The sequence below is a fragment of the Rutidosis leptorrhynchoides genome, chromosome 8 (genome assembly GCF_046630445.1).
Source record: "Rutidosis leptorrhynchoides isolate AG116_Rl617_1_P2 chromosome 8, CSIRO_AGI_Rlap_v1, whole genome shotgun sequence".
Taxonomy (NCBI): domain Eukaryota; kingdom Viridiplantae; phylum Streptophyta; class Magnoliopsida; order Asterales; family Asteraceae; genus Rutidosis; species Rutidosis leptorrhynchoides.
The window spans coordinates 102,436,028-102,508,116 of NC_092340.1; the positions used below are offsets into that span (position 1 = coordinate 102,436,028).

Below are 72,089 nucleotides of genomic sequence, written 5' to 3' on the forward strand. Positions count from 1 at the left end.
GTATCAAGGATTTTATTCGATTTAAATTGATTGGCGATAAAGAAGTCTTCTGCAGTTGCAAGTGCAGCTAGATGTTGGGGTTTAAAATGGGATAGAGGAACTTTTATTATAGATTGATGTATTAGTTGTTGTTTGGGCTTGTTTCTAGTTGGTATGTTGTTGTCTTTTGGGTTGTGGTAAATGTCCAAGCCTGTTTTGTATGTTTCTGATATTAATATATTCTTAACTTTGCTGAAAAAAAAAAAAAAAAAAAAAAATCCCTTGAAGTATTAGAGTTTGGTAATATTCGAAACAAAGTTATCAAAAAGAATGAAAATGATAAGTGAAAGGAGCAAAGTAAACTAGAAGTGAAGCACGAACTTATGTTATCTTAAACAAATAATTATTGTTACATCCTTTCCTTTTCAATAATAAATCTCAACCCTCTTCTTTAAACAAAGTTACACTTTCGTAACCCATAAGAAAAAAAGTTAAATAAAAGTTTAAAAACAAAGCTAAATTCATCGAAATTTCGATTTCTAGTTCAATGGTGCCAGGCCACATCTTAATGCATTTTCTGGGATGGTATATTCGGTGCGTAAGCTAGGTTCATTGTTCCAAACTCGAACATACAACTCTTGTCCCAAATATCGCCTTGGCCAGATTGCGGACCTTAGATTCCACATCCCCTTGTTGTCCAACGAAACTAATATTGAACTCCATGATTTCGGATAGACCTATTGAAAATTTACAAACAGTTTGATCAAAATTGTTACAATTGTCTTGTAAATTAAGAATGAAACTTGAATGATCTAAAAAGAGTACCTGCACAGTATGTCTTGTTGTGGCATCATTCAGATTGTGAAATCTCTTCCTTAGTGTGGAGTTCCATACACCAGATCCAAACCTACAGTTTCAATATTGTTACTATTAACCATAATTTCATGTTGTAGTAGGAATAAAATATTTTAACAAGTTAAAAAAGAATCTCACCCAACGGTCCAAAAATCCGAACCATCAAGATGCCATGATTGAATGGTATTCTCATTATTCTGGAAGACAATTTCGAGATAATCATGAAGATTGCAAGTAAGAACAGATACGCCATAAATTGGATCAAACGAAGGTGGAGTATCTTTAATTGAATTATCACTAAAGACTCCAGAAATGTTGTAAAAATCAGCAATCTTCAGTGGAGTTGTCGGGTTAACGTACGACACCTGATTCACAGCGTATCTAAGTTTTCCGTCTATATTTGCTTCGGAATTAGCCAAAACAACTGTTCTTGTTACTGGGATGGTCCCATAGTGATATGAACCTTGAGGGTTAGGCCTAGCTGCATTTGCTGTCAAATTCCATCTGTAACGATACACGACAGTCAATCAGGTCAACACTCTTAAAAAATGGTAGTCGATATAATTGTTAAAAAGGAAATGAAGAAATTGTAAATTGCTGTACCTGACTGTTCTCGCTTGCTTCATCGACCAGTGAATTTGATAAGTGGGACCAATGGGAAGTGGCAAGGAAGCTTGGGTTTGAGAGCCGCTATAATGAAGAACTCCGGTAGCGGTAAGAGTAGGCTTAGTAAAACGAGTTGAAGCGACTATGAAATAGTCTTTTACAGGAGCATGAAGTTTGACCAAGAAAGAAGCTGATTGACCAACATGAAGATCAAACGATTCGTATGATTCTTCCAACGTATGTGATCCTTCTGTCTCAACTAATGTAAGTGCATGACCTTGGATCCTAAAGTTAATCGAAGTAGTTAACGCCACATTTGACACCCTAAACATGTACAATTCACCTAAAACACAACAAACAAATTTTGGTTAAGCATACTTTAATTATAATTTATAATTATAATTATTTAAAATATGAACACAAAAATTTGTAGTGATTAAGTACCTCCAAGAGCAGTAAAAGAGGTTGAAGAAGTGTGGCCATTGATAAGAAGACCATCAGCGAACGGAAGAGGTTTACCAGAGTCTAGTGTATCCGATAGCACCTGAAAACAGAACATCGATTAATCGTTTATAAGCAATAAATTATGTTTTAATGCAACATGTAAACGAAGAAAAAAAAGTGGGAACCTTGTGATCAGATTTCCACCAGTCACTAATGAGTAAAGTGAATTCTTCAACTGGTTTGAGATATGGGACGAAAATAACAGCCCTAGCTCGAATATTAATCGCCCCGAAAGCACCAACAGCTCTATGCATCTTGGTTGAAGCGAAATAAGAATAAGATCCAATTTGATCTTTCATTTGCATTTGGTATGTCCAGTTTGTGTTTGGTGGAATTGGGCAGTTTGTCCCCAACACTCCATCTTGCCATGAGCTCTTTCTCTGTTTAATACCATTCCTATTTCGCAATTATCACGTCATCATCAATAAATGCTCGAAATAAACATATCCATAAACAATAAATGCTCGAAATAAACATATCCATAAACAAAAATACATAAAATGTGTGAAGTGGAATAGCTTGCCATGTAATAAGAAAGGGCTCGTCTATCTTATTAATGACATTGACGATTATGTTGTCGTTAGTGATACAATCAATAGTCGGGCCTGGGAACTGGCCGTTAATAAGTATGCCCTGCAATTATCAGAAACAAGAAGAGCCTGTAAGTTGATATATCATAACTTGTACGTTACATATAAAAGCAAAATATTGCACCGAATGTTACCCGTTGTGGTACACCAAGAGGAGAAATTTGTCCATATGTAACTTCAAATGTATAAAATCTGTACGGGTCTTCAGCCTTCACGCAAAAAACGCACAACCAAGCCAATAATCCAAGACAAAATGAGCGAACGATGACTTGATTCATGTTGTCAAGGTACACCCACCTGTATCACTAAAAACGAGACGATTCAAGAACACACAAATTAACATAAAAAACAGTTGCATGGAAACTATGTAAGCATGACTGTCTACACACAAGCAGTCACAATGTAGCGAAAAAGAAATAGACAATTTGTTTAAAACCAAATAAATTATTACAAAGACAAATTAACACTTACATTATCAAATAATGAAGAAGTGAAATGTGAAGAGATGATGAAAAACAAGTGAAATGATGAGTTTATATATATACAACGACAAGTGAAGAAACATATTAAAAATAAAGGCGCGAAGTAACATGGAATCGATTTCGAAGATAGAATCGAGATCCATTGTCCCGCAGTTGAAGCTACTCATTAATTATCTTTGTTCTTATTTTTCAAACTTGGGACTGTTTTTGAGATCTAAGCTAGTTGACTTCTAATTAAATTAAACTAAATAATTTCATGTGCACCATGCCTACATTCATACTAGACTGATTGATAACTAGGGTTATGCAAATTGAGACGCTAGAATATCGGAGTGGAGAACGGATCCATCATAAATGGTGTTCATTCTTTTTATTTGAATTGTTTCAATACAGTATTTGTTAATCATTTTATTATAGTTTTTTTTTTTTTTTTTTTAGAAAAGCAAAGATTTATTGAAAGAAAGGATAGTACACGAAAAACATCAGACTAATGGGCTAGCCTAAAACAAGGCCCATTTTACAAAGACCCAAAAACCCGAAACAAGGAAAAAAAACGAGGAAACAGAAGCATAACAGATGCAGAGTTTGCATCATGCATCTTGAAATTAAAACACGTATATATTCGGATTACTTAACCACTTAAACCATTCGATCTTGACACCTTTGGTTCTATGTGTAATCCACTCGAAGGAAAGCACTTGAATTTCATTTAACGCCATAGGAGCATTCCAACACTTGTCTCGAAATGCCTTATTATTCTGGTTCTTCCAAATCAAATAAGCACTAATCCAAACGACCGCTTGCCAAATTTTAAAGGAAGCTGCTGAAACAACTTGAGATGGTTGAACACGAAGAAGATCATTTGTGGTGAAGATTGAAAAGGTACCAAAGTTCCACCATTTAAAAACCCGGGACCATACCTCATTTGCGTGTTTGCAAAAAATAAGTGTATGGTCTATCGTTTCAATGCTATCATCACAAAGAGGGCAACGGACACTATGTAAGTATATTCCTCTTTTATCCAATTCAGTTCTAACCGGAAGCCTCCTTTTAAGAGCTCGCCAAGCGAAAATCTCGATTTTTTTTTGAACCAAATAATTTCGGATAGTTTCATCACCTCTATTATAAGCTTCAGCAAAAATTTGGTCTTCCATAACCTTCGTGAGCTTCTTCACTGTGAAAGTTCCAGAAGACGCCAAATTCCACGACCACGAATCCTTCTTACTAATATCCATCGTAGCTGTTTGGATTATCTCAGAAAGCTGCTACAAATCACCAAGTGCACGACCCCTTGGGCTTCTGATCCATTCCCACCTCAGTCTCGAACCAACAGAACCACCATCTATCTCGTTACCTGCTGAAAATCGTTCCATTACAGAAGCTTCGGGCTTTGATTCCAACCTGAATAACCTTGGGAAAAGAACACGAAAGTTGTTGCTTCCAATCCAAGTATCATTCCAAAAGGATGTAGAGCTACCATCACCAATGACTCTTGAGAAAGACGATGTGAACGACACATTAGAATCTTCAATTTCTTTACCTGCATGAATGATGTTATTCCATATACCTAAAGACGGAGTATGAGAGGACCCACCATCCGTCTTTAGGTTGCCATCAATGCCATAAACTCTACGAATTAATCTTGCCCATAAGGAGGTGGTATCGGTTTTGAACCTCCACCACCATTTACCCAATAGAGCAAGATTTTTTGTTTTTAAAAACCCGATATTAAGCCCACCCGCCCCATATGGTGCTATAACATTTTCCCATTTGATCCAAGACATTTTCGGACCCGAGACATCCCCCCCCCAGAAAAAGATACGCCTTACACTCTCAAGTATTTTTATTACACTCGACGGGGCACGGAAAAGAGAGAAGTAGTACAACGGGAGACTGTTAAGAACCGATTTAATGAGAACTAGTCTTCCGCCAAAAGACATCGATCGCATTTTCCAATCCGAGAGCCGACTTTTGAAATTCTCAATGACCGGTTACTAGGAACTTACTTTGTTCATCTTGATTCCAATGGGGAGTCCAAGGTATGTGAAGGGAAAAGAACCAACTTTGCATCCCATTTTTCGGGCTAGCGATTCGACCTCTACACTATTTGTTCCCACACCATAGACACAACTTTTTTGATAATTTACTTTTAGTCCCGACGTCAATTCAAAACACTTTAGTAAATTCACCAGGTTAAGTGCATTTTGGGTAGTCCATTCTCCGAAAAAAATAGTATCATCCGCGTATTGTAAGTGTGAGATCAGGACTTTCTCATTACCGACTTCAACTCCCTTAAATAACCCCTTGTCAATCGCCGCCTTCGTAAGAATATTCAATCCTTCCGTTGCCAATATAAAAAGAAAAGGCGATAGCGGATCACCTTGTCTAACCCCTTTGCCCAACGAAAATTCCCTAGTAGGTGATCCATTAATCAGTACCGAAATTGAGGGTGATTTGAGGCAATTTATAATCCATTTCCTCCACCTATCCCCGAAACCCATACTCACCATTACCTCCATCAAGAAGTCCCAATTAAGGCTATCAAAAGCCTTTTCAAAATCAACCTTAAAAAATATACCTTTCCTTTTTGTTGATCTTAAGAACTCGAGTGTCTCATTTGCAATTAACGCCCCGTCTAGAATATATCTTCCCTTCAGAAAAGCCGATTGCTCAAAACCCACAAGATCCGGAATGACTCTTCTCAACCTATTTGAGAGAATTTTCGCAATGATCTTATAAAAGCTATTAATTAAGCTAATCGGCCTAAAATCATTGAGCCCTAAAGGATCCTTATTTTTAGGAATTATGGTAATAAATGATGCATTACATCCCCGGAAATTTCACCCGATTCCCAAAACCACGTTATGGCCTCCACTAGGTCCGTTTTTATTACATCCCAAAACTTCTTAAAAAATAACATATTAAAACCGTCCGGACCTGGTGCCTTTGCACTTCCACAATCATTAATCGCTTCTAAAATTTCCTTTTCTTCAATCGGGGCTTCTAAGCTCATGGCTTTTTCGTGAGTTAGTGTGGGGTAACATAAATCCTCCATACTTGGTCTATCCCCATCATGTGATTGGAATATCTTCGAGAAGTGATTAAAAATCGATTCTTTGATATCATGTGGCTCTTCATTCCATATCCCATTTATTGATAAACCTCTAATGTTATTTTTACAATACTTTTTCCTAATCAACGAATGGAAATATTTGGAGTTTTCGTCTCCTTCAAGAATCCACCGAACCCGTGCTTTTTGCTTTAGCATATTTGTCTTTATCCTTTCTTTATCCGACCAAATTTTTCTTGCTTCCTTCCACATATTTCTTCATTTTCATTTAACCTGTCAGTCTCAGCTTTTAACTCGAGCTTAAGAGCAATCTCTTTATAAGTATCAATATCACTATCGATCTGTCCAAAAGTCGGATTGCAATTATCCTTCAGCTGGAGTTTTAGCCTTTTTAATTTGATTCGAAACAGATTATCCCTCCTCAGCGTCACTGTAACCGCTTCATTCCATGAATCTCGAATAACATTTTCAATGCCTTCCACCTTCAACCACTCATCAAACACTTTTATAGGTTTTGGCCCAAAATTTTTGTCTTCATCTTTTAACAATATGGGGCAATGATCCGAAATTTTCCTCTCAAGAGCAACAACTTTTAGATTTTTCCACAAAGAGTTGAATTCCTCCGTTACCAAAAATCGTTCTAATTTACTATACTTGACCCCATCATCACTAACACGAGTAAATTTACGGCCCCTGGTGTGCGCGAGGTGTACTAGGAAATAGTTATATTTTTACTACGAAAAACTATTTAATACGACACAATTTTACACAAGTTAATTATTTATTTATAGAATGGATATACCTAAACCTTGCTACAATACTTATAGGCAGTGTACCTAATCGTACAGTAGTGTAGTTTTTAGTAAGTCCGGTTCGTCCACAGGGAACTCTAGCCAAGTTTAACGCTATATTTTTTTTAACTTATAATTGTAAAAATACAAAAATATATATAAGTAGTATTATTATTATAAAAGGGGGTTTTTACCGTTTAATGACCGGTTTGTCGATTTTAAAACTTTAGTCGCAGTTAAAACCTAATGTAAAATATTAAAAATAAATATAACTTAATTTTAAGCGTAAAGTAAATAATGATAATGAAATTGCAATAAATAAAAATGCGATAAATAAAAATGACGATAATTAAAGAGTACGATAATTAAAAGTGCAATTAAATACAATGACAGTAAATAAAAGTGCGATAATTAAAAGTGCAATTAAATATGAAATAAAGAAATTATATATGAAAAAAGGAATTATGCTTATTTAAACTTCCGTAATCATGATGTTCGACGTGTTGTTTTTAGTTTATTCCCATGGGTTAATTGTCCTTTGTCCTGGATTATTTGATATGTCCATACGGATTTGTCCATAATAGTCCATCAGTCATAATCATAAAGTGCGGAAGTCTTCGTCAAATTATTCTTATTCCCGAAGTCAAATATTCCAACTAATTGGGGATTCGAATTGTAACAAGGTCTTAATACTTTGTTTAATGAATACACCAGGTTATCGACTGCGTGTAGACCAAGGTTTTAATACTTTGTTAACAATTACACCAATTACCCTTGAATGTAATCCACCCCTGTTTCAACAAGTCTATTTACTATTAATCCAGTTCCGTGTCCGGTAAAACGAACAATTATTGGTATTTATAGATATCCCGCCCACCGTGCCCAGTCAAGCGTATGTGGTTATATATAAATACATCAAATTATAAGTCTATATATTAAATTAACGAGGTATCATTTAGTTAATATAAAGCCCATTAATAACCCATAGTCTAATTTCCACAAGTGTCGTTCTTTTATTCAAACCCCAATTATGGTCCAAAGCCCAATTACCCAATTTTAGTATTTAGCCCAACATCACGATTAATTCGGCATTAAATAAGCATAATAATAACTTAGCTACGAGACATTAATTTAAAAAGGTTGAACATAACTTACAATGATTAAAAATAGCGTAGCGTTACACGGACAGAATTTCGACTTACACCCTTACAACATTCGCTAACATACCCTTATTATTAGAATTTAAAATTAAAATTAAAATTATAATATATATATATATATGTATATATATATATATATGTATATATATATATATGTATATATATATATATATATATATATATATATATATATATATACGTTTGAGATAGAGAGATAGATAGGAAGAGAAAAAGATGGTGTAATGTTGCTCAAAACTGCGAAATTTTTAGGCTTGTGGCCTGGTACCTACTTCAATGCGATCGCATGGATTTCTCTCATCCAGGCCATGCGATCGCATGGCCTACTTTTTCAGGTCACATGTCTTTGTTTGCATTCTGCCGACGGTTTATATATATATATATATATATATATATATATATATATATATATATATATATATAATATAAATAATTTTAAGAATTATTTAAATATTATATTATATTTATGTGCATAGTTGACTTGTAATTTTTAGTCCGTTGCGTCGAGCGTTGAGAGTTGACTCTGTTCCCGATTCCGGATTTTCGAACGTCCTTGCGTACAATTTAATATCTTGTATTTTGCGTTTTGCGTCTTGTACTCTTGTAATTTTGAGACGTTTCTTATCAATAATTTGAACCACTTTTATTGTACTTTGTACTTTTGAGCTTTTTGGTCGTTTGCGTCTTCAATTCGTCGAATCTGTCTTTTGTCTTCACCTTTTATTATTTATACGAATATTACTTGTAAATAGAACAATTGCAACTAAAAGCTTGTCTTTCTTGAGGGATAATGCTATGAAATATATGTTCGTTTTTAGCATTATCAAATATTCCCACACTTGAGCGTTACTTGTCCTCAAGCAATATAGTCTTGAAATAAAAATACTAGAATCACTTCTTTATTCTTCACACTTTGTACATCAGTGATTTCTATACGGCGGTATGAACAATGATAGTAACGAAGTGGTTTACAGTCCCACATGACTATAAAAATTTAGATCCTTAAGGAAATTGGATCTTTATGAAAACATTTGATCTTTTGAAAATTAAATCTAGCTTTTACCCTAGATAAGTTTTCCGGAATAACCCTTCACCGGTGTTTGCGAAATTGTTTTTGTGAGTTTGGTGGGTTTCAGATTTGAAAATTTTAGCTCAAAACTTGCGGTTTTGTGTCACCCACTTGCTAACCTTGTATTGGGAAAGCAACACGTCCAGTATACTTGCTCCGTATATTACCTCTCGGTAAACTACCGTCCGGTTGTAAAGGAAAGCATTGAACAAGCAACTGTTAAGGCAATGTCTCCTGACATGCTTTTAATTATGGTCTATAACGTGTCGGATGCAATTACTATCCTTTGTAGGAGCAATAGTAAAGCTCACCCTATAGTTTTTCGGTCTGGCACAAGGTCCTGTCTTCGACCATGCTATGAAACCACCGTTCTTACGGTTGACACCCGATTTAGTTCAGGTGACCTAATGAATTCCAGGTGAATTCCTAGAATTTTACGTTCAATGGTAATGAACGCATTGAAAATGGGTTTTCAGAAAACAAATCGGTTTGTAATTTTGATCAAAATATTTTCTCGTTCAAGCTCGAGTTTAGATATCATCAAATTTCATGAGTTTGTAATTCTCAATCTTTAAAAGTCAATATCAAGGATTGAGTAATATCAGTCTTAAAAGCTGATTTTTGATCTTTAAGGAGATTATCCTTTCTAGGGGTCTGATTCATTAGTCTTATCAAGCTAATTTGCACGGCGTCCTCCCCATTTTACGAGATAGATCCTCTCATGGTTAGGATAAGTTTGACCACTTGGCGACCCTGTTTGATGCTGAGGTCCGTGGATTTCTGGCTGATTTTCGAGAAAACTTTTCAAGGTTTTTCGTAGACTCTACAACTGGTCTGGACGATAACTTCCTGACCTAAATCAAGAAGCGCGTTTCTTTTTCGGAAGACTTTACTTCCTTTTAATGATGAAATTGATTCATTGTGTAGATCCATCTTTCTTTCAAATATATTACAGTTTTCTGGGTAAAATTGATTAGTTTAGTCCAAAGCAAAAGTATCTTCAATTATTTGTTACAAAAATATGTGATATATGTTTTAAATAATTTGGTAAATTTTTCCCACACTTGGCTTTTATTTTCCTTTCTATGCCTTTTTATTGTCCTCTATTCCATTTTAAATGAATTCTAACATTTTGGGTTGTTTCTCAATTTATGTCCTTTCCGAGGTAACAATAATTTCGGTGTTTAACACCTAGTTTTATCGTTCATAAATATGTATAAACATGATTTTGAGTTCATTTAATTGAAAATTTTAAAAATTTTTACTAGAATTGGGTAGTCAGTATATAAGACTAGGGCTGTTCTTTATTATCAGAGAGCACTAAATTCTAATACAACTACTGCATTACTAGTATTTTTAATGGTAACCAAGTGTATAAGTCAAAAATTTTTAAAAAATCCGAAAGAATTTAACCCTTCCCACACTTAAGATCTTGCAATGCCCTCATTTGCAAGAAATCAGTAATAATTTAAATTATTGAGGGTGATTAGCGTAGAAAAATGATTAAATTTTACCAAAGTTTCCAAATATATTGGCGTTTGTTTGTTGAATGATAAATGGTGCATCATTTGTTCATTCCGTCTTGTTGTTACATCACATTTGTTTTTCGTTTTGTCGTCAAAATCAGTAGCTTTTGCTGAACTTAATGCCAGTCTTTGAAAATGCGCTGTTTTACCCTGTTGTGTACATGAAATAAAATACATATAATACAAATATAAACATGCATGGTAATTTGAAATGGAACTTAAAATCCCACTTTCAAATCAAATATGAAATATTAGTACAAAATAATATAAATATTAAACAATACATTAATGTATCACAATATCATATGTTTAAACATAAAAATAATAAAAAAGATAAAAATCATAGAAATCACCAACGGAACTATATCAATCTGGATAGGGGTTCCAGTTCTTGTTGTCGTCCGGGTTCCATGGTTGGTGATAGGTGTACTGGTAGGCCTGGTTAGGGTCGTAGAGAGTATATGGTGGTCTCATCTCGGGCTGGTGTGGAGGATAGTAAGCGGGTTGGGTCGGTACGCAGTTATCCTGAGGTGATAGTCGGCTCATAATCTGACGCTGATGATAGTCCCATCTATCATGCTGTCGTTGCCTGGAATGCTCGTAATCATTTCGAGCTTGCCACTGCTCCATCCGACTAAATCTCTCCCCGTTTGTCATATCTACCTCATCTACACGCTGGTAGACGTCAGTCATAGCCTCCCTAATGACATCCCTAATGTCATCCACTTCCTCCATTTCCTAATCTGATCCTCTCTCTACCTGTGGATGACGACCTTCATAGGGTACTGCCTGGTTGCATCTGCTCTTTAATACCTTAGCACCCTGATAGACCTTCAATCCTAAAGGCTCAACCTGTTCCCTACATTTCAAAAATGGACCCCCTTGTTCCCTATCTACACCCAAATACTCTCCAATGAGAGTAACAAAAATACATCCTCCTATTATTCCCCCTTCATGTATTCCTTCCACCATCTTAGACAAATAAAAACCAACACAGTAAGGGATATTAACAAAGCCTCTTGGGTCTCGAATACTGATGGTTAAAGCTAAGGGGTATAAAATACTATTAAATTTTACAAGAAAATACTATTAAATACGATACAATTTTACACAAGATATTTATTTATTTATAGAATGGATATACTTAAACCTTGCTACAACACTTATAGGCAGTGTACCTAATCGTACAGTAGTGTAGTTTTTAGTAAGTCCGGTTCGTTCCACAGGGAAAAATCTTTAAACAAAGCTTAACGCTATATTAGTTATAATTTATAAAAATACAAATATATATAAGTAATATTATTATTATAAAGGGGGGTTTTTACCGTTTAATGACTGGTTTGTCGATTTTAAAAACTTTAGTCGCAGTTAAAACCTAATGTAAAATATTAAAAATAAATACAACTTAATTTAAAGCGTAAAATAAATAACGATAATGAAATTGCAATAAATAAAAGTGCGATAAAATAAACTTGCGATAATTAAAAAATGCGATAATTAAAAGTGCAATTCAATACAATAACAATAAATAAAAGTGCGATAATTAGAAGTGCAATTAAATATAAAATAAAGGAAATTAAATATGAAATAAAAGAATTATGCTTATTTAAACTTCCGTAATCATGATGTTTGACGTGTTGATTTTAGTTTATTCCCATGGGTTAATTGTTTTTTGTCCTGGATTATTTAATATGTCCATACGGATTTGTCCATAATAGTCCATCAGTCATAAATATAAAGAGCGAAAGCCTTCGTCAAATTATTCTTATTACCGAAGTCAAATATTCCAACTAATTGGGGATTCGAATTGTAACAAGGTTTTAATACTTTGTTTAATGAATACACCAGGTTATCGACTGCGTGTAAACCAAGGTTTTACTACTTTGTTAACAATTACACCAATTACCCTTGAATGTAATTCACCCCTGTTTCAACAAGTCTATTAACTATTAATCCAGTTCCGTGTCCGGTAAAATGAATAATTATTGGTATTTATAGATATCCCGCCCACCGTACCCAGTCAAGCGTATGTGGTTATATATAAATACGTCAAATTATAAGTTTGTATATTAAATTAACAAGGTATTGTTTAGTTAATATAAAAGCCATTAATAGCCCATAGTCTAATTTCCACGAGTGTCGTTCTTTTATCCAAACCCCAATTATGGTACAAAGCCCAATTACCCAATTTTAGTATTTTTAGCCCAACATCATGATTACTTCGGTATTAAATAAGCATAATAATAACTTAGCTACGAGACATTAATGAAAATAATATAAACATAACTTACAATGATTAAAAATAGCGTATCGTTATACGGACAGAATTTCGACTTACACCCTTACAACATTCGCTAACATACCCTTATTATTAGGATTTAAAATTAAAATTAAAATATATATATATATATATATATATATATATATATATATATATATATATATATTCACGTATATATTGAGAGAGAGATAGATTATGGATATTTTTACGATCAAAATGCGTTGCCTTTTATAGGAATTTTCGTCCAGGGAAGCTCCGCAACTCGCGGCATTTTTGGCCTTCAAACTCCGCAACTCGCGGAGTTTGTATTTCCAGCTCACACAGCCTTGGCTCCTAGCTTGCCGACGGTTTATAATATATTATATAATATATAAATAATTATAAGAATTATTTAAATATTATATTATATTTATGTGCATAGTTGACTTGTAATTTTTAGTCCGTTGCGTCGAGCGTTGAGAGTTGACTCTGGTCCCGGTTCCGGATTTTCGAACGTCCTTGCGTACAATTTAATATCTTGTACTTTGCGTTTTGAATCTTGTACTCTTGTAGTTTCGAGACGTTTCTTATCAATAATTGGAACCTCTTTGATTGTATTTTGTACTTTTGAGCTTTTTGGTCGTTTGCGACTTCAATTCGTCGAATCTGTCTTTTGTCTTCACCTTTTATTATTTAAACGAATATTACTTGTAAATAGGACAATTGCAACTAAAAGCTTGTCTTTCTTGAGGAATAATGCTATGAAATATATGTTCATTTTTAGCATTATCAAATATTCCCACACTTGAGCGTTGCTTGTCCTCAAGCAATATAGTCTTTGAAATACTAGAATCACTTCTTTATTCTTCACACTTTGTACATCAGTGATTTCTTTACGGCGGTATAAACAATGGTAGTAACGATGTGGTTTACAGTCACACATGACTATAAAAATTTAGATCCATTAAGGAAATTGGATCTTTATGAAAATATTTGATCTTTTGAAAATTAAATCTAGCTTTTTACCCTAGATAAGTTTTTCGGAATAACCCTTCACCGGTGTTTGCAAAATATTTTTGTGGGTTTAGTGGGTTTCAGATTTGAAAATTTTAGCTCAAAACTTGCGGTTTTTTGTCATCCACTTGCTAACCTTGTATTAGGAAAGCAACACGTCCAGTATACTTGCTCCGTATATTACCTTTCGGTAAACTACCGTCCGGTTGTAAAGGAAAGCGTTGAACAAGCAACTGTTAAGGCAATGTCCCCTGACATGCTTTTAATTATGGTCTATAACGTGTCGGACGCAATTACTATCCTTTGTAGGAGCAATAGTAAAGCTCACCCTTATAATTTTTTTTTTGTCTGGCACAAGATCCTGTCTTTGACCATGCTATGCAACCACCGTTATTACGGTTGACACCCGATTTGGTTCAGGTGACCTAATGAATTCCAGGTGAATTCCTAGGATTTTACGTTCAATGGTAATGAACGTATTGAAAATGGGTTTTCAGAAAACAAATCGGTTTGTAATTTTGATCAAAATATTTTCTCGTTCAAGCTCGAGTTTAGATATCATTGAATTCCATGAGTTTGAATTCTCAATCTTTAAGGTCAATCTCAAAGATTGAGTAATATCAGTCTTAAAAGCTGATTTTTGATCTTTAAGGATATTATCCTTTCTGGGGATCTGATTCATTAGTCTTATCCAGCTAATTTGCACGGCGTCCTCTCCATTTTACGAGACAGATCCTCTCATGGTTAGGATAAGTCTGACCACTTGGCGATCCTGTTTTATGCTGAGGTCCGTGGATTTCCTGCTGATTTTAGAGATGACTTTTCTAGGTTTTTCGTCAACCTACAGCTGGTCTGGACGACAACTTCATGACCTAAATCAAAAAGCGCGTTTCTTTTTCGGAAGACTTTACTTCCTTTTAATGATGGAATTGATTCATCGTGTAGATCCATCTTTCTTACAGTAAATCGGGTAAAACTGTTTAGTTTAGTCCAAAGCAAAAGTATCTTTAATTATTTATTACAGAAATATGTGACATATGTTTAAAATAACTTGGTAAATTTTCCCACACTTGGCTTTTATTTTCCTTTTTATTGTCCTCTATTCCATTTTAAATGAATTCTAACATTTTAGTTTTTTTCTCAATTTATGTCCTTTCCGAGGTAACAATAATTTCGGTGTTAACACCTAGTTTTATCATTCATAAATATGTATAAACATGATTTTGAGTTCATTTAATTGAAAATTTTGAAAAATTTTACTAGAATTGGGTAGTCAGTATATAAGACTAGGGCTGTTCTTTATTATCAGAGAGCACTAGATTCTAATACAACTACTGCTTTACTAGTATTTTTAATGGTAACCAAGTGTTTAAGATAAAAATTTTAAAAATACGAAAGAATTTAACCCCTTCACACACTTAAGATCTTGCAATGCCCTCATTTGCAAAAAATCAGTAACAATTTAAATTATTGAGGGTGATTAGCGTAGAAAAATGATTAAATTTTACCAAAGTTTCCAAACATATTGGCGTTTGTTTTCTGAATGATAAATGGTGCATATCATTTGTTCAATCCTTCTTGTTGTTACATCACATATATTTTGCATCTTGTCGTCAAAATTAGTTGCTTTTGCTGAACTTAATGTCAGTCTTTGAAAATGCGTTGTTTTACCCTGTTGTGTACATAAGATAAACTGCAAACATATATACATATTTTTGAAGTTTGGTATATTACCCCACATTCAAAAATTATTAAAATCTAATAATAAAAGTTAGAAAAAAAAACTATTACAATATCAACATAAGTGTTAAATGTAGTAACATTACAAAAATAAAATAAATAAAACTAAATAAACTAGGGTTGTTACTGACACCAGTAGGGGTTCCATGCATAACCGTATGTGTTATAAAATGCTTCAACTGGGTTATAAGTAGGATACGGTGGTTGCATCTCTATAGACCAGGGAGGGAATACGGGCGTTGGAGTAGGAATATAGTTTCTACCTACATGTTGGAAATGTGCTATGATTTGGTTTTGATGAACTTTCCAATCTTCAAATGCTCGATGTCTAGCATTTTCATAATCTTTGAAGCTATAAACCTTTGCATTTCTGTCATTTCATTTCCCCCTCTCACATTACCTGGCTGTTGATTTCTCTCAACCTGTGGATGTCTTCCATTATAGGCTACTGCGGCGTTATTTCGCCTCTTCAAAACTTTAGCACCATGATATACATTTAAACCAATTGTATCGTGGGGTTCTGGTTCTTCGATTAATAATCCCCCTGACTTATATCCACATTGAGATACTCAGCAATTAATGTAATAAATATACCACCTCCTATTATACTGTGCGGTCTCATCCCCCTAACCATAGCTGATAAATAATAACCCACACAATAAGGTATACTTACAGCGCTTTGTGGATCTCGAATACACATATGGTAAAATAAATCTTGCTCATTTACCTTTTCCTTATTTTTACCTCGCTGTGTAATCGAGTTCGCTAGAAACCTGTGAATTACTCTTAACTCAGCTCTATCTATATCCAAATAAGAGTAATTTCTCCCTTTAAATCGGTGATGGCTAGTCATTTGACTCCATACACCATGCGTATCAAAACTTTCGTCTCTCCTCCTACCATTTAATATCAACTCTCGACAATCGGCAGATGCTAGCTCCTCAGGCGTATATATACGTAAGGCCTGAGCCATGTCTAGTAGAGACATGTGGCGCATCGAACCTCCTAACAAAAATCTAATAATAGATCGATCGGTTATACTAGTTACCCGATCATTTATTTCTATACTACACAATAATTCTTCACACCATACTTTATATACTGGTCTACGCATGTTGAATAATCGTACCCAATCGTTAAAAGTAGAATTACCATACCTCTGTGTAAGTAATTCTCTAATTGGCTCGGCCAATTCTACAGCTTCTAATGGTCCCCATTCTATTACCCTAGGTACTTCAACAGCTTTAGAATGAAGAGTATGCAAGCCCCTTTGGTATTTTGGATAATCTATCCAACATCTGTCTAATCTCAAGTTCGGGTGCAAATTTTCCACGTGCATATATGAAAATGTCATAACTGGATGATGTATATCTTGTTTGTAATAGTTATCAACATCTTGTTGTTCTGCATTCTCAGGAGGAGCAATGCGAGCTTGGGATGAAGATTCACCCCTTTCAGTCTGCAAAACACATCAAACACAATTTTTGTGCATCCAAATATGCATTAGTGTCAGCAAAATATCAATCAAAATAATTACAATGACATGTTCAATTTATATCAATTTTATGCTCATTTTCATATTTTTATCAAATCTACACTTTTTCAAATACGCATATACGAAAATGTTCTCCAAGTTCATAAGCATTCAACTCAAATAACATGTCAAAATAATCATTATTAGCAATTAAACAAGTTTCAAATGTCATTATCTCTCAAAAATCAAGTTCATGAATTTTAGACTTGAAAAAGTCCACTTTAATTCTCAAAAATTATGTTTAGGCTCAAAGTTTGGATCATTTAACTACCTAAACATGTTACACTACTTAATTTAGCAACAATTCATGACAAAAATCGGCCATAACCTGTTTATATCAAAAAGCCCCAAATTTGCTCAAGAACACAAACTCTAGATTACTCAAAATTTGAAGTTTAAAGCTTCTAATCATGTTAAATAGCATCAATCTAGGTTATACAAGCATAATACATAAGCAATTTAAGTTAATTACACTAAAAAGCATCAAAATTGAATTGGGTATAAAATTGCTCAAGAACACTAAATTTTCGGATTAAAGGGTGTTTTGGTGTAGAAATTTACCCTTTTTCTTGAGTAATTCCTTGATAGCATCCTTCTTAACATGATTTTGTGAAAGATTTGATGAAAAATGGTGAAAAAATACGAATTTGAGAGTGGTTTTTCGGGTTTTTTTCGCAGTATTTTGGTGTTGGTTGTGCACAAACTGATCTGTTCGGCTGTTTATATTTTTTTTTCTGTATTTTACAAGCTCCGCGACTTGCGGTGTTTTTCTCTTTCAAACTCCGCGAGTCGCGGCCATTTTTTTTTTAACAATCATTAACTTATAAAACAATTAAGTAATTAATTTTAAAATTTTGTTTCCCTTGTTATTTAGGACGAGGTCGTTTCGGATCGATGTCCTAGACCGTTCCTCGACAAAATTTTAAAATTTGTCTTTTTGTAGCGATTGTTTTAAAAGCTAAGATTTTTGGGTTTTTTTAAATGTTTTTGGCATACTTTAATTCAATAAGATTAAAAATAATGATAATAAAAGTTCTCGTCCCTCCCTTGAGTAAAGCAATTTCGGTTCAAAGACCTAGTCTTCAACTCACGACGAATTTTTAAAAATCATATTTTTAATTTAGCGAAATAAAGTAAATTTTTGTTTTTAAATTCACACCAAACTTAAATTAAAAATGCATAAAATTCAAAATTAATATTAAAAATTCACACCAAGCTTAAATTTAAAATGCATAAAATTAAAAATTCACACCAAACTTATATTATATTTTTGTTTTTATACATACAAACTTATATTAAAAAGATTAATTTTTCAAATATTTACAATTTTAAAGAAGTTTACAATATTAATTTAATTTTTATATATTAATTTTAAAAACATGGTAAAAATAAAATTAAAAATCTTTTTGGCTTTTATCCCACTTTAATCAATCAAATATTATCAAAAATATGCGCCCCTCTTTTCGATAAAGTAATTTCAGTTCCATGACCTAATTTAACTCATGACGAATTTTTGAAATATTTTGGGTTGATTGATTAAAGATATTTATACCTTCAGAATAAACGTTAAATTTCGCAGTGATGTAATAAATTTTTGTATGATATTAACAATTTCGGTCGCAAGACCTAATTTCATCGAATACCAATTTAATACTTTATAGCAAACAAATTAGCGTTTATTATCAAAAGGTTAAAAATAAAAATAAAAAAACTGTACATACTTACCTGTGAAATAGTATTCTTAGTGATATGCTCTAGCCCACTCATAAGATAGTCGGACTAATTGATTTTCCATGGCTACATAGGCGTAACCTCGAGCATTTAATGTTTTTCTTCTAAACATATGAACGGTCCATCTCTGCATAAAGTAACAAATTCGGTGTTTGAATAGGTTTGATTATTTGAACATTTACCTTCGTGTGACCATTTTCCGCATTTGTGACATTTTTCAAGGTGTCGTGCTCTTCTTTTCGCTGCGGATTTTGATTTTCCTTTACCAAATTGTGACTTATTATCTTCGCATCTGGATTCTTTTCTTACTCCGTCCAATTTACCTCTGATTAATGATACTATTTCACTCGGAAGTGTGTCATTATTACGTTTAGTGATCAAAGCGTGTAGCATTAGATCATGGTTTAGTTCACAGGAAGTCTTCATTTCGTAAAAACCTAAAAAAAATAAAAATTCAGAATGGGGGGAGAAGACTAGTTCTTTAGGGTCTGCTAGGGAAAGACCATTCGGGTTCCATTTTTGAGAACTACACGAAAACAGAAAATCAAACTCTAACAGAAATACATATTATCCTTTAAAGACTTGATTCTCCCCACACTTAGTTAGCTGTGGTGTCGAAATTGTGATTAACTTCGTTGTCAACTTCTATCGGACCGTGTATGTAATGTTTAACTCTGTGACCATTAACCTTAAATTCAATCCCATTTGAATTTATTAATTCTATTATTCCGTATAGGAAAACTCTTTTGACTATGAATGGTCCAGACCATCTTGATTTCAATTTTCCAGGAAATAGCTTGAATCGTGAATTGAAAAGTAGAACTCTGTCTCCTTCTTTAAATTCTTTTGAACTTCTGATTCTTTTATCATGCCATTTCTTCGTTCTTTCCTTATAGATTAACGAATTTTCATATGCTTCATGTCTTAATTCTTCTAATTCGTTTAATTGATTTAACCGTAGACGTCCGGCTTCATGTAAATCAAGATTACATGTCTTCAAAGCCCAAAATGCTTTGTGTTCAATTTCTACCTGAAGATGACATGCTTTTCCGTAAACGAGTCTAAAAGGTGTGGTTCCAATTGGAGTTTTGTAGGCTGTTCTAAAAGCCCAGAGTGCATCCTCCAATTTTATGGACCATTCCTTCGGATTTGATCCTACGGTTTTTTCTAGAATACATTTTAAAGCTCGGTTGGTATTTTCAACTTGTCCACTTGTTTGTGGATGATATGCGGTGGAGATTTTATGAGTTACTCCATATCTTTTGAGAACTTTCTCAAGTTGATTATTACAGAAATGAGTTCTCCGATCACTTATTAAAGCTTTCGGTGTTCCAAACCTTGCAAAAAGACGTTTTAAAAAGTTGACTACAACTCGTGCATCGTTAGTTGGGAGAGCTTGTGCTTCCGCCCATTGAGATACATAATCAATGGCTACGAGAATGTAGAGATTATTATGAGATTTTGGAAATGGACCCATAAAGTCAATACCCCAAATGTCAAATACTTCACATACTTGAATGACATTTTGTGGCATTTCATCACGTTGACTTATTTTTCCTGCCCTTTGACAAGCATCACAGGATTTGCAAAGAAGGTGTGCGTCTTTGTAAATTGTAGGTCAATAGAATCCAGTATCATAAACTTTTCTTGCTGTGAGTTGAGTCCCATAATGCCCTCCTGTTGGTCCTGTGTGACAATGGTTTAAGATTTTACTAGCTTAATCTCCGAATACACATCGGCGTATTATTCCATCTGGACAACTTTTAAACAGATGTGGATCTTCCCAGAAATAGTGTTTTATATCACTAAAGAATTTCTTTCGTTTTTGGTACGATAATCCTTTTTCAAGGAATCCACATACTAAGTAGTTTGCATAGTCTGCAAACCATGGTATTTCATTATAATCTATCTTCAATAGATATTCATCAGGAAAGTTGTCTTGTATGGTCGATTCATTTAGAACTTCTAATTCAGGATTTTCAAGACGAGAAAGATGATCAGCGGCGAGATTTCTGCTCCTCTTTTATCTCGGATTTCAATATCAAACTCTTGTAAGAGTAAGATCCAACGGATTAATCGTGGTTTGGCATCTTGTTTCGAAAATAGGTATCTAAGAGCAGAATGGTCAGTATAGACTACCGTTTTAGCTAGAACGAGATATGATCGAAATTTGTCAAAAGCAAAGACAATAACAAGGAGTTCTTTTTCAGTAGTTGTATAGTTCGTTTGTGCTCCTTGTAACGTCTTACTAGCATAATATATAGGTTGAAATCGTTTTTCAATCCTTTGTCCTAAAACGGCTCCCATTGCAAAATCACTTGCATCGCACATAAGTTCAAACGGTAGATTCCAATTTGGTGTTATCATGATCGGCCCATTAGTGAGTTTCTCTTTAAGAATATTAAAAGATTTGATACATTCATCTGAAAAGATGAATGGAGTATCCTTTTCTAGGAGTTTATTCATAGGAGTGGCAATTTTAGAAAAATCTTTTATGAAACGTCGGTAAAAACTGGCATGCCCTAGAAAACTCCTAACTCCTCTAACATTGGTGGGATGTGGAAGTTTAGCAATTACATCTACTTTAGCTCTATCCACTTCAATTCCTTCCTTTGAAATTTTATGTCCAAGAACGATGCCTTCTTTAACCATGAAATGGCATTTCTCCCAATTAAGTACTAGATTTGATTGTTCGTATCTAATAAGCATTCGTTCAAGATTAGCTAGACATGTTTCAAATGTATCACCGAAGACTGAAAAGTCATCCATGAAAACTTCCATGCATTCTTCTATCATGTCGTGAAAAATCGCCATCATGCACCTTTGAAAGGTTGCAGGGGCGTTGCAAAGTCCAAATGGTATGCGTTTGTAAGCAAAAGTACAATAAGGGCACGTGAATGTGGTTTTTTCTTGGTCCTCGGGTGCTATTGGAATTTGAAAATATCCGGAAAAACCATCAAGAAAACAATAGTAACTATTTTCGGCTAATCTTTCCAACATTTGATCAATAAAAGGTAAGGGAAAGTGATCTTTTCTGGTGGCGTCATTTAATTTTCTATAATAAATACACACACGCCATCCTGTTACAGTCATAGTAGGAATTAGCTCATTTTTCTCATTTGTAATGACAGTCATGGCACCCTTCTTAGGTACGCATTGAACTGGGCTTACCCATGGACTATCAGAGATTGGATAAATTAAACCTGCATCTAGCAGTTTAATTATTTCTTTTTTTAACAACATCTTGTGTATTAGGATTTAGTCTTCGTTGGCGTTGCACATACGTTTTATGACCTTCTTCCATAAGGATTTTATGTGTGTAATACGAAGGACTTATGCCATTAATATCATGAATCTTCCATGCAATGGCTGGTTTATGAGCTTTCAACACAGAAATGAGTTGAGATTTCTCATTTTCAGTAAGAGAAGACGATATTATTACAGGTAATTCAGATTCACCATGTAATTAAGCATATTCCAAATGGTTTGGAAGTGGCTTTAACTCTAATTTCGGTGGTTCTTCTATCGATGATTTATATCGATATCTGTCTTCTTCTTTGAGTATTTGAATTTCTTCTGTTGTTGGTTCATATCCATTAGCCATAAGTGTAGCTAACATTTCAGCTTCATTAATTTGTTCAGTTCCTTCTCCTAAAGAACATTCTCCTGTTGCTTGTAATTCTGGAAATACTTCTAACAATTTTGCATGTGAATCTATAGTTTGAATATAATAACATGTATCATCTGCAGATTGCGGTTGTTGCATTACTCTATCAACAGAAAAGGTAACACTCTCGTCCTCTATACTTAGGGTCAGTTTCTTACCAAACATGTCTATTATTGCTTTAGCCGTGTTTAAGAATGGTCTTCCTAATATGAGAGGAACTCGAGAATCTTCTTCCATGTCCAGAATAACAAAATCTACTGGAAATACTAAAGTACCAACTTTAACTAGCATGTTTTCCATTATCCCTCTAGGATATTTTACTGATCGATCGGCTAGTTGTATGCTTATTCGTGTTGGTTTCAATTCTCCAAGGTCTAGTTTAGCGTATAGTGAATACGGCATTAGATTTATACTAGCACCTAAGTCTGCCAATGCTTCTATTGAACTAAGACTACCCAGAAAACATGGAATTGTGAAACTTCCTGAATCAGATAATTTTTCTGGTATCTTATTCAATAGTACTGTAGAACAATTAGCATTCATTGCAACAGCCGAGAGTTCTTCCATTTTCTTTCTATTAGTGATTAGATCTTTCAGAAATTTAGCATATCTAGGCATTCCTGAAATCACATCAATGAAAGGAAGATTTACATTTATCTGTTTAAACATATCCAAGAATTTGGATTGCTCGGCTTCAAGTTTCTCTTTTTTCATTTTACTCGGGTAAGGAAGTGGTGGTTGGTATAGTTTAACATAAGGTATAGCCTTAACTGTGTTATCTTCATTAACCTTTTCAACTACCGGTTCTTTTTCCTTATCTTGTTCAGGTTGTGGTTCTTGTGGAGCAGGAATAGCTTCATCAGAAATTACAGGTATTTCAGGTGGTTTAAGTGTTGTACCACTTCTTGTGGTAATGGCTTTAGCTATTTCATTCCGGGGGTTTGCATTTGTATCACTAGGTAAACTTCCCGATTTTCTTTCACCTATTAACCTTGCTAGGTTACTTACTTCTTGTTCCAAGTTTTGAATAGAAGCTTGTTGATTTCTAAATACTTGAGCATTTTGTTCATTGGTTTGTTTCTGAGATGTGAAAAACTGCGTTTGAGTTTCAACTAGCTTCGTCATCATATCTTCTAAATTCGGCTTTTTATCATCGGGTTGTGGTGGTTTGTTTTAAAAATTAGGTCTTTGCTGATTGTAAGTATTATTGGATACTTGTTGATTGTTAGGACCTTGTTGGTTGTTGTATGAAATATTTCGGTTATAATTCTGGTTTTGATTGTAAATCGGTCTTGGCGGTTGATAATTATTCTGATAATTATTTCCAGGCCTTTGGTTTATGTATGAAATATTCTCTCTTTGTTCCATTGTTAGTTCAATACTAATACAATCTTTTGTCAAATGTGGTCCTCCACACTGCTCACAATTAATTCGTATTGAGTGGATATCTTTAGTCATCTTTTCCATTCGTCTCTCGACAGCATCTATCTTTGCGGAAATGGAATCTAAGTCATGACTAGAATCGGCTCTAGCTGCTTTAGATGATCTAATGATATCTTTTTCTTGGTGCCACTCATGTGAGTGGGAAGCAGTGTTATCAATAATTTTGTAAGCATCAGTTTCGGTTTTCTTCATAATAGAACCACCAGCTGCTATATCGATGTCTTTTCTTGTAGTGATGTCACATCCTTGGTAGAATATTTGTACTATTTGACAGGTGTCTAAACCATATTGCAGACATTCTCTTAATAACTTTCCAAATCTAGTCCACGCCTCATATAGAGTTTCATTCGGTTTCTGTGTGAACGTAACAATTTCTCTTTGAAGTCTTACGGCTTTAGATGCAGGAAAGAATTGTTTAAGAAATTTTTCAACTAAAACATCTCATGTGTCAATCGCCCATTCAGGTAACGATTCCAACCAATCTTTGGCTTCTCCCTTTAAAGTCCAGGGAAATAACATGAGATATATCTGTTCATCTTTAACTTCTCGGATTTTAAATAGTGTGAAGATCCTATTAAAGGTGCGAAGATGTTCATTTGGATCTTCCTTCGGCGCACCACTAAATTGGCATTGATTAGTCACCATGTGTAGAATTTGTCCTTTGATTTCATAATCTGGCGCATTAATGTCTGGATGAGTAATTGCGTGACCTTGGCCAGTGCGTTTAGCTCTCATTCGGTCTTCCATACTTAAAGGTTCCAGATTCTCCATAATTGAATTTGTTGAATCTGAATCACTAGAGGATTCTGATTTAATGGTTCGTTACTCAACAATCTCTGTTTGAATGATTGGTTGTTCCGGAGGAAAAAATAATGGTTCATGATCTATGAATTGTCCCTGAATATTCTCTGGATTCTCAATTGTGAGGTCGGGTTCAAAAAATGGATTATCGGAAATTTGAATTGGAGTACTTGGTCGACTGGATGACGATTCTAAAGAAAAATCAATGGCGACAATATTTGCTAGATGTCTTGATCGAGTTACAGGTGGTGAACGTACAAAAGGTGGTGAACGTCTTGCTCGGTGCATTCACTGAATATCCTATTAGTTTTTAAAAGGAAAGAAAAATTATATAAGTTATCCAATTAATAAACTTTTCTGATTTTGCCCACGTTTCGAATAGCCAAAAGATGCAGCAGAGGGGCAGGATTCGTTTGGTCTCAATATAATTGAGTACTGTTTGGCTCCAATAACCCGATCCACGTACAAATCCAACTATTACTACGAACCAGAAAATTTTGATGTCTATCAATTTAACCACTTAAAATAAATTTTCGTAATTTTAAGAAATTTAGAGAAGAAATAGAATAAAAATCTATGTTCTAAAACTAGAATTGCGAGAAATAAGAAAGAAAAAGAGTGCGTCGAAAAAGGTCGAAAAAGAAAAGGGTTGAAAAATAAAAGGCGTCGAAAAATAAGAAAGAAAAAGAGTGACTATAGAACTTAAAAACACTCTACTAACCCAACCTTATTACTATCACTAACTTAAAATTAAAATTGCAAATTGAGATTACTAATTGGAGTGATAATTGATACATAGGTAAAAGACGTCAAAAAATAAAAATAAGAATAAGAAAGTAGCGCGTCTAAACTTAAAAAGGAACTAAAAACTAAAAATTAAAAGTTGCGTCTAAAAATATTAAGGCTTACAAGTAAAACTATATCCCAAATGGCAATATCTTAAAAAGGTATTAAAACTTAAAAAGAAGTCGCAAAATTCTAAAACACCTAAATCTTAGTCTAAAGAAAAAGCACTTAAGGGATTTTACGGCAAAGCCTAAAAATCTAAAAGTAAAAATAACTATGGCAAAAACTAAGCTTAAAACTAAAAATGAGCGAAAAATACAAAAATTACGCTAAAACGAATAAAAAAGGACAAAATATAAAAATATACTAAAAGTTGTAAAAAGTACAATTTTTATAAAAAATATTATTTTTATTTAATTTATTTTATAAAACTATTAATTTTATATATATAAATAAAACTAATTAAAAATAATTATTACAAATTAATTAAATCTTAAACTAAATAATAAATTAATTAACCCTAAATATTAATTAATTATTAATAATAATAATTAAAACTCCGTAATAAATGCCAAATTAGGGTTGCTGTGTACCCGTGTCAGACGGCTCCGTGAGTCGCTGTATTTTCTTCTTCAAACTCCGCGAGTCGCGGGATATGAAAATTCAGATGACAGGCTGGTTTCGACAGGTTTCGTTTTTTTTATTTGTTTTTAATTTTCTGTTTTAATAATTAAATAAAATATTTATATAAATTAAATAAAAACTTATGTTTTAAAAAAAATAAGATACTTTATAATTTTATAAAAATCTTAAAAATAGTTTATATATATATATTTTTTTCTTTTCGGTTTTTTATTTTATGTTTTAAATAAACACAAAATATTTAAATAAAACTTATATTTTTATAAAATAAAAATAAAGAAACTTTATAAAACTTAAATATTTAACAAAGTCTTAAAAATATTTATATTTTTGTTTTTGTTTTTATATTTTTGGATTTTTTAAAACGTATTTTTACGAAAGTGTAATTTTTTTAATAAAAGTAAACTTAAAATAAAAATCTTTTTATTTTTATTTTTATATATAGCGTTGCGTTTCCGGCTTTTAAGCTAGATTATCCCCGGCAGCGGCGCCAAAAATACTTGATGGTTAAAGCTAAGGGGTATAAAATACTATTAAATTTTACAAGAAAATACTATTTAATACGATACAATTTTACACAAGATATTTATTTATTTATAGAATGGATATACTTAAACCTTGCTACAACACTTATAGGCAGTGTACCTAATCGTACAGTAGTGTCGTTTTTAGTAAGTCCGGTTCGTTCCACAGGAAAAAATCTTTAAACAAAGCTTAACGCTATATTAGTTTTAATTTATAAAAATACAAATATATATAAGTAATATTATTATTATAAAGGGGGTTTTTACCGTTTAATGACCGGTTTGTCGATTTTAAAAACTTTAGTCGCAGTTAAAACCTAATGTAAAATATTAAAAATAAATACAACTTAATTTAAAGCGTAAAATAAATAACGATAATGAAATTGTAATAAATAAAAGTGCGATAAAATAAACTTGCGATAATTAAAAAATGCGATAATTAAAAGTGCAATTCAATACAATAACAATAAATAAAAGTGCGATAATTAGAAGTGCAATTAAATATAAAATAAAGGAAATTAAATATGAAATAAAAGAATTATGCTTATTTAAACTTCCGTAATCATGATGTTTGACGTGTTGATTTTAGTTTATTCTCATGGGTTAATTGTTCTTTGTCCTGGATTATTTAATATGTCCATACGGATTTGTCCATAATCGTCCATCAGTCATAAATATAAAGAGCGAAAGCCTTCGTCAAATTATTCTTATTCCCGAAGTCAAATATTCCAACTAATTGGGGATTCGAATTGTAACAAGGTTTTAATACTTTGTTTAATGAATACACCAGGTTATCGACTGCGTGTAAACCAAGGTTTTACTACTTTGTTAACAATTACTCCAATTACCCTTGAATGTAATTCACCCCTGTTTCAACAAGTCTAATAACTATTAATCCAGTTCCGTGTCCGGTAAAATGAATAATTATTGGTATTTATAGATATCCCGACCACCGTACCCAGTCAAGCGTATGTGGTTATATATAAATACATCGAATTATAAGTTTGTATATTAAATTAACAAGGTATTGTTTAGTTAATATAAAACCTATTAATAGCCCATAGTCTAATTTCCATAAGTGTCGTTCTTTTATCCAAACCCCAATTATGGTACAAAGCCCAATTACCCAATTTTATTATTTTTAGCCCAACATCATGATTACTTCGGTATTAAATAAGCATAATAATAACTTAGCTACGAGACACTAATGAAAATAATATAAACATAACTTACAATGATTAAAAACAGCGTAGCGTTACACGGACAGAATTTCGACTTACACCCTTACAACATTCGCTAACATACCCTTATTATTAGGATTTAAAATTAAAATTAAAATTAAAATATAAATATATATATATATATATATATTTACGTATATATTGAGAGAGAGATAGATTATGGATATTTTTACGATCAAAATGCGTTGCCTTTTATAGGAATTTTCGTCCAGGGAAGCTCCGCAACTCGCGGCATTTTTGGCCTTCAAACTCCGCAACTCGCGGAGTTCGTATTTCCAGCTCACACAGCCTTGGCTCCTAGCTTGCCGACGGTTTATAATATATTATATAATATATAAATAATTATAAGAATTATTTAAATATTATATTATATTTATGTGCATAGTTGACTTGTAATTTTTAGTCCGTTGCGTCTAGCGTTGAGAGTTGACTCTGGTCCCGGTTCCGGATTTTCGAATGTCCTTGCATACAATTTAATATCTTGTACTTTGCGTTTTGAATCTTGTACTCTTGTAATTTCGAGACGTTTCTTATCAATAATTGGAACCTCTTTGATTGTATTTTGTACTTTTGAGCTTTTTGGTCGTTTGCGTCTTCAATTTGTCGAATCTGTCTTTTGTCTTCACCTTTTATTATTTAAACGAATATTACTTGTAAATAGGACAATTGCAACTAAAAGCTTGTCTTTCTTGAGGAATAATGCTATGAAATATATGTTCGTTTTTAGCATTATCAAATACACTTTAGGTAAAATAAATCATGTAAGGTCATTTTCTCCTTATTGTGACCTCTCTGTGTAATCGAGTTAGCCAAAAATCTATGTATTATACGAAACTCGGCTTTGTTAATATGTAAGTAGGAGTGTTTTCCTCCCAATGTGAAAACATTATAATCTGACATACGCCTCCAGACGGCGTTCGGGTCAAAATTCCTATCTACCCTTTCACCACGATAAATCAAATTCATACAATCGGGTAGTAGTAATTCACTAGGAGTATATATCTGCAAGGCCCTGGCCATGTCTAGCATGGACATCCTGTACATCCTACGACCAAGTATAAACCTAAGAAAACTTCTATCATCTAACCCATCTACAACTGCATTTAATGCTATAGTACTCATAAGCTCAATACACCATTCCTTATATACATGTCTACGAATGGTGAATAGACGTTCCCAATCGTGAAAAGAAGAGCTGCCATACCTTTGGATCAAATGCTGTCTAACTGAGTTAGCAAGTTGGACCCTTTCCAAAGGCTCCCAATCGATTACCCTTGGCACTTCTACATTTTTCGGTATCAGTTTGAATTTGTTACTTTGATATTTTGGGTAATCTCTCCAGCTCCTATCGAATCTCATATTAGGATGCAATGTGTGTTCAGGAATCGTTGGGTATTCTACTGGCGGATGCATCGGAAATACTATGAAGGCATCAACAAATTGCAGCGGATCATAATATGGAACGTGTTCATCAGGTTGTTGTTGTGGTTCCTGTTGTTGCTCCGGTTCAGGTTCATATTGCATTTCTGGTTCAGGTTCTGGAGCAGGTTTCCTGGATGATGATGTTGCACCATCAGTATCTGTAAATCTCTGCAAAACACATTAAACACAAAATTTGTCCATCCAAATATGCATTAGTGTTAGCAAAATAACAAATTGAAACAATTACAATAACATGTTAAATCAATATTAAACTTATACACATTTTCACAATTTTTTACAATTCTACACTTTTTCAAATAAGCATATATGAAAATGTTTACAAAGTTCATAAGCATTTAACTCAAATAACATGTTAAAACAACCATTACTAGTAATTAAACAAGTTTCAAATGGCATTTACATCAATTTAATCAAGTTCATGAATTTTATACCTAAAAAGTCCACTTTAATTCTCAAAAATCATGTTTAGGATCAAAGTTTGGATCATTTAGCTACCTAAACATGTTACACTACTTAATTTAGCAATAATTCATGACAAAAATCGGTCATAACCTGTTTATATCAAAAAGTTCCAAATTGCTCAAGAACACAAACCCTAGATTCCTAAAATTTTTGAAGTTTTTGGCTTCAAATCATGTTAAATAGCATCAATCTAGGTTATACATGCATAAAATACTAACAATTTAACTCTAATTACACTAGAAATTAACAAAATCAAATTAGGTAAATTATAGCTCAAGAACACTAAAAATCAAATTTAAAGAGGTTTAGGGGTGAAATTTTTACCTTCTTTGAAAAGCTTCTGAACAATTTCATGATTAGAGCGAGAAATTTGACGAATTATGGTGAAAAATTGCGAATTTTAGAGGTGATTTTTGGGTTATTTTCATGTATATGTGTGTGTGTTGTGGTGAAGACAGACTCGTCTGTCTATTTGATCTGCCCAGATATTCTGCCTCATGCGATCGCATGAGGTTACAGGCCAAACCCCATGCGATCGCATGGGGGTCTGTATTTTGATCTGTCCAGATATTCAATATGATTAAAAATAATAATAATAAAAATTCTCGTCCCTCCCTTGGGTAGAGCAATTTCGCTTCAATGACCTAGTTTTCAACTCACGACGAATTTTTTAAAAATCATATTTTTATCTTAGCGAAATAAAGTAAATTTTTGTTTTTAAATTCACACCAAACTTAAATTTAAATTGCATAAAATTAAAAATTCATATTATTACAATTTTAAAAAATCACACCAAATTTATATTATAATTTTGTTTTTATACATACAAACTTATATTAAAAACATAAAATTTTCAAATATTTACAAACTTAAATATATTGATTTTAAAAGTTTACAATAATAATTTAATATTAATATATTAACTTTAAAAACAAAGTAAAAATAAAAATTAAAAATCTTATTGGTCTTTTATCCCACTTTAATCAATCAAATATTATCAAAAATATACGCCTCTCTTTTCGGTAAAGTAATTTCGGCTATATTACATAGTTTTACTCCTGACGAATTTCTAAAATATTTTGGGTTGATTGATTAAAGATATTTATACCTTAAGAGTAAACGGTAAATTTCGCAGTGATGTAATAAATTTTTGTATGATATCAATAATTTCGGTCGCAAAACCTAATTTTATTGAGTATCAATTTAATACTTTATAGCGAACAATTTAGCGTTTAATGTCAAAAGGTTAAAAGCAATAAAATAAAAATAAAAATAAAAACTCTACATACTTACCTGTTAAATAAAATTCTCAGTGACCTGCTTTAGCCCACTTATAAGATAGTCAGACTAATTGGTTTTCCATAGCTACATAGGCTTAACCTCGAGCATTCAACGATTTTTCTTCGAAACATATGAACGGTCCTTCTCTGCATAAAGTAACGAACTCGGTATTGGAATATGTCTGATTCGTCGAGCATTTTCCTTCGTGTGACCATTTTCCGCATTTGTGACATCTTTTAAGGTGTCGTGCTCTTCTTTTCGCTGCGAATTTTGATTTTCCTTTACCAAAATGTAACTTATTATGATCGTTTCTGAGTTCTTTTCTTACTCCGTCCAATTTGGCTCTTATTACTGATACCAGGTCACTCGGGAGTGTGTCATTATTACGTTTAGTGATCAAAGCGTGTAGCATTAGACCATGGTTTAGTTCACAGGAATTCTTCATCTCGTAAAACCTAAAAAAATAAAAATTCAGAATGGGGGGAGAAGACTAGTTCTTTAGGGTCTGCTAGGGAAAGACCATTCGGATTCCATTCTCGAAAACTACACGAAAACAGAATATCTAACTCTAACAGAAATACATATTATCCTTAAAAAGACTTGATTCTCCCCACACTTAGTTAGCTGTGGTGTTGAAATTGTGATTAACTTCGTTGTTAACTTCCATCGGACTATCTATGTAATGTTTAACTCTGTGACCATTAACTTTAAATTCAATCCCATTTGAATTTATTAACTCTACTGTTCCGTATGGAAAAACTCTTTTGACTATGAATGGTCCAGACCATCTTGATTTCAATTTTCCAGGAAATAGCTTGAATCGTGAATTGAAAAGAAGAACTCTGTCTCCTTCTTTAAATTCTTTTGAACTTCTAATTCTTTTATCATGCCATTTCTTCGTTCTTTCCTTATAGATTAACGAATTTTCGTATGCTTCAAGTCTTAATTCTTCTAATTCGTTTAATTGACTTAACCGTAGACGTTCGGCTTCTTGTAAATCAAGATTACATGTCTTCAAAGCCCAAAATGCTTTTTGTTCAATTTCTACTGGAAGGTGACATGCTTTTCCATAAATGAGTTTAAAAGGTGTGGTTCCAATTGGATTTTTGTAGGCTGTTCTAAAAGCCCAGAGTGCATCCTCCAATTTCATGGACCATTCCTTCAGATTTGATCCTACGGTTTTCTCTATAATACGTTTTAATGCTCGGTTGGTATTTTCAACTTGTCCACTTGTTTGTGGATGATAAGTGGTGGAGATTTTATGAGTTACTCCATATCTTTTGAGAACTTTCTCAAGTTGATTGTTACAAAAATGAGTACCCCGATCACTTATTAAAGCTTTCGGTGTTCCAAACCTAGCAAAAAGACGTTTTAAAAAGTTGACTACAACTCGTGCATCGTTAGTTGGGAGAGCTTGTGCTTCCGCCCATTTAGATACATAATCAATGGCAACGAGAATGTAGAGATTATTATGAGATTTTGGAAATAGACCCATAAAGTCAATACTCTAAATGTCAAATACTTCACATACTTGAATGACATTTTGTGGCATTTCATCACGTTGACTTATTTTTCTGGCCCTTTGACAAGCATTACAGGATTTTCAAAGAAGGTGCGCGTCTTTGAAAATTGTAGGCCAATAGAATCCAGCATCGTAAACTTTTCTTGCTGTGAGTTGAGGCCCATAATGCCCTCCTGTTGGTCCTGTGTGACAATGGTTTAAGATTTGACTAGCTTCATCTCCGAATATACATCGGCATATTATTCCATCGGGACAACTTTTAAACAAATGTGGATCTTCCCAGAAATAGTGTTTTATATCACTAAAGAATTTCTTTCGTTTTTGGTACGATAATCCTTTTTCAAGGAATCCACATACTAAGTAGTTTGCATAGTCTGCAAACCATGGAATTTCATTATAATCTATCTTCAATAGATATTCATCAGGGAAGTTGTCTTGTATGGCCAATTCATTTAAAACTTCTAATTTGGGATTTTCAAGACGAGAAAGATGATCAGCTGCGAGATTTTCTGCTCCCTTTTTATCTCGGATTTCAATATCGAACTCTTGTAAGAGTAAGATCTAACGGATTAATCTTGGTTTAGCATCTTGTTTTGAAAATAGGTATCTAAGAGCAGAATGGTCGGTATAGACCACCGTTTTAGCTAGAACGAGATATGAACGAAATTTGTCAAAAGCAAAGACAATAGCAAGGAGTTCTTTTTCAGTAGTTGTGTAATTCGTTTGTGCTCCTTGTAACGTCTTACTAGCATAATAAATAAGTTGAAATCGTTTTTCAATTCTTTGTCCTAAAACGGCTCCCATTGCAAAATTACTTGCATCGCACATTAGTGAGTTTTTCTTTAAGAATATTAAAAGATTTGATGCATTCATCTAAAAAGATGAATGGAGCATCCTTTTCTAGGAGTGTATTCATAGGAGTGGCAATTTTAGAAAAATCTTTTATGAAACGTCGGTAAAAACCAGCATGCCCTATAAAACTCCTAACTCCTCTAACATTGGTGGGATGTGGAAGTTTAGCAATTACATCTACTTTAGCTCTATCTACTTCAATTCCTTCCTTTGAAATCTTATGACCAAGAACGATGCCTTCTTTAATCATGAAATGGCATTTCTCCTAATTAAGTACTAGATTTGATTGTTCTCATCTAATAAGCATTCGTTCAAGATTAACTAGACATGATTCAAAAGTATTACCGAAGACTGAAAAGTCATCCATAAAAACTTCCATGCATTCTTCTATCATGTAGTGAAAAATCGCCATCATGCACCTTTGAAAGGTTGCAGGGGCGTTGCAAAGTCCAAATGGCATGCGTTTGTAAGCAAAAGTACCATAAGGGCACGTGAATGTGGTTTTCTCTTGATCCTCGGGTGCTATTGGAATTTGAAAATATCCGGAAAAACCATCAAGAAAACAATAGTAACTATTTCCGGCTAATCTTTCCAACATTTGATCAATAAAAGGTAAGGGAAAGTGATCTTTTCTGGTGGCGTCATTTAATTTTCTATAATCAATACAAACACGCCATCCTGTTACAGTCCTAGTAGGAATAAGCTCATTTTTCTCATTTGTGATGACAGTCATGCCACCCTTCTTAGGTACACATTGAACTGAGATTGGATAATTTAAACCTAGCAGTTTAATAATTTCTTTTTTAACAACATCTTGCATATTAGGATTTAGTCTTCGTTGGCGTTGCACATACGTTTTATGACCTTCTTCCATAAGGATTTTATGTGTGCAATACGAAGGAATTATTCCTTTAATGTCATGAATCTTCCATGCAATAGCTGGTTTATGAGGTTTTAGCACAGAAATGAGTTGAGATTTTTCATTTTCAGTAAGAGAAGACGATATTATTACAGGTAATTCAAATTCACCATGTAAATAAGCGTATTCCAAATGGTTTGGAAGTGGCTTTAACTCTAATTTATGTGGTTCTTCTATCGATGATTTATATCGATATCTGTCTTCTTCTTTTAGCATTTGAATTTCTTCTGTTGTTGGTTCATATCCATTAGCCATAAGTGTAGCTAACATTTCAGCTTCATTAATTGGTTTAGTTCCTTCTCCTAAAGAACATTCTCATGTTCTTTGTAATTCTGGAAATACTTCTAACAATTTTGCATGGGAATCTATAGTTTGAATATAATAACATGTATCATCTACAGATTGCGGTTGTTGCATTGCTCTATCAACAGAAAAGGTAACACTCTCGTCCTCTATACTTAGGGTCAGTTTCTTACCAAACACGTCTATTATTGCTTTAGCCGTGTTTAAGAATGGTCTTCCTAATATGAGAGGAACTCGAGAATCTTCTTCCATGTCCAGAATAACAAAATCTACTGGAAATACTAAAGTACCAACTTTAACTAGCATGTTTTCCATTATCCCTCTAGGATATTTTACTGATCGATCGGCTAGTTGTATGCTTATTCGTGTTGGTTTCAATTCTCCAAGGTCTAGTTTAGCGTATAGTGAATACGGCATTAGATTTATACTAGCACCTAAGTCTGCCAATGCTTCTATTGAACTAAGACTACCCAGAAAACATGGAATTGTGAAACTTCCTGAATCAGATAATTTTTCTGGTATCTTATTCAATAGTACTGCAGAACAATTAGCATTCATTGTAACAGCCGAGAGTTCTTCCATTTTCTTTCTATTAGTGATTAGATCTTTCAGAAATTTAGCATATCTAGGCATTCCTGAAATCACATCAATGAAAGGAAGATTAACATTTATCTGTTTAAACATATCCAAGAATTTGGATTGCTCGGCTTCAAGTCTCTCTTTTCTCATTTTACTTGGGTAAGGAAGTGGTGGTTGGTATGGTTTAACATAAGGTTTTGCCTTAACTGTGTTATCTTCATTAACCTTTTCAACTACCAGTTCTTTTTCCTTATCTTGCTCAGATTGTGGTTCTTTTGGAGTAGGAATAGCTTCATCAGAAATTACAGGCATTTCAGATGGTTTAAGTGTAATACCACTTCTTGTGGTAATGGCTTTAGCTGTTTCATTCCGGGGGTTAGCATTTGTATCGCTAGGTAGACTTCCCGGTTTTCTTTCACCTATTAACCTTGCTAGGTTGATCACTTCTTGTTCCAAATTTTGAATAGAAGCTTGTTGATTTCTAAATGCTTGAGCAGTTTCTTCATTGGTTTGTTTCTGATATGTGAAAAACTGAGTTTGAGATTCAACTAGCTTCGACATCATATCTTCTAAATTTGGCTTTTTATCATCAGTTTGTGGTGGTTTATTTTGAAAATAGGTCTTTGCTGATTGTAAGTATTATTAGGTACTTGCTGATTGCTAGGACCTTGTTGGTTGTTGTATGGAACATTTCGGTTATAATTCTGGTTTTGATTGTAGATTGGTCTTGGCGGTTGATAGTTATTCTGATAATTATTTCCAGGCCTTTGGTTTATGTATGAAACATTCTCTCTTTGTTCCATTGTTAGTTCAATACTGAGACAATCTTTTGTTAAATGTGGTCCTCCACACTGCTCACAACTAATTCGTATTGAATGAATATCTTTAGTCATCTTTTCCATTCGTCTCTCGACATCATCTATCTTTGCGGAAATGGAATCAAAGTCATGGCTAGAATCGGCTCTAGCTGCTTTAGATGATCTAACGATATCTTTTTCTTGGTGCCACTCATGTGAGTGGGAAGCAGTGTTATCAATAATTTTGTAAGCGTCAGTTGCGGTTTTCTTCATAATGGAACCACCAGCTGCTATATAGATGTCTTTTCTTGTAGTGATGTCGCATCCTTGGTAGAATATTTGTACTATTTGACAGGTGTCTAAACCATGTTGCGGACATCCTCTTAATAACTTTCCAAATCTTGTCCACGCCTCATATAGAGTTTCATTTGGCTTTTGCGTGAACGTAACTATTTCTCCTTGAAGTCTCACGACTTTAGATGCCGGAAAGAATTGTTTAAGAAATTTTTCAACTAAAACGTCCCATGTATCAATCGCCCCTTCAGGTAACGATTCTAACCAATCTTTGGCTTCTCCCTTTAAAGTCCAGGGAAATAACATGAGATATATCTGTTCATCCTCCACTTCTCTTATTTTAAATAGAGTACAGATCCTATTAAAAGTACGAAGATGTTCATTTGGATCTTCCTTCGGTGCACCACTAAATTGGCATTGATTAGTTACCATGTGTAGAATTTGTCCTTTGATTTCATAATCTGGTGCATTAATGCCTGATTGAGTAATTGCGTGACCTTGGCCAGTACGTTTAGCTCTCATTCGGTCTTCCATACTTAGAGGTTCCAGATTTTCCATGATTGAATTTGTTGAATCTGAATCACTAGAGGATTCTGATTTAATGGTAGGTTCCTCAACAATCTCTGTTTGAATGATTGGTGGTTCCGGAGGAAAGATTAATGGTTCAGGATCTCTGAATTGTCCCTGAATATCCTCCGGATTCTCAATTTTGAGGTCGGGTTCAAAAAATGGATTATCGGAAATTTGAATTGGAGTACTTGGTCGACTGGATGACGATTCTAAAGAAAAATTAACCGCGACAATATTGGCTAGATTTCTTGATCTGGTTACAGGTGGTGAACGCACAAAAGGTGGTGAACGTTTTGCTCGGTGCATTCACTGAATATCCTATTAGTTATAAAAGATAAAAATTATATAAGTTATCAAAATAATAGACTTTTCTGCTTTTGCCCACGTTTCGAATAGCCAATAGATGTAGCAGGGAGCTAGAACCCTTTAAATCGGAAGCTCACAACTCAGCCACTAACAAATCCAACTATTACTACGAAGCAGAAAATTTAGGATGTCTATCAATTCAACTACTTAAAATAATTTTTCGTTGAAATTTAAAGAAATTTTAGAGAAGAAATAGAAAATTCTATGTCCTAAAAACTATAGCGGCGAAAAATAAGAAAGAAAAATAGCGCATCGAAAAATAAAAATAAGAAAGTAGCGCGTCGAAACTTAAAAAGAAACTAAAAACTAAGAATTAAAAGTTGCGTCTAAAAATATTAAAGCTTAAAAGAAATACTATATCCAAAACGATAATAACTTAAAAAGGTACTAAAATATAAAAACGGCGTCGCAAAATTCTAAAGCACCTAAATCTTAGTCTAAAGAAAAAGCACTTAAGGGATTTTACAGCAAAGCCTAAAAAAAATCTAGAGAAAAAAAATAACTATGGCAAAAACTATGACTTAAAACTAAATACGAACGAAAAATACAAATATTACGCTAAAACAAATAAAAAGATACAAAATATAAAAATAAACTTAAAGTTGTAAAAAGTGCAATTTTTATAAAAATATTATTTTTATATTATTTATTATATAAAAGTATTAATTTTATAATTTATTAAAACTAATTAAACTTAAAATACAAATTAAATCTAAAAACTAAATTAACTAATTAATTAATTAGCCCTAATTAGGGTTTTAATTAAATAATAATAATAATAATTACCCCGTAATTAATGCAGTACCAGGTCACATGGGACGTGTCAGATCACTTCATGCGGTCGCATGAAATTTTGCCTTCGGGTTCATTCGATCGCATGAAGTAGGGTTTCGGGCCAAATGCTGGGCTGCAACAGTGATCGGGTCGAGTACTTTTTATATTTTTTTTTCTGTTTTGCTGTTTTTAAAATAAATAAATATTTATATAAAATAATAAAATACTTATATTTAAAAACTAAAATAGAAATAAAAATACTTTTTTAACTTTATATATTTTAAACAAACTCTTAAAAATAAATATATAGATATTTTTCTGTTATATTTTTGTATATATTTTTTATTTATATTTTTTAAAAACGTATATTTTTAATAAAAACTTAATAAAACTCTAATAAAATCTTTTTTTTTATATATAGCGTTGCGCTTTCGGCGTTTAAGCAAGAAGTCCCCGGCAGCGGCGCCAAAAATACTTGGTGTGCGCGAGGTGTACTAGGAAATAGTTATATTTTTACTACGAAAAACTATTTAATACGATACAATTTTACACAAGTTATTTATTTATTTATAGAATTGATATACCTAAACCTTGCTACAACACTTATAGGCAGTGTACCTAATCGTACAGTAGTGTAATTTTTAGTAAGTCCGGTTCGTCCACAGGAACTCTAGCCAAGTTTAACGCTATATTTTTTTTAACTTATAATTGTAAAAATACAAAAATATATATAAGTAGTATTATTATTATAAAAGGGGGTTTTTACCGTTTAATGATCGGTTTGTCGATTTTAAAACTTTAGTCGCAGTTAAAACCTAATGTAAAATATTAAAAATAAATATAACTTAATTTTAAGCGTAAAGTAAATAATGATAATGAAATTGCGATAAATAAAAATGCGATAAATAAAAATGACGATAATTAAAGAGTACGATAATTAAAAGTGCAATTAAATACAATGACAGTAAATAAAAGTGCGATAATTAAAAGTGCAATTAAATATGAAATAAAGAAATTATATATGAAATAAAGGAATTATGCTTATTTAAACTTCCGAAATCATGATGTTCGACGTGTTGTTTTTAGTTTATTCCCATGGTTTAATGGTCCTTTGTCCTGGATTATTTGATATGTCCATACGGATTTGTCCATAATAGTCCATCAGTCATAATCATAAAGTGCGGAAGTCTTCGTCAAATTATTCTTATTCCCGAAGTCAAATATTCCAACTAATTGGGGATTCGAATTGTAACAAGGTCGTAATACTTTGTTTAATGAATACACCAGGTTATCGACTGCGTGTAAACCAAGGTTTTAATACTTTGTTAATAATTACACCAATTACCCTTGAATGTAATCCACCCCTGTTTCAACAAGTCTATTTACTATTAATCCAGTTCCGTGTCCGGTAAAATGAACAATTATTGGTATTTATAGATATCCCGCCCACCTTGCCCAGTCAAGCGTATGTGGTTATATATAAATACGTCAAATTATAAGTCTATATATTAAATTAACGAGGTATCATTTAGTTAATATAAAGCCCATTAATAGCCCATAGTCTAATTTCCACAAGTGTCGTTCTTTTATTCAAACCCCAATTATGGTCCAAAGCCCAATTACCCAATTTTAGTATTTAGCCCAACATCATGATTACTTCGGCATTAAATAAGCATAATAATAACTTAGCTACGAGACATTAATTTAAAAAGGTTGAACATAACTTACAATGATTAAAAATAGCGTAGCGTTACACGGACAGAATTTCGACTTACACCCTTACAACATTCGCTAACATACCCTTATTATTAGAATTTAAAATTAAATTTATAATATATATATATATATATATATATATATATATATATATATATATATATATATATATATATATATATATATATATATATATATATATATATATACGTACGTTTGAGATAGAGAGATAGATAGGAAGAGATAAAGATGGTGTAATGTTGCTCAAAACTGCAAAATTTATAGGCATGTGGCCTGGTACCTAATGCCATGCGATCGCATGGATTTCTCTCATCCAGGCCATGCGATCGCATGGCCTGCTTTTCCAGGTCACATGTCTTTGTTTGCATTCTGCCGACAGTTTATAAATATATATATATATAATATATAAATAATTTTAAGAATTATTTAAATATTATATTATATTTATGTGCATTGTTGACTTGTAATTTTTAGTCCGTTGCGTCGAGCGTTGAGAGTTGACTCTGGTCCCGGTTCCGGATTTTCGAACGTCCTTGCGTACAATTTAATATCTTGTATTTTGCGTTTTGCGTCTTGTACTCTTGTAATTTTGAGACGTTTCTCATCAATAATTTGAACCACTTTGATTGTACTTTGTACTTTTGAGCTTTTTGGTCGTTTGCGTCTTCAATTCATCGAATCTGTCTTTTGTCTTAACCTTTTATTATTTAAACGAATATTACTTGTAAATAGAACAATTGCAACTAAAAGCTTGTCTTTCTTGAGGGATAATGCTATGAAATATATGTTCGTTTTTAGCGTTATCAGCCCCCCATAGGTAAATCAATTAAGTTGTTTGAAGAAATAAAATCATTAAACCCTTTGGCCCTGTTTACATGGAATTCACAGTTAAATCTTTCTCCTTCTTCTCGAACCTCATTAAAATCTCCACACAAAACGTAAGCTTCCCCAATGCTTTTATAAAGATCATTCGATAATGCATTCCACATCCTTTGTTTGTCTACGTCTGTATGCGGTCCATAGACATTGATTATGTTTATCACACGTGCAGAACTTTTCAACAGACCTCGCATGCCAATAAAGAAATCGCATACGAATGTGTCAAAAACATCAAGAAAATCCCCCGATTTACCAACCATTTCCTTTTGTACGAATTTACAATCATTTGAGCCCCATAAAGAACATATCCAACTATCTTTAACACTATGAAGTTTAGTTTCTTGTAGCGCGACAATGGTTGGTTTAATTGTTCGACATATCTTTTTAAAATCACCGAATTTACTTTCCCGACCCTTCCCAACACTTCTGATATTAAGAGAAAGAAGCTTCATATTAAAACATTAGAGAACGAAAAGAGCAAGTTGTATACCTACTGTGAAGGCTTTGCCTTCCATTTAAGGCCAAGCTTACATCCAAATTCATGTAAGCTTGCTTGGATACCCGAAGAGGAAGAGCTGCCTGACACAGTCGAAGTATTGTTTCTTTTAGGGATGGGATAGTTCCTTCTATTTTTGTTAGCATCTACTGATGGCGATGTAATTTTATCAGAAGTTGAAACGGATGCCTTCTTTGTATTGAAATTTACTGAAGAAGATGTGGCTTTTGATTTTGACTTTTCCTTATTCTTCGAAACTACCCTTCTCAGCTTACTGCTCTCCTCACAACCCAAACATTTAGATCTGATGTTAGTTCTATCTGGGTTTCTGGCAACATTTTTTGTATTAAAAAACCTGGATGAAGTCTTCCATCTTCTCAAACTCGACCAACAACAATCGTTTCCGCTTCTCAGTTGATTTTTTGATCGAATTTTTTTGTTTACGTCTGCTCTAGAAGGTTTGGCAATATTTTTGAGGTCACCCTTAGATTTGGAGTGTTTAATCCTATTGCTCGATTCTGAATTAACACAATTGTTATTCATTGATCCAATTGTACCCTCATTTTCTTCAATTTGCGCTCCATCTACAGGCCCATCAAGATCATTATTTTCATGCTCAATATTAGTAACTTTTATTGGAGTCTCCATAACTCTTACTGGACTCTCAGTATTATTAAATTTTACTGGGCTGTTCAGGTTATTTGAATCGTTTAATGGGTCACCACTTAGTCTACAATTCATGTGTGGACTTAATGGGCTATCAGTATTAAGCCCAACATCTTGATGTTCCCCTTGACCTTCCATTGTCTTTGAAACGGAAACGTTAGGTTGATCATTACTTTTTGGTGGTCGACATTTATTGGTTATTTTGGGACCCTCCATGTCAACATCTTCGAAGAAAGCATCATCATTACAGTTTTGAAATGGATTCCTAATCCCAAGACACCCTGACTCCTCATCTTCAACCTCAACCGATTTCTGATCAGGTTCATCACCGTTAACTCTGTCGGAAAACACTCCCATTTCTGCATTTTCAGTATTGATGACTGGATCAAATATGTTCTCATTATCTATATTATCCTCATCTGAGAAATCAAACGTATCATCAATAAATTCATCGTCTTCATTGGAATCTTCTCTTAACGATTCTTCTTCCTTTTTATCCTCCGTAATATCCTCATCTGGACTAGACTCGAACTGTATGATTCTACTTGCGTCTTCCTTAACATTGGCATATATGATTCGGTTGTTTCTACACATCGAAACCACCCCTTCAATGGGGAGTAATTCCATTGAATGAACAAGAATATTCCCATGAAGGAGATTTTGGTTTTTACAATTTTGAACACTACAATTTTCCATCTTAATCACTTCACCCCACCATTGACCTATGGCAGAGAATATATTCTCATTCCAAAAAGTGACAGGAACTCCACTGACTTTGATCCAGACCAGACTTCCAATATGTTTTGTCCAAAAAACTTGCCTCGCTACACCAGTTACGTATGACATGATCTTCATGATTAAGTATTTGATCTGCAGACTTTTTTGATTCACAAATCATTAAAACATCGAAACCACCAAGATATTTTAATGAAAAGTTCCCCAAGCCTTCCATACGACATAACGAATCAAGTTGGTTTAGAAGTTCAAAACTTTTTAGCTTCATAATGATAGATCTGGAAAGTAGATCTTGGTTATAGTTTGACTCATTCACTTCTACCAAACATTTGCAATCAAAGGTAACAGTACTTTTACATTCTGATGGAGGGTTTTTGAAACCCTTATCTTTTGAGTTGTTGATATGAGTCCTTAGATCTTCTTTCTTGCCATTAAGGACCTCTCTTAGATCTTGTTTTAAATTCCCAGCAACATCACTGAACTTGCGAGAATCAGTATAAGTAGCCTTGAAAAAATTCTTCTTCCCGTTATCTTCTTTGTTTCCCATGTGGCTTTTCATATTCTTCTTCATATCATCTTTCTGACGATCTCTTTCGTATGCTTTGAAGATTTGAATTTGGTTATCATTAAACTTAATGCTTTCAAGTGACTTTAGTAACACATCAACGTTGTGAACCTCACCAAATCGAGCAAAAGCGAATCTTTGTCCATTCTTAAGTCTTTTTCCAGCCATGTATATATCCCTCAAATCACCATATGTTTTGAAGATCTTCCACAAATCAGTCATCTCCCATTTCTCCGGATAGTTAAAAAACATGAAGGATGTCAAGTTGCATCCGAATAGTCTCGAAAAACCATTCCGAAGTCTCCCGTTGTACCGATCTCTAGCCCTAGCCGTGCCTGCCCCTTTTGCAAAACTCACTCTCTCTCTCTCTCCTAGTTTTCTCTCTCCTCGCACTCTCTCTCATTTTCTTCACTTTGGTAATGTTAATCATTTTATTATAGTGAAGAATTAAATAAGAAAGTAGACGCCGACGATGGGAAGCTTCTCCCCGTAAACCTCTCTTTTAGGCGCCAATTTGAAAATTATTGATTCATTGATTGACCGGAGTAACAAAAAATTACATTTCAATTCGACTCAAGATAATATATATATATATATATATATATATATATATATATATATATATATATATATATATATATATATATATATATATATATATATATATATATATATATATATATATATATATATATATTGGTAGGATCAAGAGGGAAGTAACCAATCGGGGGAAAGCGGGGGGAAGCAATTTTCTTTTTTCGTTTTTTGAAAAAACTTTGTTCACGAACATTATAGATGAGATGAAAATATGAACATTTAGTAGAGACACTTTGTGATAAATGTTTTTATTTTGGCGGGAAAACGCTCGAAGAAGTAATATATAACAATTATCGTGTTTTTCGAGCGTATGTTGAGGTTTTAGCTATTGGGGTTTAGATATTAGGGTTTATAGGGTTTAGAAATTTAGGTTTTAGGGTTTAGATTTAGGGTTTAGATTTAGGATTTAGATTGAGTTTTTAACACGAACGGTTTAGAGTTTAGGGTTTAGGGTTTGGTGTTTTGGGTTTATGGAATAAACCCAAAACACCAAACGCTAAGCCCTAAACCCTAAACCCTAAACTCTAAATCGGGCTAAATTTTACTTCACAAACATGGAAAAAAAGCGTTCATATTCTTCACGAACAATATTATCTTGAATGTTATTTTTGTCGATCGTTTTCCCGCCTAAGTAATAACATTCATCACGAAGTGTCTCTTCTAAATGTTCATATTTTTGTGTGATCTTGATGCCGGAAAAAAAATTCCAAAAAAACGAAAAAACAAAAAAAATTTTGCTTCCCCCCGATTGGTTACTTCCCCATTGATCCTGCCCATATATAGGGGCAGGATCAATGGGGAAGTAACCAATCGGAGGAAGCGGGGGAAGCAATTTTTTTTTCTCGTTTTTTGAAAAAACATTGTTCACGAACATTATAGATTGGATGAAAATATGAACATTTAAACAAGACACTTCGTTATGAATGTTATTATTTTGGCGGAAAAACGATCGATAAAAATAACATTAGAGATAATATTGTTCGTGAAGAATGTTAACGTTTTTTTTCCAAGTTTTGTGAAGTAAAATTAAGCCCGATTTAGAGTTTAGGGTTTAGGGTTTGGTGTTTTGGGTTTATTCTATAAACCCAAAACACCAAACCTTAAACCCTAAACCCTAAACCCTAAACCCTAAACCCTAAACCCTAAACTCTAAACCGTTCGTGTTAAAAACTCAATCAAAATCCTAAATCTAAACCCTAATACCTAAATTTCTAAACCCTAATATCTAAACCTTATAAACCCTAATGTCTAAACCCTAATATATAAACCCTAATCCTCAACATACGCTCGAAAAACACGATAATTGTTATATATTACTTCTTCGAGCGTTTTCCCGCCAAAATAAAAACATTTATCACAAAGTGTCTTTATTAAATGTTCATATTTTCATCCAATCTATAATGTTCGTGAACAAAGTTTTTTCAAAAAACGAAAAATTTTTTTGCTTCCCCCCGCTTGGTTACTTCCCTCTTGATCCTACCACTATATATATGTATATATACATATATATATATATATATATATATATATATATATATATATATATATATATATATATATATATATATATATATATATATATATATATATATATATATATATATATATATATATATATGTATATATACATATATATGTGTATATATACATATATATGTGTATATATATGTGACGACCCGGGAATTTCCGACTAAATTTAAACTTATTCTTTATATGATTTCGACACGATAAGCAAAGTATGTAATGTTGAGTCAAGAAAATTTTGAAACGATGTTCATATATTCAATTGACCTTCGCCCATTCTCGACGATTCACGAACTATTATTTGTAAATAAATGTGTATACATATAAAAATAAATATAAATATATGTATAGAGTATATTAAATATATAATTATTAAATGATTGTAATACTCGTTTGATGTTCTGATTGATATTAAACAAGTTAAATATGAACTCATATGATTTTAGAATAAACGGTGATCCGAAAATGAGTGATATAAATTATAGACTTATTCAATATGTATTTAGGAACTATTTGTTAAGTTTTAATTTTTTTATTTTACCTGGGATCGGGAGTGGACAGTGAGTTAATTTTTGTTTAATAATTTTTAAATAGTTAATGATCAAATTTTATACCATAATGACCAAGATAAATAAGTATATCTAATTTAAAAACATGAGATTTTTCTGGAGACTTTAATCCGCCACTGATTAACAACGGAGGACGAAATTTCAGTCCATAAATAAAATAGTAGACGACGGCTTAAAAATGTACACGTTTATAATTCTTTAATTATTATTATATTATTTATTATTATTATTATTAATTATTGATAATATTATATTATTATTTTATATTGTGAATCGTACCTGGCAAATTGGAATTATTAAGAGTAAAAGTGAATACTGTGCTTGATTGGATTCAATTTCTGTTTCATTTCACTATCACCCAACACATGTATATAAAGTAAATATTAGTTAATATTATTATTAGTATTATGTATTACTCTTCTTGTCTATATTATTTCTTCATAATCAAACCAATAAGATATATATGTATATATATGTATATGCACCATGAAAATCTCTGTAACTTAATTAACCCACATCTAACTTTTCTGATGATAATCCTTTGTGCATATATATATATATATATATATATATATATATATATATATATATATATATATATATATATATATATATATATATATATTCGATGGCCATCACACCCAACTCAAATGATCGTCAAACCATTTATATCTTCTCTCCTTTTACAAGTATCACTCGCCACCTTATAACTCTCGGCCAAAGAACACCGTCAAACCGCCACACTAGAATCACCACAAACCACCTTGTCTCCTTCATCTCCATCACTACAACATGCCACCATTTTCTTTTCATTGCTTGACAAATATCACCTTTTGTTGCCACTTTATACTGCTGCGAAGTTGTTTCTGATTATGTCGTGACCACCCACCACCTATCTACAAACCTTCGAGTCACCACCACCTTGAACCACTATAACCATCTACAACCGCCACCATCTAGTAGGTTTCATTGTTCATGACTTGCTACTATTCGATCTCTCTCTTCCTATCTCTCTCTAGTGAGTCTGTTTAAAAACTAAGATGACACATAATCAAACCACCCCCACAACCGTCACTACTAAACTGCCTGTATGTTTACTGTTTGTTCGAAAATTTCTACTGCTATTGTATACGTTTTGTTCTTGTTTTTATTCGCTACTACAGTATATCGTTGATTGTTATTTCTATTCATACCCATAAATCCACCCCACGAAAACCACCAGCCTTGAAATACCAAACCCAACCCAATCGAACACCACTTGAACATATTATTCTGCTGCAAATCGATTTCTATCTGCAACCTTGTTGCTCTTTATTCAAACATCATCAACCCTATACAACCAATCACTGTTATTTGCTTTGCTTTCTCGAGAACCATCAAACTATCATCACAAATGAAATCTTCATGTGAATTCAAATCTGGATACAAGAGTGCAATTGCTGGTGCTCAAATTTTTATCGTTACGAACAATCAGTAATTTTCTATCGCCAGATTTGTTTATCAAATATTCAACCTCAATTTTTCAGAGTTTTAACTTAAATAAATTTGAGCTTGAAATTTATTGCAAAGGTATACAGTGGTAACGGTTAGGTGATCTCATGTTGAATTAATCATCAAAACCTCATGAATTTATGATATAATTCAAAGAACAGCAATCAAAACTCGACGATTATATTCATGAGGTTAAAAATTGATTTTTCATTTTTTATTACTTTCTAGCATCGATTGACACAGGAAATATGTTCCATATTATATATAGAATACTTGATAAGAAGAATCATAACCTGATACATCGTATATCCTTCGAATTTGAAGAATCAAAAATTGTTTGACTTTTGCTTCAAACTTTGACCTTTGAATTCGGATTCAATTCTTTGTGTTTGGATTTGAAAAGTCGCAGAAACAATCACGTTTAGATTTAGAACAAATCTACACTTTTACTTTTCATCAATTCGTTGTCATTCAATCCGGAGACCAAATCGTATTGAATTTATGAAGAACGAAGATCACGATCCGATCCTCCCCTGATTTGCTGCTAAACCGATCTGATGTTGTACGAACTCTCGAGTTCTGATCAGGAACACGTTTTCTGGATGATGATATATAGATGATGACGATGAGGATCGGTGATCGAACAGACTGTTCTATGTGTTTTCTCCTATTTTCAGTCGATTAAAACCAAACACTAGAACTCACTCAAACTGCTCTTAAACTCACAGGCTATTGGACTCATTAGGGCCTGTTGGGCCGAATTTTTAGTTGGACTGTTAGCGGGCTAGATGCAGAAACAAGAAACTGATGGGTATATTTATTATATTTAGTATATTATTATTATTATTATTATTATTATTATTATTATTATTATTATTATTATTATTATTATTATTATTATTATTGTTATTATTATTATTATTAATACTAATATAAGTATTATTATCTAGTTATTATTAATAATATTAGTATTATTAATATTATTAATTAAAACATGATGAATATATTGATAGATATAATTATAATGATATGAAGTTTACGATTCAAGCATTATGAGATAATAATGATCAAGATAATATATAGATAAAGTTAAGAATATAATTATAATTAAGTCATGATTAAATGAATTATTATTATTATTAAAAATATTATTTATATTTAAAATTATTATTATTATTATTATTATTATTATTATCATTATTATTATTATTATTATTATTATTATTATCATTATTAGATTTTTTAATATTATTATTATCATTATGAATATTATTAGTATCATTATAATTAAAATTATCAAAACTATCATTTTTATTAAAATTATTATTTTTGTTATTATTATTTGTATTATCATTATTATTAAGATTATTATTTTATTAATATTATTATTATAATTATTATTATTACAAATATAATGACTAGTATTATCATCAAAATTATTATTATCATAATTAAATCTAAGTATTATTATTACATATCACTATATTTTTATTATTAAAATATTATTAATTAAGTTATATATAAAATATATCAATTAATATACAAATATATATTTTTATCATATATAAACCTCAATAAAAAATTTTATTATTAAAATGTTATCATGAATGATAAATAATAGTTATATAAAATACATAAATTAAATATATTAAAATTTATCTAAATAACATATAATATAACAAGTATATTATTAATAATAGTATATATAAATTTATTCGATTACCACTATATGTGTTAATATATATATATATATATATATATATATATATATATATATAAATGATATAGGTTCGTGAATCTGAGGCCAACCCTGCATTGTTCAATGTCGTCATATGTATTTTTACTACAAAATACAGTATAATGAGTTTCATTTGCTCCCTTTTTAAATGCTTTTGCAATATATATTTTTGGGACTGAGAATACATGCGCTGCTTTATAAATGTTTGACAAAATAGACACAAGTACTTAAAACTACATTCTATGGCTCGATTATTAAACCGAATATGCCCCTTTTTAGTATGGTAATCTAAGAATTAGGGAACAGACACCCTAATTGATGCGAATCCTAAAGATAGATCTATTGGGCCCAACAAGCCCCATCCAAAGTACCGGATGCTTTAGTACTTCGAATTTATCATGTCCGAAGGGAGTCCCGGAATGATGGGGATATTCTATATGCACCTTGTTAAGGTCGGTTACCAGGTGTTCACCATATGAATGATTTTTGTCTCTATGCATGGGACGTATATTTATGAGAAATGGAAATAAAAATCTTGTGGTCTATTAAATTGATAGAAATGATTATTTATGTTAAACTAATGAACTCACCAACCTTTTGGTTGACACTTTAAAGCATGTTTATTCTCAGGTATGAAAGAAATATTCCGCTGTACATTTGCTCATTAGAGATATTACTTGGAGTCACTCATGACATATTTCAAAAGACGTTGCATTCGAGTTGTCGAGTTCATCAAGATTATTATTAAGTCATTATAGTTGGATATATTATGAAATGGTATGCATGCCGTCAACTTTCGATGTAATGAAAGTTTGTCTTTTAAAAAAAACGAATGCAATGTTTGTAAAATGTATCATATAGAGGTCAAGTATCTCGCGATGTAACCAAATGTAATGTATTCGTCCAGATGGATTAGGACGGGTCTTTACATGTAGTATCAGAGCGGTGGTCTTAGCGAACCAGGTCTGCATTGGTGTGTCTAACTGATAAGTCGTTAGGATGCATTAGTGAGTCTGGACTTCGACCGTGTCTGCATGTCAAAAGTTTTGCTTATCATTTAGTGTCGAAAATTATTTGCTTAGCATCCTTAAAGTTTATACATGTCTTACTGCCTCTATTGCATAGACAGTGTATGGATAAATTCATATCTTTGCGTATCTGTTATTGTTACCTTTGCCTGACAGCTTCCGTAGATTCCTCCTTAACTTATGGGATTTTAGTATTATATATACATATATAAACTATGTATTGCAGGGTACTAATCTACATCCTATAATCTATTTCTTATCTAAAATATTTCATTTGATCGTACGAGATGAATCCCTCAACCAGTTCGAGTCCCTCAGATTCCGACAACTATTCCGATAGTTATTCCGACAGCTATTCCGACATGGATATTCACCTAAGCTCCGAAAGCAGTGTCACCAGAATGAATCAACCAATCAGCCATCCCCAATTCATCTGATGGGTTCGTAGTCTACTTAATCATTGGAGACAAGAAGAAATGATCCCTTTCATCCACCATATTGTCCTATGGATGAGGAACCTGAAGCATTCACCGGCGAACCTATCCGAAACACCATTTTCAGTCTCATTTCCCGAATATCTCGCCACGATTATATTCTATCTAAAATTCTAAACCTTATTCATCTGCTCGTTCTGACCGACAATCATCCCGGAATAATAGAAGAAATTAACGAGCTTCGCGCTCGAGTAATCAATTTGGAGAATATGGTACAAAACCTACCAGCTTCAGCAACATCACCAGCACCAACAGTACCACCAACAACCCAAGATTCAACATCACATGCCTCAACATCTCATTCTGTACCTCGATTGTAATTATCGTTCTACGTATCGTTCTACATCAATTATCTTCGTTCTTCATAGAGACTATGTAATCTCTAATGTTTTAGAGAGTATATATTCTAGTTCTAACGGTAAATCAAATGAGATTAATATCATATTAACTCATTAAATCCATGATTACATCTGAAGAAAATATATATGTAAGTATATTTTCATAAAGATTGTAATTAAAAATTCTTTTGTACAAACTGTTAATGGTGAAAATATTTTAACGGGTAGGTAATACCCGAGGAATATTTAGGATTTCACATTAATAAGTTACACTATACATTCTTCGAAGCTGATTCAACAGTCGTTTACTATCCTACTTACATCCACCGATATACGAATCCGTTCACCGCAGAATAATCATTTTCATCCAATTTCATATTTGGATTTTAATTTACCAGAATCCAACAAGTGGCATAATGAAGAAAACATTGGACAAAATAAAATTTGTTAGAAATAAACAAATTAATTATGAGAAATTTTGTTAAGAATTCACGCTAACAAAATCCTAGCTAACTGTTCCTAGCTAACTATTAATTCCTTATTACATTTTAATTATCGCAATTTAATTATCGCAATTTATATTCTCGCAATTTTATTTATCGTCATTTAATTTCTGTTATTTATTTTACTCACTTTAAATATCGGGACACGTATACAAGGTTTTGACATATCATATCAACGCATCTATATATATTATTTGGAATAACCATAGACACTCTATATGCAGTAATGATCGAGTTAGCTATACAGGGTTGAGGTTGATTCTATAATAATATATATACTTTGAGTTGTGATCGAGTCTGAGACATGTACACGGGTCACGATACGTATTAATTAATTCGAATATTATATATTAAACTATATATGAATTATTGGACTGTCAACTGTGGACTATCGACTGTAGACTAATAACATTGGACAATTAAAATGAATTAAAATATTGATTATAACATATGAAACTAAACAACAGTTTGCCACTTGATTTCATCTTAAACCTCATTTGTATCTTGACGATTACAATCTGCGTTCAAACCTTTCATAATTCTTGAAAATACCTCAATTGAGGGGATGAACCAACTGCACTTCATCTATGGAAGGAAAGATTTATGCATATAGTTATACACCTGAAAACACTCGGAACCTGAGTAAACATTTAACACGTATCTATGCTTGCTCCTTTGGCATTGTTATTATCTAAAATAACTTGGCAATTCCTTTTCAAATTAGCCAATTTTGTCACAGCTCCAGCAATTCAATTCGATCTTTCATTCGAATTAACCTTATTATAGCCTTGATATATAAGTTTGCTTTTCGTCATCATTACTGAGAAACCGTTTAAATCTCACCACATTAGCAGAAACTTATCAGCAACTTCATTACTCATTGGCTTAAGTCGCTCCGAAGAACCATGATATTTGTTCATTAAAACCCTATCATATACTCATCCGCATCTGGTAACGAGAATTACCATACCAATTACTGAGAATTAGCAATCAGTATTTCGAATCTCGCAGCGTTTTTACGTCAACAGTTAATGTATACATATAACATTTACCTCTTAGAATTATGATCTTCCATTTTGAAATTCTGAAAAGCACTCAGGTTATGAACCAATACTATGAATATCCAAAAAGCTGAATGAAGCAGCAGAAACTGTAAACGACCTTAACAGTCAAAAGTATGATGATAAAGAATGGAGTGTTGGAAACGCTCAATAGAAAATTTAGTACCAAAAAGCGGATTTTGCGAAATTATGAAAGAGACTATGGACAAATCACAAGGACTAAACTTATACATAAAGAATCCTGATGATTCTGTTTCTGATGAAATCTTTAGAGAATATCTTACTCCTTAATCGCTCTAAATCATTGTGAATGAATTTCTTCATCACACTGTGAATATAAAATTCTAATATATTATCGTATCTTTCATTATAAATATCCTCGATATTTCTGAAGATATCTTCATAACTATTATTATCTGAAATCATTTATCTCCTCACGTTATCTGTATTACATCATAAAGGAAACTGTTTAGTTTCGATATTCTGTAAATCTTCAAGTTTGAATTATGAATGATTTTGAAGTAGTGTTGGAAATTGATGCATGAGTTAGTATAATATAATGACACTTGATCAACGTGATTATATTACAGTAAGTCATGCTGAGTTTCTAAGGGACGTGATGATTCACGGATTATAACGTCATCATGTGCCATGTTACACGACTCTTACATTCTATCTAATCTATAAACAAATCAAGAACATATTTTCTTGATAGTTCTATCTTTTCTCTTGATTTCTGGTAATTTAACCAATCAAGATCGTGCTATTACAATTTCTATCTTAAAACATTAGTCATGTTCATTCCAAAATTCGTATCTACAAATTCTGGACCATTATTCGCTTGACTTAAAGTCGAGAAGAGAAAACAAAAGGATGGAACTCCAAAAATATAAAGAAAACGAAGGGGGTGGATTTATAGTAAAATATCTGATAGAGCAATCGGAATAGATTATCGCATTTAACCAAAGAGGATTTTAATTTCCTTATTCGCCGAAGAATCAAATCTTTTAGATTTCGAAGATTTTCTTTATATCCCTTGAATTCCGAAAATCAACCCTGACTACGTCAAAAGATATGACGAAACTCTATTTCTTCATTCACTCTTTTGTGATAACTTCACTCATACGCTTCGAATAATCGAATTGTTTTATCTGTATTACTCAATAATGATAAAACTCTATTTACCAATTAATATTCGTCAAGAAAACATTCTTAATGTTAGTTATGATGACCCCACTCAAATTTCGGGACGAAATTTATTTAATGGGTAGGTACTGTAACGATCCGGGAATTTCCGACTAAATTTAAACTTATTCTTTATATGATTTTGATACGATAAGCAAAGTATGTAATGTTAAGTCTAGAAAATTTTGAAACGATGTTCATATATTCAATTAACCTTCGACCATTCTCGACGATTCACGAACTATTATTTATAAATAAATGTGTATACATATAAAAATAAATATAAATATATGTATAGAGTATATTAAATATAATTATTTAATGATTGTAATCCTCGTTTGATGTTCCGATTGATATTAAACAAGTTAAATATGAACTTATATGTTTTTAGAATAAACGGTGATCCGAAAATGAGTGATATAAATTATAGACTTATTCAATATGCATTTAGGAACTATTTGTTAAGTTTTAATTTTTTTTATTTTACCTGGGATCGGGAGTGGACAGTGAGTTAATTTTTGTTTAATAATTTTTAAATAGTTAATGATCGAATTTTATACCATAATGACCAAGATAAATAAGTATATCTAATTTAAAAACATGAGATTTTTCTGAAGACTTTAATCCGCCACTGATTAATGACGGAGGACGAAATTTTAGTCCATAAATGAAATAGTAGACGACGGCTTAAAAATTTACACGTTTATAATTCTCTAATTATTATTATATTATTTATTATTATTATTATTATTAATTATTGATAATATTATATTATTATTTTATATTGTGAATCGTACCTGGCAAATTGGAATTATTAAGAGTAAAAGTGAATACTGTGCTTGATTGGATTCAATTTCTGTTTCATTTCACTATCACCCAACACATGTATATAAAGTAAATATTAGTTAATATTATTATTAGTATTATGTATTACTGTTCTTGTCTATATTATTTCTTCATAATCAAACCAATAAGATATATATGTATATATATGTATATGCACCATGAAAATCTCTGTAACTTAATTAACCCACATCTAACTTTTCTGATGATAATCCTTTGTGTATATATATATATATTCGATGGCCATCACACCCAACTCAAACAATCGTCAAACCATTTATATCTTCGCTCCTTCGACAAGTATCACTCGCCACCTTATAACTCTCAGCCAAAGAACACCGTCAAACCCCCACACTAGAATCACCACAAACCACCTTGTCTCCTTCATCTCCATCACTACAAAATGCCACCATTTTCTTTTCATTGCTTGACAAATATCACCTTTTGTTACCACTTTATACTGCTACGAAGTTGTTTCTGATTATGTCGTGACCACCCACCACCTATCTACAAACCTTCTAGGTGTCACCACTTTGAACCACTACAACCATCTACAACCGCCACCATCTAGTCGGTTTCATTGTTCATGACTTACTACTGTTCGATCTCTCTCTTCCTATCTCTCTCAAGTGAGTCTGTTTAAAAACTAAGATGACACATAATCAAACCACCCCCACAACCGTCACTACTAAACCGCTTGTATGTTTACTGTTTGTTCGACAATTTCTGCTGCTATTGTATACGTTTTGTTCTTGTTTTTATTCGCTACTACAGTATATCGTTGATTGTTATTTCTGTTCATACCCATAAATCCACCCCACGAAAACCACCAGCCTTGAAATACCAAACCCAACCCAATCAAACACCACTTGAACATATTATTCTGCTGTAAATCGATTTCTATCTGCAACCTTGTTGCTCTTTATTCAAACATCATCAACCCTATACAACCAATCACTGTTATTTGCTTTTCTTGCTTGAGAACCATCAAACTATCATCACCAATGAAATCTTCATGTGAATTCAAATCTGGATACAAGAGTGCAATTGCTGGTGTCCAAATTTTTATCGTTACGAACAATCAGTAATTTTCTATCGCCAGATTTGTTTATCAAATATTCAACCTCAATTTTTTAGAGTTTTAATTTAAATAAATTTGAGCTTGAAATTTATTGCAAAGGTATACAGTGGTAACGGTTAGGTGATCTCATGTTGAATCAATCATCAAAACCTCATGAATTTATGATATAATTCGAAGAACAGCAATCAAAACTCGACGATTATATTCATGAGGTTAAAAATTGATTTTTCATTTTTTATTACTTTCTAGCATCGATTGACACGGGAAATATGTTCCATATTATATATAGAATACTTGATAAGAAGAATCATAACCTGATACATCGTATATCCTTCGAATTTGAAGAATCAAAAATTGTTTGACTTTTGCTTCAAACTTTGACCTTTGAATTCGGATTCAATTCTTTGTGTTTGGATTTGAAAAGTCGCAGAAACAATCACGTTTAGATTTAGAACAAACTACACTTTTACTTTTCATCAATTCGTTATCATTCCATCCGGAGACCGAATCGTATTGAATTTATAAAGAACGAAGATCACGATCCGATCCTCCCCTGATTTTTTGCTAAACCGATATGATGTTGTACGAATTCTCGAGTTCTGATCAGGAACACGTTTTCTGGATGATGATATATAGATGATGACGATGAGGATCGGTGATCGAACAGACTGTTCTATGTGTTTTCTCCTATTTTCAGTCGATTAAAACCAAACACCAGAACTCAGTCAAACTGCTCTCAAACTCACGGGCTATTGGACTCATTAGGGCCTGTTGGGCCGAATTTTTAGTTGGACTGTTAGCGGGCTAGATGCAGAAACAAGAAACTGATGGGTATATTTATTATATTTAGTACATTATTAGTATTATTATTATTATTATTATTACTAATATAAGTATTATTATCTAGTTATTATTATTAATATTAGTATTATTAATATTTTAATATTATTAATTAAAACATGATGAATATATTGATAGATATAATTATAATGATATGAAGTTTATGATTCAAGCATTATGAGATAATAATGATCAAGATAATATATAGATAAAGTTAAGAATATAATTATAATTAAGTCATGATTAAATAAATTATCCTTATTATTAAAAATATTATTTATATTTAAAATTATTATTATTATTATTATTATTATCATTATTAGATTTATTAATATTATTATTATCATTATGAATATTATTAGTATCATTATAATTAAAATTATTAAAACTATCATTTTTATTAAAATTATTATTTTTGTTATTATTATTAGTATTATCATTATTATTAAGATTATTATTTTGATTACTAATATTATTATTATTATTTTATTAATATTATTATTATTATTTTATTAATATTATTATTATAATTATTATTATTACAAATATAATTACTAGTATTATCATCAAAATTATTATTATCATGATAATTAAATCTAAGTATTATTATTACATATCACTATATTTTTATTATTAAAATATTATTAATTAAGTTATATATAAAATAAATCAATTAATATACAAATATATATTTTTATCATATATAAACCTCAATAAAAAAATTTATTATTAAAATGTTATCATGAATGATAAATAATAGTTATATAAAATACATAAATTAAATATATTAAAATTTATCTAAATAACATATAATATAACAAGTATATTATTAATAATAGTATATATAAATTTGTTCGATTACCACTATATGTGTTAATATATATATATATATATATATATAGGTTCGTGAATCTGAGGCCAACCCTGCATTGTTCAATGTCATCATATGTATTTTTACTACAAAATACAGTATAGTGAGTTTCATTTGCTCCATTTTTAAATGCTTTTGCAATATATATTTTTGGGACTGAGAATACATGCGCTGCTTTATAAATGTTTGATGAAATAGACACAAGTACTTAAAACTACATTCTATGGCTGGATTATTAAACCGAATATGCCCCTTTTTAGTCTGGTAATCTAAGAATTAGGGAACAGATACCCTAATTGACGCGAATCCTAAAGATAGATCTATTGGGCCCAACAAGCCCCATCCAAAGTACCGGATGCTTTAGTACTTCAAATTTATCATGTCCGAAGGGAGTCCCGGAATAATGGGGATATTCTATATGCATCTTGTTAAGGTCGGTTACCAGGTGTTCACCATATGAATGATTTTTGTCTCTATGCATGGGACGTATATTTATGAGAAATGGAAATGAAAATCTTGTGGTCTATTAAAATGATGGAAATGATTATTTATGTTAAACTAATGAATTCACCAACCTTTTGATTGACACTTTAAAGCATGTTTATTTTCAGGTATGAAAGAAATCTTCCGCTGTACATTTGCTCATTAGAGATATTACTTGGAGTCACTCATGACATATTTCAAAACACGTTGCATTCGAGTCATCGAATTCATCAAGATTATTATTATTAAGTCATTGTAGTTGAATATATTATGAAATGGTATGCATGCCGTCAACTTTTGATGTAATGAAAGTTTGTCTTTTAAAAAAACGAATGCAATGTTTGTAAAATGTATCATATAGAGGTCAAGTATCTCGCGATGTAACCAAATGTAATGTATTCATCCAGATGGATTAGGACAGGTCTTTACAATATATACATATATATGTATATATAGTGAGAACTTTTTTAGTGTGCGAACTCTAGGAACTTCAAAATACACCCAAATACACTTAAATTAGAGCAAAAAAGGGGGAATTCGAGCAAAAAATACAAAACACGGACGAACAAAAATTTCATAGTCGAGCAAAAACATTTTTTTTTTCAAAAAAAAAATGTAGAACACATTTTTGTTCGATTATCAAAATTTTTGTTCGACTACCTATGTGTTCTACATTTTTGCGTTCTGATGGAATTCAACATAACAACATGTTTATAATGTCAACATAATTACAAATCCATTTTATGATAGTAAAGCAAGCGGAAGCATGATGATTAATAAAACAAGTTTATATGTTTAACCATTTAAATTGAATTCCATGTAAATATCAAGTCATGAACATATGCTTACATATAACAACAAGGAAGTAAGAGTTATACCTCCTCAAACTTGTTTGAGGGCTGTTTTGGATGAGCAAGTAGATGGTGATGAATGAGCTCCAAAAGAATGAAACATCAAGTTGTTATACCCCAAAATTTGCACCAACACCTTGTACTTTGGTTAGGATTTATTGACACTTGAATTAAACTTGCATAAACCAAATTTAGAACCCTCTTTTACTCCCTAAAAGGCCACGGCCTACAGCAGAATTTGGAGAGAGTTTATGCAGTTTTTTTTATGTGTAATTGCTTGTCTTAGTTCCAAAGAGAGTCAACATGCATGTATGTGGAAATGGGAAGGCATGACTAAAAGATGGAATCTCTAGCATGTGCACTTCAACTCCCATGCCACTACTTCAAGTTATATTATAAAATAGGTTTTATAAAACTAGATTTTATAAAACTAGTTTCCTTTTTTTTATAAACTAGTTTCTATAAAATTAGATTTTATAAAATTCATTTTATAAACTTGCATATTATTTGTTATGTACATTTTATAAAACCAATTTTATAAAATTGTAACATAACTTCATTAATTATTTAACCTATAAATAATTAAATCCTCATTATATAATTATTCCATAAATTATATATATACACATCAAGTAATATAATTTTAGAAATCATTTTCATAAAATTCAAGTGTCGCGTATTTAATCAACGATCTAATCGCTAAGATCAAATACTAATAAGGTGTCGGTAAGTTTGTTATTGGGTATGACCCGACTTGGATCAAAACATATTAGCCACGTTAATTTAATATGTCTCTCGGGCATACGAAAAACCTTCAATCTCCCACTTGCACGAGAAACATAAGAAATTAATGTAAGTGATGGATACCACCTAACGACCGTCCATCACCCCCAATATGTTATGACTTTGTGCCATTCAATTTCATCATCCCTTTCGAGTCCCCATCTCGAACATGAATAGGTGAATCTTTCATAATATCCTTTTGTCCTAGATGTCATGTTAAATCCAAGAGACACAGAGTGATCACTCTCTTATAGATTTAACTTTATCAGGCCTTAGACATCTAACTCTCAATGAATAAGAGGGACAAATTCCATCTTGACTACATACGTCCTAGATATATACTTTGTATCACACCGGAGCTCTTCCTTGTGAACTACCATATTTCAGAATAGCGAAGGAAAGAATCAAGGCACAACACTTAGTAAATATCCGAACCCAATATGTATCTCAGGTCAGAGGATACAATGATATTCGTCTTTACTCAAGATTACATGTGATCAACCACAAAGGCTCTATTTAGTAAATCTTGAGGGTGGGTCTTCCAATATTTGTATCCTACAAATATCTATGAACCTTGGTTGCAACCTTTCACCACATTCATCCCGTGAATGTATACCAATCCAAGTTCATAATAGTCTAAACCTCACACTTGCTCCCACAAATGTGATCGACTACGGAATTTAGAATAATTACTTATTCATGGATAAAATATGCAAAATAGGAACCTGACTCAAGATTAATAAATTAACACCATAATTATATTAATGAGTTTGAACCACTTCGTTCCGTTACAATACATAAAACAGATCACAACCAATCACTAGAATATCGAAGCCCTAATGCACTGACATGCCCTTGATGTTTTGCACCATGTAAGAGCTTCGTGAGTGGATCCGCTATATTAAGATCTGTGTGAACTTTGCGAATACATATCTTTCCCTTTTCAACTTCATCCCTTATGTAGTTGAATCTCCGCTCAATGTGATGGGTCTTTTGGTGAGCACGAGGTTCTTTGATTTGAGCAATCGTACCCTCGTTGTCACAAAAGATCTCAAGAGGGTCCTGAATGGAAGGGACTACTCCTAAGTCGTCGATGAATTTATTCATCCATGCAGCTTCCTGAGCTGCCAAAGAGGCGGCAATGTACTCTGACTCTGTAGTGGATAATGCAACAACATCCTGTTTTGAACTTTTCCAAGAGACCGCACCTCCATTTAACGTGAAGACATAACCGGATTGTGATCGAGAATCATCTCGATCAGTTTGAAAACTCGCATCCACGTAACCTTTTACAGCGAGTTCCTCCTCACCAGACCTATTAGAAACATATCCTTAGTCCTCCTAAGGTATTTCAATATACTTTTAACCGTAATCCAATGACTGTTTCCTGAGTTATTCTGGTATCTACTTGTCAAGCTAAGAGCGCATGACACATCCGGTCTAGTGCATATCATTGCATACATGATTGACCAAATAACAGATGCGTACAGGACTTTCTTCATTCTCTCTTGTTCATCTTTCGTGGTTGGATACTGAGATGAACTGAGAGGTGTTCCTCTTTGAATAGGTACCAAACCTTTCTTAGAGTTGTCCATCTTGAACCTTTTCAAGATCTTTTCAATGTATGCACTTTGATTCAAACCTATCAGTTTCTTGGATCTATCCCTGTAGATTCCAATCCCCAAAACGTATTGTGCTTCTCCAAGATCCTTAATGGAGAAGCATTTACTTAACCAAGTTTTAACACTTTGCATTGCCTGAATATCATTCCCAAATAATAATATATCATCCACATATAATACAAGGAACATGATAGTGCTCCCACTAGCTTTCTTGTATATACAAGCTTCATCACCATTTTTAATGAAGCCAAATTTCTTGGCCTCCTCATTAAAACGATGATTCCACATTCTAGATGCTTGTTTCAATTCGTAGATTGACTTCTTTAACTTGCATACCTTTTTAGGACACTTCGGATCAACAAAACCTTCAGGCTGAACCATATAGACATCTTCCTCAAGATGTCCATTTAGAAAAGCGGTCTTGACATCCATTTGCCATATTTCATAATCATAATGAGCAGCAATGGCAAGTAATATCCTAATAGACTTTAGCATTGCCACAGGCGAAAAAGTTTCATCATAGTCAACCCCTTGAGTTTGAGTGAAACCTTTTGCTACAAGTCTAGCTTTATATGTATCCAAGTTTCCATGTATGTCGGTTTTTATTTTGAAAAGCCATTTACAATCAACTAGCCTTGAGCCAGCAGGTTGTGCAACAAGTTCCCAAACTTGGTTGTCATACATGGATTGCATCTCAACGTTCATGGCTTCCTGCCATTTATCTTTATCAATCCTTGATAAAGTATCTTGGTAGTTTGTTGGTTCATCCAAATCAACCACATAGCAACCGTCCATGTGAAACCCATATCTCTCAGGAGGATTACTAATCCTACCAGATCTGTGAAGGTCTTGTACACTTTGATCATCCATTTGATCATTCTCAACATTTTCATGTTGAGTGCTAGTGTCAACCAATTGTGTATCATCTACTTGATCTTGAACCTCTTTAAGATTTATCTTCCTTTCACTATTACCTTCCATTAGGAACTTAGTTTCATGGAATTCAGCCTTCCGAGCAACAAATACATTTTGTTCCGATGGATCATAGAAATAGTATCCCATATCATCCTTGGGATATCCTATGAAGATACACTTCGTGGATCGAGCATTCAACTTATTAGGGATGTAAAGCTTAGGATAAGCTTCACATCCCCATACCTTTAAGTATGATAGAGATGGAGGTTTTCCAAACCACATCTCATGAGGAGTTCGTTCCACTTTCTTGGTTGGGGCCATATTTAAAATACGAGCCGCAGAGCATAGACAATAACCCCAAAATGATATAGGTAACGAGCTTCTAGCCATCATTGATCGAACCATATCCATTAGGGTTCGGTTCCTCCTTTCGAAAACTCCATTAAGTTGGGGTGTTCCAGGAGGTGTGAGTTGCGAGATAATCCCACAACTTTTAAGATGATCTTGGAAAGCATCGCTTAGGTATTCACCTCCTCTATTGGTACGAAGTACCTTGATTATCTTATTGAGTTGATTTTGTACTTCGTTTTGATATTCCTTGAATGCTTCAAAAGTTTCGTCCTTATGTCTTAACAAGTAGACATATCCGAAACAACTAAAGTCATCAATGAAAGTGACAAAGTATCTTTCACCTTTTCTAGTCATGGGCTTAAAGGGTCCACATACATCCGAATGTATTAATCCCAAGAAGTCTTTAGCCCTTTCATAGGCCCCTTTGAAATGTGCTTTAGTCATTTTGCCTTGTAAACAAGATTCACATACATTAAATGAGTCTAGTTCATTTGATTTCAAAAGTCCACTCTTTTGAAGTGTATGCATTCGATTCTTGTTTATGTAACCAAGGCAACAATGCCATAAGCAGGAATCACTCAAATCCCTTTTGAGTTTCTTGGTGTTTGCATGGAATATTGAGCTATTGTATGATGTGTCATCATAAACCAATTCATAAATACCATTTAAAGGCGAAGCCTTAAAATAGAACACATTACCTAAATAAACATGGATATCATCATTAATGAAATTAAGATTAAAACCATATTGTTTCAAGTGGGATACAGAAATAATGTTTCGTGATAAATCGGGTGCATACAAAATATTTTTCAAAATAAGCTCCAAACCACTTGGAAGCTTCAAAACAAAGTCTCCTTGAGCTTTAACTTGCACCCTTGCTCCATTTCCCATGAAGAGACTTGTTGTTCCCGCATCTAGATTACTTCTTTTGAACCCCTGCAAAGAATTGCAAATATGAGTTTCACATCCTGTGTCTAATACCCATGTATTAGAAGAACTAATACTAAGCTCAACGTATACCATATATACATTACCTGAGGTTTGCCCTGCATCCCTCTTTTCTTTCAACTCCTTCAGGTAGACCGAGCAGTTGCGTTTCCAGTGACCCATCTCAGCGCAACCAAAGCACAGATCCTCCTTGGGGTTTGCTTTTCCAGCAACCTTTTGCTTCTTGTTATTGTTGGTTGGGGTAACCATCTTCCCCTTTCCTTTGCCCTTGCCTTGGTAGGCGGGTCCTTTCCTCTTAGCCGCCTTCGGCTTAGAAGTGTTATTGTTTTTGGACCCGCCTTCATTGATCATAAACATGGGTGAAGCCCTTTTACCCATGCTCGCTTCGGCCGTCTTAAGCATGACATGTAATTCGCCAATGCTCTTATCCCATCCATTCATGTTGTAATTCATTAAAAATGTGTCAAACCTCTTTGATAAAGAATTAAGGATAAGGTCCGTGGCTTATTCATTAGACACGTTGCAGTTTAGACGGTTCGCTCGATCAATTAGGCTTTTCATCTTAAGGACATAAGATGAAACGGATTGGGAGTCGTCCATCCGACATGCATGAAGTGCTCGAACCGTTTCGAAGCGCTCGACACGAGCTTGTTGAAGGAACATCTCCTTCAATTGTGTGATCATGTCATATGCACTATGATGCTCGAAATCCTTTTGGAGTTCTGGTATCATAGTCCTAAGCATGAGGCAAGAAACTTGCACCGAATCGGTGCAATATTTCTCCTAATAAGCCATGCCTTCCATATCATCCTCGTCCGGTTGATCGGGAATGGGGTCTTCCAACACATACGCCATATTCTCTAGTTTGAGGACAATTCTTAGATTGCGAAACCAATCCATGAAGTTCGTATGGTTGAGTTTTTCCTTTTCGAGGATTGACCTCAACGATAGGTTGTTAAAGTTGATAGGTGCGTTTGGAATGTTGTTGTTATTGGCGGCCATCTACAAAATTTAACAAAGTTGTTTAAGTATCAATTTTAATTTAACAATCAATACCCTTTAAATCCAATTGATATTTATTAAATTTTATAATCCAACGGTAAACCAAATTTCAGTTAGGTGACCTTTATCCCATCATTTGATTTAGCTAGGTAGTCATAATATGACAATTGCAATCCTTTTGCAACTTCTAAGTTATGGGATCATGCAATCCTTTTGCATGGCATATTTATCCCATCAATGCCTATTTGTTCCTCATGCTTCGGTGACCCTAAGTTCATGATTTCCAAATCAAGTCATCCTACTTGTGTAAATGTGTAAATTTAACATACAAGTGGTTAGGTGACCTTTATCCCACAAGTGTGCGAAATTCACCTTAATCATATTAGTTTGTTCATAATGGTTAGGTGACCTTTATCCCATTAAGAGTTCCCTAATATTTTTAAGTGTCATACAAAAGGATGGCGTTTAACTTGTTTGCCTTGTTAATAAGGGATTTTAAGTTTTCATTATTTCTAGTTTAAGAAAACAACTATGCCATACACCAACATGCATTTAGTTATGGTACTTATGAAAAAACCATTTTCATGTCTTGTAATTAAGCCAATTACTTGGTATAAACCATTTTATATATGTGATCCTTTTAGTGTTCTTAATAACCATTTATTAATGTCCTTTTGCCATTTCAATTTAACCATTTAAATTGTCATTTTGCATGTTGTTAATAACGTCTAATTTAACCAATTAAATTTTTAGTTTGTTTGTTGTTAACTTGTGTGATTAATTTGTAGCAACCAAACATATAATCCATAATCAAACAAACAACCATGCATGCAAAATAATATGTTCACAATCAAGCCTTTTGGTAGGCATTTTGTTTAGCCGAAAACAAAATGCCACCGGTCAATGGGTTATAACACAAAGTAGGAGATTTCAAAATCTCCCACTTAATCTTGCATCCAAGTACAATCTTCTAGTGTTCTTCCTTTTCTTCTTGTATCTTCATCTTGTTACAAAATATATCCTAATACATTTTGTCTAGAAAATGAAATACAACCTAATCTATTTTACATACCAAATATAAAATAAATTACATAACCAAAATAATATTATTACAAACCAATTGAATAAATATTATTACAAACCAAATGAATGAATAAATCAACCATGCATGCAACCATTCAAACACAAGGTCTTGGCTATGATTGTGAACATTAACATACAATTAATATGAACCAAATGGCAACCCAAAACCATTTTTGGAACCCCATAATTCGGCCTAAATGGTGTACCCACCTCAAATCCATCAATTTTGCATTCTACTTTCATGCATGTTAATAAAATGCAAAGTTGGTGGGTTTTAAAGACCATATATAAGAAGCATATTTCATAGACTTCGGCTCTAGATACCATTGATGGAATTCAACATAACAACATGTTTATAATGTCAACATAATCACAAATCCATTTTATGATAGTAAAGCAAGCGGAAGCATGATGATTAATAAAACAAGTTTATATGTTTAACCATTTAAATTGAATTTCATGTAAATATCAAGTCATGAACATATGCTTACATATAACAACAAGGAAGTAAGAGTTATACCTCCTTAAACTTGTTTGAGGGCTGTTTTAGATGAGCAAGTAGATGGTGATGAATGGAGCTCCAAAAGAATGAAACCTCAAGTTGTTATACCCCAAACTTTGCACCAACACCGTGTACTTTGGTTAGGATTTATTGACACTTGAATTAAACTTGCATAAACCAAATTTAGTACCCTCTTTTACTCCCTAAAAGGCCACGGCCTACAGCAGAATTTGGAGAGAGTTTATGCAGTTTTTTTTTATGTGTAATTGCTTGTCTTAGTTCCAAAGAGAGTCAACATGCATGTATGTGGAAATGGGAAGGCATGACTAAAAGATGGAATCTCTAGCATGTGCACTTCAACTTCCATGCCACTACTTCAAGTTATATTATAAAATAGGTTTTATAAAACTAGATTTTATAAAACTAGTTTCCTTTTTTTTTATAAACTAGTTTCTATAAAATTAGATTTTATAAAATTCATTTTATAAACTTGCATATTATTTGTTATGTACATTTTATAAAACCAATTTTATAAAATTGTAACATAACTTCATTAATTATTTAACCTATAAATAATTAAATCCTCATTATATAATTATTCCATAAATTATATATATACACATCAAGTAATATAATTTTAGAAACCATTTTCATAAAATTCAAGTGTCGCGTATTTAATCAACGATCTAATCGCTAAGATCAAATACTAATAAGGTGTCGGTAAGTTTGTTATTGGGTATGACCCGACTTGGATCAAAACATATTAGCCACGTTAATTTAATATGTCTCTCGGGCATACGAAAAACCTTCACGTTCGAATTTCAAAAATGTAGAACACATTTTTGTTAGAATATCACAATTTTGTTCGAATATCAAATTTTTGTTCGTCCTTCTTTTTTTTTGTTCGACTTTCTCCATTTTTGCTCGACTATCATGTTTTTTGCTCGTCCGTGTCCTATTTTTTTGCTCGAATATGGAGTTATTTGCTCGAATTTCAGTGTATTTTTGAGTTCTCAGGGTTCTCACACAATAAATTTCTCATTTGATTCATCTACTATATATATATATATATATATATATATATATATATATATATATATATATATATATATATATATATATATATATATATTATATCGGCTAAAATAACGATGACATATAACCAAGTCTTCTCATCAATCGATGAAATAGACGAACAAAAATTACAATTGATCCAACCGCAAACCAAGACTCGGAAGCAGTAAACATATAACTAACAATAAACTTAAAGAATCAAAAATGTTTTTGTGTGTAAGTTTATGCACCGTTTTAACATTAATAAATGGAATTTCATACATATTGATCATTTTATTTTGTAAGTTATTCATATTTGTAAATTATTTTGTAGCTATTCAATTTCGTTTGTTATTTCATATATATTAATTTTGGAATTTTGTGTGTTGTTAGTTTTGTTAGGAATTCGGTAGTGGACCCTAACAAGAATATGTGATTGTGATATCGTGAATCACAACACCCACGAACAACAAACGAATAATAACAAGCATAAACGTTAAAATAAAAATAAACGACATAAGTAATTAACGTGGTTATATCCCAAACTCTAACATGGAGTAGTATTTAATGTGGTTATATCTCAAACTCAACCTTCTCCCACACTTATTTAGTTTACTAACTCGTGTCGTATCTTTAGCGGTTTTAACACTATCAACGACTTTCAAAGAACCTACAGGTGGCGGGTGGTGGGTTTGTGGTATACCTAGTCTAAAAATTGATACTCATTCCTGTATTCCTAAGAGTTAACTTCTCACCTTTCAAATCTATTAATGCACTTGCAGTTGCAAGAAATGGTCTACATACAATGAGTGCTGCAACCTTATCCTCTTCCAAATCTACAACCACAAAATCTACTAGGAATTCTAATTCACCAAGCTTAACTATTAAATCTCATTAATCCCTATGGGTCGACTAACAGACTGATCAATCAACCTAACACCCATAAGTGTCGGATTAAGGTCACCTAGGTTTAATCGTGAGTACAAAGTGTAAGGCATCAAATTACTCCCCACTCATGAGTCAGCTAAAAATCTAAACATATTCGACCTATCCACCTGACATGGGATAACAAACGGCCCAAGATCACCCAACTTGGGTAACATCTCCATCTTCTTCATAATTGCAGCGCATTCTGCTTCAAGAAACGCGGTGGATGCCTGCTCCTGCTCACCTTTCCTAGCTATCAAATCCTTCAAAAATTTATCATAATTGGGCATACATGAAAGAACATCAACTAAAGGAACATTCACACAAATACTATTATTTTCATTCAAATAATTACCATCAGATTCCTTTGGTTTCTCGGCTTTAATAGCTTGCGGGAACGTAACAGGTGGCTTGTACGCTTGCAACTTCGAAGAAGATTTCACCTCAGCTTCCATTTTCTTCTCTGTTTTCTTCACATCATCCTTAACTTAAAACCGGAGAGACTCGGTAGTCTCCACCTTTTTCACTTCCAAAGTATGTACATCAGAATAGAATTAACATCTAATATCATGGACATAAAATAATTACCATACTCTGGCGAGATGGCGCTAATTCTAATTCCATCATCCTTACAAGATTCTATATTCTTCAATCTCTTCACATCATCAACACAATAAGGAACATATTCACCCATATCGAAAAGATTAGAAAACACAAACTCATCACTAACCTCCTCATCTTATTCACACCCAAGAGTATAAATAGGACTAAACTCAGGTAAACTGAAATGTATCTCATCCCTTCAAATCTAGAAATGGCATTCACATGCGAATAGTTAGAAAACTGGGGATCCTTATTCGTGGTTGTAATATGAGAAGGACTAGCATTCACGAGTTGAGTGCGGGTCATCCCAATGTTAGGATTAACTTGGGTATTTGACTGGAGAAAATCGGGTGGTCTCTCCGATAGCATTTGTGAAATCTGGCCCATATCACGCTCTAAATTTTGAATCGATGCTTGTTCATTACTCATTTATCGCTTCATCAAATCATTCTCTTATTTCAAGAGCGCACCATTCTCCTCTGGCCTAATCATGTAACCTCAAAACAATTCCTCTAGTGAAGGTGTCTTCTCAGCTTGGGGTTATTGAGGTTGGTTTTGGTAGTTAGGTTGGGCACGGTTTTAGAAACTCGGTGGCATGTTTGTTTGATATACAAAAAATTTCAAGTTTTGCGAATGCCCCAAATTTCCCCATTCAAGTAATTAAACTACTCCTACATCGTACGATCACAATCTGTGGTGAGATGCGGTCCCCCACAAGATTCACAACCCATTTTTATTGCATGAATATCCTTGGATATTTTCTCCATTTGCCTTTCGAATGACGCTAACTAAGCATTAATCTCGGCGATATCATCACTATCCTTGGAACTAGCCACTATAGATGACCAAGAAATTTCCAACTCTTGATGCCAGTCATAAGAATGTGCGGCTGTATCGGCTATGATGTTATGAGTATCTTCAGATGTCTTCTTCATAATAGACCTACCTGCAGTAACATCGATCTCTTTTCGTGTAGCAACATTAACACCCTTGTAAAATATCTTGACCTTTTTTAAATGTGCTCAATCCATGTTGAGGACAACCACTTAACATTTTACCGAACCAGGTTCAAGCCTCATAAAGTGTTTCCGATTGGCTTTTGCACAAAATGGTTGATATCACTCTGTAACCGCATAGCTTTCGAAGGTGAAAAGAAGTGCTGTGAAAACTTATCAATCAAAGCATCCCAAGTTGTGATTTCTCATCAAGCAATGATTCTAACCAATCCTTTGCATCACCCTTCAATGACCATGTGAAAACCCTTAAGTAAACTACTGAATCTTCAACCTATTTCAAATTGAATAAAATAGAGATTTCAGTGAATGTTCGAAGATTTTCGTTAGCGAATTCTTTGGTATACCAACAAATTGGCACTGATTAGAAAACATGTGGAGAAACTGTCCTTTAAACTCGAATTCATCCCTTATCCCGTCTTGCATTATTGCGTGACCTTGAACGGTCTTAGCTGCCTTCATCAAAGCTTCCATCGCTGGGTTTTGATCACCCATTTCGTCTTCTTCAGATTTCACACTAACTGTATTGGCCTTCTTAAAAAAAAATGGTAACGCTTGAAAGTTCTTCAAATGTTATTTTCTCCATCCTAAGTTTGTTTCTCTTGCAGCAATGCTTATTAGGATTTGAAAATGGATCTACTAAGTAATAGCTTGTGACCTAGCTTCTGGTCATAGGTCGCGTCACGACCTGTTTTGTCGCGTCGCGACTCTTTCCAGATTTTGGAGGGTCGTTTTGTAAATAATAAAATAAGTTGGAGGGACCAAATGGCAATTTTGCAAGGCTGAGTTGGGACTGTTTTGATTAGTTTTTGGGAGCTCTTTTGTCATTTCTACTTCAAGAAAAACACTTCCTAGTGAGAGAAACTATAATGTAGTGTTTGAGAGCTTGAATTAGTGAAGAAGGTGGCCATCCAAGCTCAAGTCAAGGTAAAACCCTAACTCCATTTGGTTGCTTCCTAGCTCCATTTCACTCTAAGGTAAAACCCTAACTTGACTTTATTAATTGTGAAAATTCGAATTGTAATTAGGGTTTGGGTTGAAATGGGTTGTAAACCTTCTTTCTTGAGAAAATTGGGGTTTTGGGTTGAGATTGGGTGTATGAACCTTAATGTGGGAGGTTAGGGATTGGATGATGAATTTGGTAAGATTAAGTCAATGTATTGTTGTAAAATCATTAGGACACCTAGTGTGCTAGTGATTATACTTTAATTAAGTAAGTATTACTTATGTGAAGTTAATTTTGGGTGTAAACCCTAATTTGGGTCAAAATGGGCTTTGTGTTGAAATGGGTCAATAAGTGCTTCAAGCACTTGACCTTAAGTTAAATTTTGGTGAGTTTGAGTTAAAATCATTAGCCATTAGTGATTAGAGGTGTTGAGGTCTTGTTTGACCTAGTTGGGTGATTAAAGTGTAATATGGGTCAAAATTGCACTTTTGTGTGTGTTGGATCAAGCTATTGGTATTCATAGCTTGGTGTTGTGATTTTGGTGCTAGGTGAATTGCTTTCGGATTTACAGTGAAGCTCTAGCGCGTGTTAGCTCATCTAAGTGATCAAGGTGAGTGGAATAAGTATGCATGCATGTATATGATTTACTTGCTTGTATGTGCGATGTGGGTTTAAGTTTGGGTGTACGATACCACATCGTGTTTGGCATGGGATGAGGGTTTAAAGTTCGAGAGTCGATACCTCATCATCATGTGTGTGTGTGTGTGTGTGTGTGTTTGTTGGCATGTGATATGGGTTTAAAGTTCGGGAGTCGATACCATATATCATGTGTGCGGGCACGTGAGATGTGGGTTTAAAGTTTGGGTGTACGATACCACATTGAGGGTGACAAGTGGGTGTGAAAAATCTCATTTGGCAGTTTAGTTCGTGTGTTCGATACCACTCGCGGGGTTAGTGAAAATCGTGTGTTCGTATCACTAATGGTTGTTGTCAATAACCGATGGTTCATTCACGAGAATTATTCCCTTATGCTTATGGAGCTATGGTTAACCATGAAGTATTGTTGTATATCGTTGTGTTTAGCATGCTACTTGACTAATTGTGCTATACTCGTTGCGATGCTATTTATGCATTGGCTTGTGTGGCATGCGGGTTGGTAAGTTGTATGCATAAATAAATTTTTATTCTTCTCATTAAGCTTTGCTTACTATCGTTGTTTTATTCTTCTTAGATTCAAGCGCCGCAAGGGACAAGGGTAAGGCCTTGGAATAGATATGGAATGCAATTTGCTTTTGGTAGTTGGCCCAGAAGATCATGCTCTATTTTGGGTCGTTTAAATGTATTGGTCAAAATGTACACTTGGTAAATTATGGGTCTTGAGTTACCGGGTATTGTAAACTCATAAACTTGTTGTATTTTGGGTTGTATGTACTTTTGAGCAGTTGTGGCTTGGAGTTTAAGACTTGGAAATTTGGAAAATTGTGTTGTTACTTGGTCATAAAATGCAACACCCGTTTCTTTGTTAACTCACATCGCGACTCATATATGTCGCGTCTTGACTCTAAGGCAAA

General features: G+C 32.9%; 3 protein-coding genes across 3 annotated transcripts; all 3 read right to left on the bottom strand.

Annotated features, from left to right (window-relative positions):
- Positions 1 to 518: 518 nt before the first annotated feature.
- On the bottom strand, positions 519 to 2,812 carry LOC139862445 (L-ascorbate oxidase homolog). Its single transcript, XM_071851051.1, has 8 exons — positions 2,669 to 2,812; positions 2,468 to 2,577; positions 2,070 to 2,340; positions 1,885 to 1,984; positions 1,438 to 1,783; positions 973 to 1,338; positions 805 to 886; positions 519 to 716 (listed from the first exon to the last, which is right to left on the bottom strand). Exons 1-8 carry the CDS (start codon positions 2,810 to 2,812, stop codon positions 519 to 521), a joined length of 1,617 nt encoding a protein of 538 aa, XP_071707152.1.
- Positions 2,813 to 3,621: 809 nt separating this feature from the next.
- LOC139863686 (uncharacterized) lies at positions 3,622 to 4,251 on the bottom strand. The gene has a single exon (XM_071852294.1). The coding sequence runs from the start codon at positions 4,249 to 4,251 to the stop codon at positions 3,622 to 3,624; it is 630 nt and encodes a 209-aa protein (XP_071708395.1).
- A 2,041-nt stretch (positions 4,252 to 6,292) lies between these two features.
- Positions 6,293 to 41,263, bottom strand: LOC139863688 (uncharacterized). The gene is made up of 2 exons (XM_071852295.1): positions 40,819 to 41,263; positions 6,293 to 6,798 (listed from the first exon to the last, which is right to left on the bottom strand). The coding sequence occupies exons 1-2, from the start codon at positions 41,261 to 41,263 to the stop codon at positions 6,293 to 6,295; spliced, it is 951 nt and encodes a 316-aa protein (XP_071708396.1).
- Positions 41,264 to 72,089: the final 30,826 nt, after the last annotated feature.

Excerpts from the sequence above, each read along its gene's own strand:
- LOC139863688 (XM_071852295.1), bottom strand. The coding sequence starts at position 41,263 with ATGAAGCTTCTTTCTCTTAATATCAGAAGTGTTGGGAAGGGTCGGGAA. Across the intron at positions 6,799-40,818 it reads AGAAGGAGAAAGATTTAACT|TACACCTCGCGCACACCAGG; the intron begins GTGAATTCCATG and ends ACTATTTCCTAG.
- LOC139862445 (XM_071851051.1), bottom strand. The coding sequence starts at position 2,812 with ATGAATCAAGTCATCGTTCGCTCATTTTGTCTTGGATTATTGGCTTGG. Across the intron at positions 2,578-2,668 it reads CTCTTGGTGTACCACAACGG|GGCATACTTATTAACGGCCA; the intron begins GTAACATTCGGT and ends TGATAATTGCAG. Across the intron at positions 887-972 it reads TCGGATTTTTGGACCGTTGG|GTTTGGATCTGGTGTATGGA; the intron begins GTGAGATTCTTT and ends TTGAAACTGTAG.
- LOC139863686 (XM_071852294.1), bottom strand. The coding sequence starts at position 4,251 with ATGGATATTAGTAAGAAGGATTCGTGGTCGTGGAATTTGGCGTCTTCT.